Source organism: Scardinius erythrophthalmus (genome assembly GCF_964197995.2).
Source record: "Scardinius erythrophthalmus genome assembly, chromosome: 5".
NCBI classification, from domain to species: Eukaryota; Metazoa; Chordata; class Actinopteri; order Cypriniformes; family Leuciscidae; genus Scardinius; species Scardinius erythrophthalmus.
The window spans coordinates 49,144,813-49,202,940 of NC_138225.1; the positions used below are offsets into that span (position 1 = coordinate 49,144,813).

Consider the following 58,128-nt stretch of genomic DNA (forward strand, 5'->3'; position numbering starts at 1 on the left):
CCTGCAGCCTGAGCGGGGCCAGAGCTGCATCTATGCACTTCGTGAATGTGCGGGGTGATAGAGCTAGACTGAATGGAAGCACCCGATATTGGTATTCTTTGCCCCCGAAAGAAAACCTCAGGAACCTCATGTGTTGAGGGAGGATGGAGACATGGAAGTAAGCGTCTTTTAGATCTATCATGACAAACCAGCAGTCCTCAGATCTGATTTGAGATCTAAAATTACAAAGATCTAAAATGGGACACAACCCCCCATCCTTTATCAGAACAATAAAGTAGCGGCTGTAAAACCCTGATTCTCTGTCGGATGAGTACACCTGCTCTATAGCTCCCTTCGCTAATATACTCTACTTCTTGCTCCATTACCAGAGCCTGCTTGGGATGTACTTGCGTGACTAGCTCCCCGTTGTAACAAGGTGGAGGAGAATCAAACTGGATTCTGTAACCTTTCTCTATTAACTGCAGGACCCATGGAGATATATTCGGCAGATTCTTCCACTCTGTCAGAAAACCTACTAAGGGTACCAGTCTCTTGAGACTGGCCTCTGGTGTTAGTGTAACAGCCACTTTGGTGACCTGAAGCATCCTGGCAGGAAACAACCGAATTGACTGTTTTTGAACCCCCCTCAGAGGGCGCGAGTCTGACGCAACGTCGAGTTGGCGTTGAGCCAAGAGCTCTCTGGAGACCACTGTGCCCCTGGGCACCAAGTGTGGCGGGGTTGGCAGAATGGTTCCCTGAGGACCCCGAAGTGGAACGGCACCGTATGCTGAGGTGAACACCGCTCCACCCCGTTAGGGGCTGTCCTCAATGGTCTGACACACATGGCGTCAGGACTGCTTATGAGCCGAAGCCTTTTTAGCCATAAGAACAGTCCTCAAATCCGCTTTGGCTTAGAAGATTTGGCTGAGAGTGTCAGCTCGGCCCCCATGATTATTAGGAGGGGCACGAGACGCAACACTCTCTTTCTGTTGTGCGCGATATGAGGAGCTCGGCTGGGGATGCCCACGCCCAGCATCCCCAGGGGGCTGGACCCGGCGAGGGAGAAATTTCTTGAAAGCCTCTGATTGTTTTTTAGTTTCCTGAAATCTCTCAACAACTGAATTTACTGAGTCGCCAAAGAGACCAGTAAGAGAGATTGGAGCATCTAACAGAAACGCCCGATCTTTCTCTTTCATTTCTGCTAAATTCAACCAGAGGTGCCTCTCAGTAGCTACGAGGGCTGCCATAGGCCGTCCAATAGCAAGAGCGGTCTCCTTCGAACTTCGTCGAGACCCACTCCCTCACTTTTGTCCAGATCCCCCAACAGGTCTGCCTGATAGGCTTGAAGCACTGCCATAGTGTGAAAACAGGCTCCAGCTTGACCTGCAGTCGTATAAGCTTTGCCCACTAAATTAGATTTTAAAGGCTTACTGGGCAGCACGGGATCCTTCAGGGACGATGCTGAACTGGGAGACAGATAACTCGCGAGCGTCTGTTCAGCCTGAGGCATCGACCCATAACCATGTTCCTTCAGTCCCCTTATATCACTCTTTCCATTGGACTAGTTGACATACGTGCTTCAGACGTAATCACGCGGAGACGTTCCCAAGGCGTCATCGACACAGCACGAGTTCCCTCGAAAGGGAACTCAAGCAGTCTATGGCCCACATTTATTTGCTATAATGTAAATCAATGTGTACCATGGTTATTTCTTGGATTTTGTAAATTTTTGCCTTTTAACTACCTTTTTGCCTTCACTAAATCCATTTAAAAGTCCTGTGGTGTGAAAAATACTTTTTAAAAGGACAAATTTAAGTACTTTCACAAAAAAAAAAAGTTGAGTACAGAGTCCCCGTGTGACATTTTCTTTTACAAACCTTTAACAATTATGAAAAAGTGAATGAAGGAGACACACCACGCTACCCACTTATATATGTGGTATTTTATCTTATGTAATTATAGATTGCCAAAACTGCCGTCATTTTTGATGGCAGTTCATCCCTGGTTATGGAGCAAGCTGTAGAGTATTATAATGCTGGAAACACTCATGTCTTTAAATATATATATATATATATATATATATATATATATATATATATATATATATATATATATATAAATTTACAGACCAACCTAAAGGAAACATTTGCATGTTTTAAGTTATTTTTGACCGGCACTCTCAGAAAAAAAAAGGCACAAAAGCTATCACTGGGGATGTATTCAAAACATACACCTTTTTACCTAAAGAGTGCATATTAGTACCTCAAGGGTACATACTGGTTCCAAAAGTGTACAAATCAGTACCTAAATGGTACATATTAGAACCTTTTTAAAGGGTATATCATCCTTGCTTTTGTACCTTTATTTCTGAGTGTGTGGTCATATGTTGGATAAAATTGTATATTGTTATGTGTTTGTAAAATATTTTATGTAAACTTTTTGTGCTGCCATTTTGGCCAGGACTCCCTGGAAGAAGAGATTTTATATCTCAATGGGACTATCCACGTAAAATAAAGGATAAATGCTGTCCAAACAATACATTTTAGTGTTGTTGTTATTGTGAGAGCCAGAAAGAATTTCAAAGCGGTGGAAATGTGCCCATCACATTATATAAAACATTTAAAAATTCTCAGAAAGCAATTACATATAATACAGTAAATGGCAATAGAAAGTGCTTTTCAGCAGGTACAGTCAGAAACAGAGAAGGACATGAAGTAGCGCAAAAAGTTTGCAGCAAATACACAGTGGCATCATAAGACAAGCAAAGAATCTCATACATTAGTCCATCTGTGCCAGTACACTGTAAAAATAAAAGGTGCCTGGAGGAACCTTTTGGGGTTCTTCACTTCGCCACACCGGCGGAACCGTCTGTAGATCCTCTAGGCACCCTTTAAAAAGGGGCAGTTCTCTGAGGAACCACACAGGTTTCCTGAGGAACTCTTATATTAGGCACTGTGTGGAACCACTTTGGGTGCCTCCAGGAACCAAATTTCATTTTTTTTTTTATATTTAATTTCATGTTGTTACTATGGTTACATTTGACTTCTATTATAATAAACAAATTGAACCAAATACAAAATAAGAATTGTTTATTACATATTTGATATTCATTTTTATACATACACTTCCATGCACATGGGGAAAAAAGCTAACTACAGATTAATATCAATGACTACACAAAAAAATAGTATACATAAGCAACATGAATAATCAACCATGTATATACAATAGATAAACAAGAAAAGACATCTCAACAAAATGCATGGAAACACATATGTTCCACTAAATAAATCAATGTAAAAAAATTACATTTGAACTAATTAAAAAATGTCCATCATACTTAACTTTAAAACATTTGTGTTTCAGTCCGATGGTTAGTCTGACATCACTGTTTCCAAGTCCAAAAGCTCTATCAGATGCCAAAAACAAACAACAGTGCTAATATACACTAATTGTGCTGTAACCTTTATCTCTATACTGAAATCTCTGATGGTTAGTTATTCAGCTATTTTGAATCATAAAATGTTGAAGTCTGGGATGCCGTTAGACTGGAGACTGTAATGTACACTATGGCTTTTGAAAAGCTTAAATGTGTGACTTGAATCAACAGTGTTCATAAATGGTTGTTGAGTATTCTCATGAAACAAGATAGAGGAAGTAGAAGTAGAGGCTTCGACCCGAAACAGAGTTAAGGTGCAGTAAAATGATCTGTTGTTCTGTGAATGTTCACTGGTGAATTCAGTCATTTCAATATGAATTCACACGATCAGCAATTTTGTTTGTGGTCAGAAATGTCACTATGGGACCAAGTTGGTGTGAGGTACTTAACGAGTTAGAAAAGTGAAAAGGTACAGCATCGTTTTCCGTTTGTTTTTCCTCTTTTCTGGTGGATAGTCCAGGCACTTCAATGATTTTCAGGTCTACAGGAGGATTTTTATTCTTGATCAAACTTGTATTTCAGCTTACCGAGATCCCTGCAAAGTACAAAATTTACTGTTAGTAATGTTATTAAAGTGATAGTTGTGAAATTTAAATAATTTCCTCAGCCTTGTGACGTTCCAAACCTGTTTGACTTTCTGTCTGTGGAACCCAAAAGCAGATCTCAGGCATAATGCAACCCCAGTCACCGATCGTTGACACTGCATGAAACACAAGCAGAAAACAATTGTGTAAATCATTCATGAAACCATTCTTATGCACACTTGTCTAGTTCAATTCAATGCAACAATTTATGTAAAAATGGTTAAGCTCCAAAAATGTCCCAGAAAAGATCCTAAAAATAATCAATGAGTTCACAACTCATGTGTTATGGGTTGTGTTGCAAGTCTTCTGAAGCCTAATTGCTTTTTCCTATTTATTTATTTTTTTTGTCGAAAAAGACTAAACTTGAAGTTATAATTCAGAGTTAAAATGTCTATTGCATTTTTTGTGAATCAAACCTGTGATATTATTTTTCTGAGTAACATGAATGAGATTTGAGATCATGAGAAAAGATTTTCAGAGAGTAACTGATTAAAAAACACAAGTACACAGTCAAACAATACAATTTACACAGAGAAAGTTCATAGTAATAAAGTACTTGCATGTGATGCAGGTAACTTACTGTAATTCAATGTTGCCACTGAAATGTTCAGATTATTTTAGAAATGTAATGGTTGTTCTGGGGAAACAAAAGAACAAAGCTGATTATTCTCAACATAATATTTATTGACCAGTAAATGGCTTTAAAATGGTATTTGAGAGAATGAGGGCACCTGTAGTAAAGTTAGGCTAAACAAAAACAGACCAAACTATAACCTGTTTTTGTTATTCATAACAAACGCCAAAAATCAGAGAATTTTCTAAATTAGTTAGGCTATATCAGCAATTTGAAGACACAGTTGTACAAAATATGTTGAATTGAATGACTAAATCAATCTAAGACAATAAGTCAATCATTTCCATTTGTTCATTAGATCAACGTAGTTAGCATCGCGGCTAAAACCTTCATACCAGATACTGTGCAATAAACGAGTGGTAAACACTGTAAAAACGTAGTAATGTATAATAAATTTAGTTTATATATGTGTGTTTAAATATATAGTGAGTAGACTCTGTATTTATATTTATTTGGCGAGTTTACAAACCTTGTAATGGAGAGCCGAATAAACGGCGGAAGCTTTGATGAGAGGAGCCGTTACTTTCCTGATGACGTCGATCAGCTGAGCTTTGTTGCGCGCGAGCATCACTGAAGCGACGACAGCAGAGGAATAGCAGCAGTTTCGTGACAGAATAATACTTTTCTCCTCCTGCTTCTTCTTCTTCATATAATATTATTATTATTTAGTGTTGTTGTTTAAGGTTTAAATGACTTAATAAAATAGGCCTATACTAAATATATGTAAGCTACCCAAGTGAAAAAGACTATAGTTACTGTTAAATGTATTAAAAATGCATTAAAGTATATTTGTATTGTAGGTCTACTAAAAACACACTCAAGTACATTTTTAATACATTTAATAGTACATCTTTTTCACCTGGGTATGTATACTGAATCAAACTTGCCTAATAATAATAATAATAAAAATGCATTAAAGTAGGCTATATTTGTATTGTAGGTCTACTAAAAACACACTCAAGTACATTTTTAATACATTTAATAGTACGTCTTTTTCACCTGGGTATGTATACTGAATCAAACTTAAGTAGCCTATAATAATAATAATAATAGGATAATAATAATAATAGAATAATAATCTAATTCGGGCCTCACTGAACCATTGGGTTCCTCCAGATGCTGGCTTTAACATAAGAGATCTGAGAGGAACCACTTAAATGTTAAAAGATCTTCCAATAACCCTTTTATCGCATTTAAGTTCCTCTATTTTCCCCCAAAGCACTTCGAGGTCTCATGGTAATGAAAAGGTGACTCCAGAACCTCTGAAGTAAATACAAAGTGCTTAAAGGATCCCATAAATTCCAGCAAGAACCTCAAAGATTGTCAATGCTCCTCCAGTAACCCTACTATAGGAAAAAGAGCTTTGAGGCACCAAAATTACATTTTGAAGTTCCTTGAGTATCCAACAGGATACTTGAGGCTCCTTTAGTTTTTACAGTGTAGATAAGACAAAACATGATGTACGACAATGAAGAACGTAGTTACAGTACATGGTGAATTACTACAGTTTTAAAGACTGACAAAATTGAGAAATGTCTCCAATCATCCAGGCATTTCATATAACCTGAGGAAAAGACTATAGAGACACTGGAATAAATCTGAATGAACACTGTGTAATTGTTGTTCACACAAAAAATGAATATTCTCACCATTAGCTCTTTATTTACCCTCCAATCCTCTTTTTGTACACACAAAAAGATGTGTTGTAAAGAATGTTCACACTGCTATTTAAGTAAATGGGGATTGGGTTACATACCAAAAAGGGCAAAAAAGCACCAAAAGAACATCAATTAGCCACATAACTGAAGTCATTCAATAGCTTTGTGTGAGGAACAGGCTGAAATTGGCATTGTAATTAACTGAAAATCTGCACATTGTTTGACAACAGAAATGGCGAAAATAATTGGTTCCTGCATGTTTTGCAGAAGAAGAAAAGTCATACGGTGACGCATTGCTGCCATATACATATTATTTTTTTCCCCCAATTATGTCGTAATAACGACATCTTTTCTCGTAATAACGAGATCTTATGTCGTTTTAACGACATATTTTCTCGTAATAACGAGATCTTATGTCGTTTTAACGACATCTTTTCTCGTAATAACGAGATCTTATGTCGTTAAAACGACATCTTTTTCTCGTAATAACGAGATCTTATGTCGTTAAAACGACATCTTTTTCTCGTAATAACGAGATCTTATGTCGTTAAAACGACATCTTTTTTTGCCCTTATAAGGACATGTGTCATGTACAAAATATGCCTTTATCCACATACAATTGAAAGCCTATCGCGCCTTTATCACACATTCAAAAAGCTTAAGCAAATAGTAGCAGCCCATCATGCAAAATTAATCAATGAGGCCCTTTTTAAAAATATATTTTATATAGGCTAAGTTTTTTTTAATATGATATATTATATAGGCCTAATAAGATTTATTTTTGTTAATAGGCTATATCTTCATTACCTAGAGATATAATTAAACAAAAAGTATTCAAAACACATCTAACAGAACATAGCCTGAGTTGTTTATTTTTTACAACATTGTGTTCTTATTTTGTTTAATTAACGAAATGTTAATTTTCTTCGTCTTTATAAGAAGATACAATAAAATACAAAAATCTTCAAGATGTATAACGGATTGTCACCTTATAAACAGTCCTTTTTTAATGGAATAATACACCCTTATAATAAAGAAAACGCTTCAGTTATAAAGAATATGAACTCAATGCATTTAATTATACATTAAGCGTTTTCCTTCCCTTTATTATGCTATAAAGAAAATAGGTGGCTCTTAACGTGTCTTTCTATGGGAGGGTGGTATTGCGGTGCACAGCGAATATTCAATGCATTCAATGAAAATATTCAATGGTATTCAATGCAAAACAAAAATGAAAAATACAATTAGCCAATAAAATAAACAAATTATTGTGGCATTAATTAGCCCATAAACAATATTTATTTTAAAGTCTAAACGAATTTGTTTAAAGAAAAACACCAGCGTTGGGCGTTTATCTGCGCTGTGTTTCAGCCGCCCTTTTCAAACTGGCACAATAAAATGCAACATAATTTGATTAGTTAAACATGAAGAGGATTATCTGTCTGGCATGACCGCTCGCTCTAACGTTAACCTAGATAAATGTTTGCTATTATGAAGCGCATATCCAAGTGTTTGTGCGGAGTGTGGAGCGCGCACTATGACATGGATGAAGGCGCCGGTGCCATCACTGATCACTCGCATTTTCCTATCAACAGTGGAAACAACTTAAAATACTCCATCATTTCTGGTCATACAGAACATAATAATACATCAGTCGCAACTACTTTTATTTGTGTAAACTCACAACAACAAGAAAACGGTGTGCCTTTGTAAAACAAAATAAAACGAACAGGGCGCGCTTTCATGATCTCTGTGAATTGGAGCGCGCCTCAAAAATGAACTGGCAAACAGTGTATAGACAAGCCTCACAGACATGAGAAATATAACTATAAAGTTAATAAAAAAAAAGTCCACCAACGAAAAAAAAATCCAATCGAAAGCAAATACGGTAGCTACTATCTGATTAAGTAATCCTGTCCGTAATAAAGGCGCATCTAGGCTACATTACAGCGGAGATGTATGGAGATATGTATGCAGGCAGCCTACACTGATTTAGAAAAGACTAGTTAATTAATAAACAATTAAAATGCTTCGTTATTTTTTTCAGATACATTTATTATATCATTAGCCTACTTTTGCTGGTGCTTTGCGGCAAGTTTTATGCATGCGCTTGAGCGCGGAATATAGGCTATAGCCTATAGCCTACATGCACCCAGGATTGAATATAAACGTGCGATTAGTCCTATGCTTAAATTAATGACTAGAAAAATCCTTTAGTCTATGGCAACTCTAATCAATAGCCTACATTTAATATTTGACATTATTTCATTAGTAAGTAGTATCCAGCTCTTCACATTTAATTAGTTGAGTTAGCATAATTAATGAACTAATAAAATAATAAAATAAAATTTAAATTAAGATACTAACCATATATTTCTATATAGCATTGCTTATTTCACCACACAAAGGACTGTTTATAAGGTGACAATCCGTTATACATGTGAAGATTGTAGGCTGTATCTTGAAGATTTTTGTATTGTATTGTATCTTCTGTTTTATAAAGGCGAAGATTGACATTTCGTTAATTAAGCAAAATAAGAACACAATGTTGTAAAATTTTCTTTTATATGTGTTTTGACTACTTTTTGTTTAATTATATCTCTAGGTAATGAATGAAGATATAGCCTATTGACAAAAATAAATCTTATATATAATATATTAGATAAAAAAAAACCTTACAGGCCTATTTCAAATATATTTTCAAAAAGAGCCTCGTTGATTAATTTTGCATGATTGGGGGCTACTACTATTTGCTTAAGCTTTTTGAACGTGTGATAAAGGCGCGATAGGCTGTCAATTTTATGTGGATAAAGGCATATTTTGTACATGATAACACATGCCCTTATAAGGGCAAAAAAGGATGTCGTTTTAACGACATAACATCTCGTTATTACGAGAAAAAGATGTCGTTTTAACGACATAAGATCTCGTTATTACGAGAAAAAGATGTCTTTAAAACGACATAAGATCTCGTTATTACGAGAAAAAGATGTCGTTTTAACGACATAAGATCTCGTTATTACGAGAAAAAGATGTCGTTAAAACGACATAAGATCTCGTTATTACGAGAAAAGATGTCGTTAAAACGACATAAGATCTCGTTATTACGAGAAAAGATGTCGTTAAAACGACATAAGATCTCGTTATTACGACATAATTGAGGGGAAAAATAATATGTATGTGGCAGCAATGCGTCACCGTACATACAGGTTTAGAACAAATTAAAGGTGAGTAAATGATGACATCCTCACTATGTGAAAAGATGGGAAGTTAAATAATACACAGAATATTTCAATATATATTGCACACACACAAAGAGTTTAAAATCAAGAAAAATCATTAAATATAACTAAATGAAAAACTTGAAAAAATAAAGAGGAAGAGATTGAAGGAAACATACTCTATGCAAGTTCACAAAACACATTGAAAGTGTGCAGTAGCCTACATACTTTAGGACCGTTCAGACGGAACGCTTTTTTCCATTCCACTGCGCTACTTTTCCATTGTTTTCTATATAAACACGAGCTAGACTGACTAGAAGTTTGCTGTTGAGGAAAAGGTCTTCTCTCTTTGCCAAATAATCTCTGAAGTCAAGAAGTTTCAGATGCCAAAGATCAGAATTTATTGGTCCAGTCAACAAAGCCAAGATACCAGCTGATCATCTAACAATCTCAATGCCCTTAACAAGCATTTGTTCATTACTGTGGTGGTAGCAAACCTCATCAAATGGGTGTCCGTTCAAACGCCTGTGCCACATGTGTTATTATTCAGTTGACTAGCTGTCAACATGTAGCTGACAATGTGCTATTGTGTTTACTAAATCAGCAAGAGTAGAGAAGATATCAAAGACGGTGGTATCATATGTGTGGCGGCTGATTCTGCACATTTTACAGAACTGTTGTTCTGCCATGACAGTAGCTGACCTGAATGAAAAACTCACTGTAAATATTTACAGGCCAAAGCTATAGCAGATGGTAGTACATTGCTCTGATAAATGAACTGTTATGCTTGAATTTAGTTCTTAGATTTCCGAAAGCTTGCTCAGTGAGAAGCGTTTGAGCTCACAGGCATACAGTATGTTTCAGCTCTAAATCTTTTAAGGCTCTTTCACAGAAGTCACACTGGATATATTTCCTCAGTACAGCTTTTTTTTACAGAGCATAGATCAGACAACACCATATTTTGTATTTCAAAAGCTTTTTAAACACATCACAGATTAAGAGAAAATATTTATCTGCAAATGAATACAAAAAAAATCTACATCATCATTGATACATCAATGATAAAAGAACATTTAATATACAGTAAAGTATATTAGAATCTTCCTCTCTCTCTCTCTCTCTCTCTCTCTCTCTCCTTCCGTTTGTGTCTTTGATTTTGTGTCCTTGTAGCTTCAGCGGCATTTAAAACACTATAATGATCATTTAAACTGTAAAGCTTCCCCCACAACCATCCTCAAACTGAAGCTACAAGACCTTAGAGAGATAGAGAGCTCTGTCATCCTTGTTTGATCTCTTTTTCCTCATACTGTATATGCAACACCTACGCACATTCACAGTCTTTATCACTTTTTTTTTACAAAGCAAAACGGCAAAGACGTCTTGCATGCATACATGGATGTATCTCACTTAGTAAATAAGGTCAAAAAATGTTCAAGCTATATTTCACCCCAAGGGAAAAATATAGTGTATTTAGTATATGTAAATTATTTGCAGATTATGACATAATTGTAATTTTTGGGTGAACTATCCCTTTAAAGGAACACTCCACCGTTTTTTGAAATATGGCTTATTCACCTTCTTTCCTACATTTAGATAGGTGGGCAAATGCATTTTTGTCTCAGTGCATGCATTGTTTTAGTTTGACAGGGTCGGCGCTAGCTTAGCTTGGCATAATGAATGGAATCCTTTGTTGCCAGCTACTGTAGCATGTCCTGACTCCTGAGTAAAAGTGATATATATATATAAGAAAAAAACCTAATACTTCTTGTGGCCTGCGTATTCACAACGAGTACAAATAGCGATGCAGATTAACACTAGGCAATTTCCTATTACCTAGATATTATTAGAGGTCAAATTTGATTGCAATGGTCATTAATCGGCTGTCATGTCAAACTAGCAATCAAAGGTTTTATAAAATTGGTCTCAGATTGCTAAATTGTGGCCAAAATCGTACAGTGTGCATTCGGCTTTAGTCGGTTTTGTTCTTAGGTACACTGTAAAAAATTATCGTGATTTTAACTGTAAAAGACTGTAAAAATGCTACAGTGAAAAACTGTTAATAACAGAACTCATAACAGAACTGATACCTGTCTTGTCTCAATGGTTCATTATATACATTGTGTATTATGATGGACAATACTTCTTGTTTGGTATTAAGCCTCAGTAAATTAATTAATATTTGAGGTTGGACCAACATAAAAAAACTCTAGTTTGACTAATCTGTTGAAGTTAAGTTAAACATACTATAGTAAATTAATTTGACCTAAAACAACTAAATTGAATTGACCCAACTAAACTGATTAATTTTGAATGAACTAAATAAAATTTTGTTTAAAAATCTCTTAATACATTTGATATTGTGTTTTTTTTTTTTTTTTTATGATTAAAGGTACAATATGCAAGAATGTTTTGCCACTAGAGGGCGCTACATTCCAAACAACAACAACGGCATAGCTTGATGACGATGTGAAGGAGCGTGGAATGATGGGAACTGTCGTTTTAAATTCCACCATGGATGTAAATCAGTCAGACAGGAATCGAAAAATCATGTTCATGGATGGGGTAAAGTTCTATTTTTATACATGTTGCGTTTAATGACATGCTTTTTGTGGCGAGGGGGGCGTGGTTCAGCGCGGTCTGTAACGGGAGAGAGAGAGAAACGAGACGAGTAAGTAGGTACCAACTGCAAGCAGGTCAAGTGCAAATGATGAAAACCTTATTGCAGTATTATTGGCTTGGAGAGACCGCTTATAAGCCGCGCTGGAACGAGAGAGAGACGGGAGAGAAAATTGGACGCAGAGAAAGAAAACCGGTGGATCCGAGCTCTCATTTTTGAACTGTTTTGTGTGTCGCGGTTGCCACGGTGAATGCACGTTGTGCGCGACTTTTGTTTGTTTTGTTTTATTTTAATAAAGTACGAGTCCCAGTCACGCCGACCCCGTCTTCTTCCTTCCTGACTCTTGAACCTCATCACACTTTTATTTCATTAAAATTAATTAACAGCAATAAAAGTAAGGTTTAATACTACATTGGTTATCATAGATGTTTCTGTATGTCGAATTCATTGTTGTGATAACGCGGCGCAGTTTTACGTGTTCTAAACATTTGTTGTAAAAGTACATTCGAACATACCCACATCATTTGCCAAAATACTGATTAATCTTTATGTATAACACATGCTATATGTCAATAAACTAATGTTAAACACAAATCTAAAGCAATAATACTTTCCTTACATAAACATAACCGTAACCATACTACATGTGGAAAATATAAAATTAAGCATGCTTTGTCGACAGAACCAGCTGCAATCGGTAAAGAATAATTGTTCCATAACGACAGCACGAAACAAGCTAACGTTTGTTGCTTGATAGACGCTACAACTACAACTTCCGCATTTGTCCAGGATTCCACGCAGTACGAGCGGAAACCGAGGGTAACGCGGATATGACGCAATTGACTGGCGACTCCCAGCTCCCCCCTGCTCTAACGCCCCGTTTCCTTGGTTAAAATCGCAATTTTCTCACGATTTAAAAATAGTTGGAAACATTTGGAATATTGTAAGTAATCAACTTAACAAAATATATAACACTGGCCTTGAGATTTTGGGATATTTTAATGCAAAATTCTTACATATTGTACCTTTAAGTAATTTTGCCTTGCTGGATAAATCTGGTTATCTTCTGACAGTAATGCTTCACTATAACCTTGTTTTTTCAGGTTGGTTGAATTCAGTTATAATCAGTAATCTTAAATAATTTATTTCATTGGATCAAAACCAGTTATTTTAGATGCTACCACATAAAGTACATTTTCTAAGTTGAACTGACAAAAAATAAATAAATTCAGTGTACAACAGGGGAGCCAGTTCTCCTCTTCAAACAATGTCAACATAAACATTAACATTAACAACAAGAATCTTTTAGGCTTACTGATGTGGCGGACCTAGACTGTGTTTATTGTAAGGAAAAGAACAAAGAACAGATTGTGTCATGATAACAGTGAAATACATTTGCCAAGTACAAGAGCAATTGGCAGTGGCAGTGTTTGTTTGAACTGAATTTAATTCATGCTAATTTAACGAAAAATGCTTGTATCAGCACAGGGTGGCTTTAATTATTGTACAGTAAAAACATATTTTTCCATATGAGATGAGATTCATCCATATACACACTCATATTCACATACTCTACTCATAACTGGACAAACAGAACAGAATTACAACATTACATTTGAGATAATAAATTAATATACTCCAATAGCAGTTGTTTTGCAATCATATATTTTGTCAAACACACACAAAAAACAGACCTTCCACACACGTAACTGGCAAATGAGGGTTGGATGAGATCAGTCAGCAGAATATATGGATACTTCGCTCCCATCCTGAGAAAGGAAAAGAGAAAGAGGGATGCTAAACCAGGCACACTCTCAGTCAATTAGCTTTCATGCGCTGGAGAGAACCAAGGGCAGTTCCATTAGCTCAGAAGCACTTATATCCCCAACAAACACATGCCACCCACTCTCCTATAACAACACGCTGGTTTGAATATTCAATTCACACAGGCTCACCTTAATTAAGCATTTCATTAGCACATAAGACGCTGAGTGATTCAGTATGATACAGGGGTACACCTGTGTTCCTAATGCCTGTCAGATTTAGAATGCTGCGTAATAACAAGCCAGAGTATCATGTTTTGCACTGTTTGCTTCAAACCTTATTAGTGATTGGTTTAATACTTGTTGTTCATATAATGCCACCTGGGAAATATACAATTGTTTCCCTAAAGAGCTATTTTTCTGATCACTTTCACTGATGTAACCTTCATTGTAGTCAGGCTGACATGATTCATACTGATGAATATCATTTTAATTGAATAAAAAAGTTCATGCATCTATGATTTAAGAATGAGTGCTTAATCTGTACTAAAAAGATTTAGTAGAAAAGACACAAAGTATTCTGATGCGCTGAGAGTTTGTTAATATAAATAATTAAAAAAGCACAAAACCACAAATTGCGTTTGAACACAAGAGGTTCATTCAGACATTATTTCCAACACCAAAGAGTGCTTCCTTGCAAATATTCTGGATAATGTTGAGGTTCTCAAAATGATTTTGGACTCTCAGCCACATTGAACAGAGAAAATGCAACAGTCATCTCAGATCAGCATAAAATCATCTAATATTAGTGACTCAATATTGGACCAAAAAGCCCCAGGAGGTCAGACTCGGCTTTTGGCTTGCTTACTTGGGGACATTTAATATTCAACAGTATTATTGATCTGCCTGCATTTGACACCATTATATGAGAACTGAACTAAGCTAGATGATGACATCACTGTTTTCTCCAGAGCAGCTATATATATAAATGAACTAAATTAACAACTTTATTTATTTTTTTTTACAACAAAAATGAACAAACACTGAACTATGATGCTATTTTTGTTGCATTATTTTCCTGTTATCACTGTAAAGCAGCTTTGAAACCATCTGTATTGTAAAAAGCGCTATATAAATAAAGGTGACTTGACTTGACTCAGCCATGAGCTTTATTTGATCTGTTTCGAGGACATTTGAACTCATTTACCTGGTCTGTCCTGTCCTATAGCATACATCTCTGGATGGGCACTAGTTTGACCCTGTGGATTTGTTTTGACTCATCTCTCGTATGGAGCATGACCAATAGGCTCTATGCATGATCGCTTCCGCATTTTGTCTCAGCCCACCCAGTTGCATCCGGTGCTGCGTCGGACGGCCGTTTTTGCATTAGGTGGAGATAATGGCAAATTACACTCGCTGTTTACAAGAACTTCCAGCGGTTAACGTGAATTATGTTAACAATATTGTGAGGCAGTTAGCTGTCACACCTAAGAGTATGAAAGAGAAGGGCTTTAAATTGTACATTTCGAGCTACATCGACAACTTTGAGGGTGAGTATTCTCTCATATCATGCAAAATCCGACTAGCGAATCGGTTTCTAAAATCGTTGTCTCCGTTTCTCCGAAAATGAATTTTCGGAAAGTTTTGCCGCTAGTACACTTCACTATAGAACGTGTATGCGGAAGTAAAGACGCTGGCTGAGATTCTGCCGGAAATGCGTCAGCAACATTCGTGCATAGAGCGTATTTCTCTCAAATGCAATTTGCATACTTCTTAGTGAGTTGAGGATTTTTTTAGATATTATTTTTGAAACCATAAAATCTTTACATTTCATACTTGCAAATTATGTAAACCAAAAAAAGTGCAAATCCCGTCCTGCAGCCGATTCAAAAGATTGCATTGATCACAGTGCTGATACACAGCACTGAAACAAACACTAACCCCTGACCCTACCTTAGTATAGCATTGTAGCATATCCTAATAGATAGCATTACGGTTTGTGTATCGATCAGATGCATCCATGATTTTGATATATGAGCTATTTTGACAGGTGACTGTGTGACTGAGTTGACCGATAAATCCTCTCGCTGGATGTATAAGTCATCCGGGTACTTTTTGCCTACTGATACTGTGAATACTCTTTTTACATATTGTTTTACATAAAAAAACTGTAGACAGAAAGTCCCTGGATAGAGAAGGCTACATCTGGATTGCATTCACACACATTCATACTTTGTCATGCCTTTTAGATGTTGTTTTGTTATTTGTACTTTTAGGGTGTGTCCACACTAGTTAAGGTAACGGTTAGCTTGGTTTGTTTGGTTCAGAAAAAAAAAAAAACATTTAGTGGTGCGCTTAGCATTCACATTAGCGTTTTTAACACTGAACCTAAAGATACAGAACCTAAAGGCATAAGGATACGTTCACAACCTGATTGGTCGGCTTTTATGACATATATTTTGTGACGGAACTTACCGAAGATCCAAAACAATGATGTGTGCTGGGCTAAATGCACTCGTTGTGTGTGTGCGTAGCCTACATATGATGGTATTTTTATGATGGTATAAGAAATTATAAAATGTGTAAAGGAGTCAAAACAGCTGCAGGAATCCCTCCGTCACATTCAAACAAAGATCTGCTGCGAGGAAACGCGGTTCTGATGCCTGTACCGAACTGTGATGGGCAACATCGCAACTATGATGGTATGCTTAAGCATTCTGTGCTTTTTAGGGTCACATCTTGTGACATCATGTCCTGTTTTTGGTTAGTTTACTTGTATTTGGTCCGTGTTGTTCCCTGTTTCCTGTGCTTTTGGATTCTGTTCTTGGTTTTTCCCTAAAAAGCTGTGTTTAGATAGCCTATCATTAGTTGATGTTATAAAAAAAAGCAAAGCAAGTTCATAATTAAATGTAGGCCTAAAGTCCTACTCAGAGAGTATGCAAATTTGAGATCATATATCTGGTCAAACCTTTATAAAATCTTTTCTAGATTTCACCCAGAATTTTATTTGTAGTTTTGTCACCCTCTTTGTAAAGACATTGCGTTAACTGAACGATCCACAGCAGAAGTTAAAAAATTAACAACTCTTTTGAATGTGTCCCTCTCAGCCTGTCAATTGAAAAAAATAATAGGCAAATAATTACATAGCCTACTGAAATCATAGCATTAAAATAGGCATCGGTTTATGAAAACCTGAGTTTCTGCTTTTTAAATATCAATGTAAAAAAATGTTTACCATCAAACACTCAACATATAGCTACTGTACATCTCATTTCTTCCCACTAAATCAGTTAATGTAGGCTATAGCTTACATTGAAGTATGCTATCAAAACAATTTCACAGCAATGCATTAGTAGGAGGATATACAAATCGTTGTTAAAATTACATATTAACAAGTGAAAGAAATGTCAAAATTGGTTTCAGTTAAATTATCGGTTATTTAACACGATAGCGAGGCGTCTGGATCCACATCATCAGACAGCGCGTAACTCTACCTCAGGAAACATCTCCGTTTGCCCCGCGCTCTCCACGTCTGACGGTAACGGGGCGATTGTGTGTTTCATCCGGTAAAGCATCACAATCATTAAGGCCAGAAGAAACAGCAGCAAACACACAAAAAGTCCAAGATATGTGGAAAAACTCGGCAGTCTGGTGTCCGGACGTCCTATGTGCGCCACGGTGGTGGTCCAAATGGGTTCCTCGGTTGACCCATTTTGCAAAAGTCTAGGCAAATCGTCAGGTGTAGGCGTGAAAAAGTTCCTCCAAATGATTCGCTCGTCTATCATGTTGAAAGAAAAATATAGTCCGTTTAGGGTTGCTATAAACGTAGCCTACTGAAATCAATTCGGAACTATTTCCAGTTACAGCCTTCCCATGTTGGTGTGGAAAAAATGCAATTCAGCATAACTTGCAGATGTCGATAGCATCATCTTGGAGTATCCAGGAAGAAAAGACAGATGTGTGTGTGGTCGCGTCGTGAGTGAAAGAAGCGTCTGTTTGTCGCGAGAGAGTGGCAGCGCCTATCTTCACAGCAAACGCGATTTATAAGCACAAAAACATGATCGCTTCCACGCAATTTCAGTTTGCTTCACCTTAACCATGACAAGTAAATCAACTGCCGTTTTTAAACCGCGCCTTTCTCTGGTTATCTCACAAACGTATAACAGTTTCTGAAGACACGACACCGTTTGATGTAAATGCCAGTAATGACCTTGCGCCTGTTGGTGATACCGCAGGCATGTTAAAGGCTATGCATCTTAAATAAAGACACCCTATGTCTCTCATCTGTCAAATCCTCAAATCGATTGAATCACACCGAAATATCAACGTCTTCAAGCTGTCCTTGACCCTCGGCTGTTTAGCGATCTATTAATAAAAGTGTGCTCATACACTAATGTGAATCCCTCGAGACTGTTGCTTTCTAATAGCAATCGTCTCCCAAATCGCTTTCCATCCTATGACATGTTTCATGCACAGTACAAACTTTTAATTATACATCTTTTATCAATGAATTATTTAATCCAACACAACATTATCGAAGAGGATTAATAAACACAACAATACGTTTTCGTGGTGATTTTATGGATGGATGATAGATGCAATGTAGATGTCAGCTTACATTCTAAATTCCCTTCTGGGTTTCTTTTATGGCATTTCTTTCAAACTCATAACAAAGAGGATTTAATCAAATCCACTGTAGGCTAGCATGGTGAGTGTAGGTAGAAGAGAATATTTCTTTTAAGAAAATATGATTATTGCCTTCCCAGAAAAAAGCACCTGCTAACAATTATACCCCCAACTGCAATCGTTTTCCATCAACTGTGATAATGTCACATATCCATATATTAAAAAAATATAATAAAATAATGAAATGTCCTGTCCACCTTGTTCAGCTCAAGCAAAAATGTCATTTTGTATGATGGCATACAATTCCAATTGAAAAGCTATGCATGATTAGATTGTGTAGTGTAATATTCATTGTTGGTTTTGTTTCCCTAAAATAACCATCTTTATATGTTTTTTAGGTTTACATGATGGTGTATATTGTCACGGTACTGTGAATGGATGATGAAAGGGATAGGCTATTTGAAAGGGTGATCTTTTCCAGCGGTTTTATTCCACAAAACACAATATTCCAAAAGGCGACACAAACGTAGTGTAAACAGTTTGTGTTAAAACAAGACAATAACTAACCAAGAACTGAGACCTTTTATAGCCTACTACTTTTAAACTGTGTATGCATATGTGTGTGTGTGTGTGTGTGTGTGTGTGTGTGTGTGTGTTTTCTGGGTGGTTGCTAGGATACTGCAAATTGATTTGTATTGTGTTTTAGGTGATTAATAGGTGTTTGCTTCCACACCCTATATGGGTCTGGTCAATATGGCAGTACATGAACATTTTTACTCATTTATTTATATTCAATTCTGGTTAGCCAACTTGCTCTGGACCCTTTAGTACCTTTGGAATAATAAGGCCATCCCCCCAACCAACATGCACAAACAGTAAATATGCACCTCTTGGATCATTTCCACTTTTTACCCCTATAACTACAAACCTGACGTAACATTTATTGCCTTAGCAAGCACCATTAATTACAGTATATACAGACACATATGTGACAGACTTGTATGAGTGTAGATAGATGAACTGTGAAAGACTGTGGAATGGCAATTATGCTAACAAGTCAAACCTGGAGATAGGATGAGTAACAGGGATGCGGATAGGCAGATGACAGGGCAAGCAAGGAATGTCCAATTCAGACATGAATACAGCATCTATTTGCATATATATGTGTGTGTTTGTGTGCATGCATGCTGATATATATGTACAAGTGTTGTTGTTTAAACGTCTCTCTCTCTCTCTCTCTCTCTCTCTCTCTCTCTCTCTCTCTCTCTCTCTCTCTCTCTCTCTCTCTCATGTGTGTGTGTGTGTGTGTGTGTGTGTGTGTACTTCTTATGATGCTCTGTTCCGGTGCTCGGCATGGGATCTTAAAAAGGCTCATTCTGTCTCTCTTTATAAATCATCTATGCTATGATTTCCTCCTCCAAAAGCTTTTCCTATCTCTTTCTTTTTTCTTCTTACCAGACACTCCCATATCTCTTTCTAACATGCCATGGTATCAGCAAAAGGGCAGAGCTAATTAAGGCTGGATGAAGTTCACATGGTTTGTATCATTCATGACTGAAGATTTCTGAAGACGCTGACCTACTTAACATGCACTATTTTATGTGGATGATCAATCTTTGTTTTAAACCAAATATTCATGTTACAAACCTATTCAATTTTAGAAAAATGCAGGTCCACAGGAACGTTGGTAACATGCTTTAAGGTCAGAAGAGAATCTACAGTATGTGTAATTCTGCCGCAGTGCACTTACAAGTCTGACACCAGTGTTGTATTTTTAGCACCTACATAAGAGTCACTTGGAGACCTAGAGACACATAAAAATCTCTTTCTTGGGAGAAGGGTTAGGTTAATTCATAGCTCTCAAAATTGCGTTTTACCCATTTTTAAATATGGCACCTAACTAATGGTTACGAGACATGCAAGACCCAATGATGTTTGACTTCGAACCTTCATGCACAAAGTTTGCTGTTGAAGTGCTACTGAGATTTTTATTTCTAATGCTATTTTTGAATGTCCATTTTTATATAGACAATTCCTCACAAGGATAGTACACAGACAAATTTAAATATGGTCATCATTTATTCCCCCTCATGTTGTTCCAAAACTTTTTTCCCTCCGCAAAACATAGCAAACACTTTATAATACTGCTAAGGTCATGGCAATCATGTACTACCTGAATTAATACTTACTTCAGCATAAAATACAGGAAACTAATCATGAAGCAATCAAGGGCTAACCTTAACTACCACTTGTCACTATTCAATTATGTTTAGTCCTGTTTTGTCATTAGTTTTGGTTTTACCTGTCTGCTCACCTGTGTTACCTTGCTTGTTAGCCTCTTTGGTTACAGATTAAAGGAGAACTCCGGTCAATTTTAACATTGAGCTCATTTTTTTGTAAATTTGGAGTGCTGTCAGTACAGAGAACAACGACAAAAATCGGTGTTGCCTACACCGTGTTATCCTCTTTTTAAAATTTGCACCCTGTTGACTTCAATGGGGCAAGTTTTAAACCTGCTTTTAGCCTCTTAACATCCTTGATGTGTCAATACAAGTGCACAGCTAATGTGAGTGATTCCTTCAGAGTGATCACGGGTGAATCTGACTGCAGTAGATGTGAAAGATATTAATAAAAATGATGTTATTTCAGCCAGCGCACATACCTGTATTTTCTTCCTGTTTTCGGTCGAAGTCCATAGTAATCGATTGTCGAGTTCACACGCATAGGTTTAGTTACCTATGATCACGCGCGTGAACTCGACAATCAATTACTATTGATCCTGTACCTCCCCTCTGTGACATGGATCCACCTCTGGGCGTCCGGCATCCAGCTTCTCCTGGACGAATGCATCCCCTGTCTCGCCTCCAACCACTGATCTTGTCACTCCACCTCGTCCAGACTCCTCCGCCTTGGCCCCTCCGCCTTGGCTCCACCTGGGACCATTGGGCTTACGGCTCCACCAGGCACCCTCGACCCTCCGGCTCTACCTCGGTTGGACGTCGCCTAGCCTACACCATGACATTGTGACACCACTGGAGTCATATGGATTCAACTTTACATGTTAGTACATGTTTGATAGTTAAGGCATTAATATTTAGGGCTAAACTACATCAAACAGGCTCTATAAGAATGAGAAAATGTTTGACTTTGAATTAGATTGAAATAAATTAATAGGGTCACAATTTAAACTTTTGCCATCTGCAGCTTCCTCATAAATATCATTGATGACAGGATTAGCTTGCCATTATTTACCTGTCACAACACAGAAGGAGACAGACAGGTGTTATGGTGCAAACTGTGTTTATTAAAACAGAGTGGTGGTGAAACAGTGGGAACCAGACAATGTTGAGAGGATGGTGACTCGCTGAATGATGGTGGTGACTTAGCTGGCGATGACTGAAGTGGATTCTCTGTGCAGATGACGAGTGAACACAGAGACAGGAGATCTGGATCAGGATGACGGTTGGAAGATGGACACAAGACTGGAGACTTGACGAGACAATCACAGGTAAGTAGAATGGTAAGGAGTCTGACGGTAAGTAGAATGGTAAGGAGTCTGACGGTAAGCAGTGGTAACTGTGACGAGACCAGACAATGAGTGGATGGTGAACTGTGAATATATAGGCTGTGTTGATAAGGTGCAGCGAGTCAGTAATCTGGTGATTGTGAACGAGTGGTCAGGTCCTGAGACCTCAGGTCCTCTGTGACATTACCCTCGTTATTAACCATATAAATACTATATAATACACTAATAACTGCCACCAGCAATTTAATCTCTACATATGTTGTGTGATTATCTTTCTCTTCAAACTCACCCTACTGTGGCTTATACCTGTCATGGTTATGGAATTTTATTTTCTGTTTTATTTATCTGCATCACAGATTATATTCTCGTTTATTTATATGGTTACGTATAATTATCGCCTGTCAGTCATTATATTCGTATTGTATTTATACTCACTGTTATGTTCACCCTTGTCGGTTCTTGTTTCAGTTTATGTGGTTTGCATTGTCTCCTACTGTTCGATATCTCTTGAGTGTTTGGTATTCTAAATTAAGACTGAGTTTTTGATCTCTATCGCCGTGCGCACTGCAGACCACCGTTACAATACCCTGCTAAAATTTTTTTTTTTAAATTTAAATCTAAAAACAATGTTCGTAGAACAGTTCCAGAAGATACTGGTTCCCAAAGAAACAAATAAGCAAACGGAAACCATACACTTAAGGTCAGGGGAATGTATCATTACAGTTTACTCTCCATCCAAAGACAAAGGTTCTTTGATTTTTTTTTTTTTTTTATATAATTATGGACATACCTGTAAAGACACATAAAATATGACCCTTTCTCTAGATGTCAAATGAGAAATGCTTATTAGCTGTATTACAAAAATACAGTTAATTGCTGTAGGCTACTTAACATTGTACAAATTCCCATTAGTGTGAACATATAAACATGTCTTTAATTAATCATTTAGTAAAGCAAAAACAACTAACATTTAAAGTCCCGGAAAGAAAAGTAGCTATAGCTAAATATTATAAATGAACAATAAAAATCACAAAAGGTTTTAGATCAAATTATTGGTGGTAATTATTGGCCTTTTTTCTTTTTTCTTGTTTGATTAGACAGATCTTTAATGGCAAATTATAAAGCAAATAGTTCCGGTCATTAATTATGATTGGCTACTAGGGATGGGAATTGATAAGAATTTAACGATTCCGATTCCATTATCGATATTGCTTATCGATCCGATTCCTTATCGATTCTCTTATCGATTCTTATTGGGTGAGGGAATAAGTACAAATTTGTTTGTATTAACTCGCTTTAATATCTGATCAGAAGACACAGCACAGAGTATACACAAATTATGTGTAGCAACCTCAGAACAAACCTAAAAGTAGGTGAGCTACTTCTCAAAGTAAAGTCCAGGGACCTATAGCCTAGGGCAGTGTTTCTCAACCAGTATGCCATGGCACACTAGTGTGTGCCTTGAAAGATTATCAAGAAGAGTGCCTTAGGATTAGGAAATTGACAATTTTCACATTCATTGGTCCGGACAAAAAAATAAATAAAACTGCCATTTATGTGCCATAAAAACTAAAAACACAGACTGAAAACAGTTTAGGAAGAGCTTGTGTCTTTTGGAATATTAACAGTGCTCATTTGGATTAGGCTATTGAGTTACTAAAACAATCTTTGTCAAATAATACACGGGTTTTCTTCACATTTTGAACGTTTTTGTTTCCATTTGTTTAATTTCAAGATCTGATGTGACTTATCCATTGTTGTTTTTACAGCTACAAAGCTGGGAGCACTAAATGATATTCAGTCACTTTATACACGCTTTTAACATTAAATAAAGCACAAAAATAGTACCTGATATTATCATTGCCACACTTTGAGATTGTTGTTCCAGCGCGACGTCGCAGTAAAATAGGATCCGTTTCAAATAGAATCGTCGCGTGTCGCGGCTGGTTAAACTTTGATTAACATGGAAAATTATACTTTTTATCGCGTGTCGCGCCGTCGCGTCGCATGTAGTTAGGACGCGGTCAGAGCGCTTCTGCCTCGATGCCATGTTTACTCATAGTGTTTGCTACGTTCTGAACCAAAACAACGCAGCACGTGTGTGACGTCGTGTCACATTTGAACGAGCGGAACCGATAAGCGGAATCGTTAAGCAGGCATACTAACGGTTCCAAGGAATCGATTCACTGGGCACCGGTTCTGAAGAAGAACCGGTTCTCGGTTCCCATCCCTAGGTTTTAAACCGTTGTAATATACTCTATAAACACACACCTATGACCTTATTACATCTGTATTATAAAACGGGTTGTTCCGTTCCTTGATTCTGATTGGTTGAGCCTTGTTCAAAGCTGTTGTAAATTACTCTACAAACAACAACTGTTATAAATATTAAAATAAATATTTTCATGGCCTAATTGTTTTATAAAATCAATAAACCCCTTGAAGCCGGTTTACAGAGAATTTATAACAGCTACGGAGGTTTTAGGCACTCAACCCTCCACGTTTTGCTTAAAAATGCCCCTTTGCTCTTCTAAATTCACTGTAAACCACGGCTTTAAGGGGTTTATTGTTTTCTCTACCACTCTGGTTTATTCCTTTATTACTGCGCCTCTGGGTCTGTTATGTGTTGCTTGGCAACCATTCTGCTAAAAATTGCTGAAGAATTGTTGAGTGGTAGAACTTTTGCTTGGTAGAAATACTATTATTTATCAACAAATTATGTCGCTGTATGCTTGTTTATGTAGTAACCATTTTATAAAAGCAATAAGCCCAGTGAAGCCGTGGTTTTCAGTGATTTTAGAACAGAACAGCTAAGCTTAATTTTGATTGACAGAATGTCTGTGATTTCAAACTCTAAATATCAAGCATATAGGCCTTTACTGCTCCCTACCTAATGTCTGACTGTACAGCTTGTATAACCTTCAAACTCAAAGCTTTTTGAAGTTTTTTTGTACTTCCTGGTGAGGCTTTGTCAAGCAGCATTCAAGGTTGAAAAACTATTATATTCAGTGTCAACTAAATGGAAAGTTTTGTTCTAGTTGACATTGATTTGATATGTAATGTTTTTGACATTTCTATCAAAAAAGGCATCTTATATAATGTATCTTAATTATAGTCTTTTTAATGTTTTTTTTTTTTCAGGAATTATTGAAAGTCGGCTTGAAACTGAAATTGTGATGAGTTGGAGCTGTCTGCTCTCTAATCTCTAATCTCCGACACCGATCGGACGGAGCAGCAACGGGTCAAGTTGAATACATCTGGCTGTCTGAAATCACCCCCTATAGCCTAGGGCACTATTTGAGGGGACAGCCATTTGTAGTGGTGTCCGAAACCATAGTGGACGTTATTGAGTGCACTCATTGAATCCTGTAATACACCACAATAAAGAGTGTACAACTGATGTTGTCCATCCATTTTCCTATCTGCTGGTACAGCGTAATATCATACAGGAATAAATTCCTTTTAAATTGTTTGATTAAGGTTTATACAAGCTAGTTTCCATGACAGAGTTCAAGATAAATCTTTGATTTACTACTTGAGCTGCCAGTTTGCTAAGTTTCAAATGATTGTTAAACAGCAAGCACAAACTATACAAAAGCGGCAGCCCTTCCGGCACAGTGTCCAAATTCACTCTCATTTTATTCACTCCTTCAACTGGAGTAATGTAGGAAATAGTGAATTAGGGTATGGGGCGATTTCAAACAAAGCTCTCATGATTTTGATTTTGATTACCAGGACACATTAATTAAAATAATTATAATAAAAATGCAACCATATTAATGTATAATAAACAATGCAATGTTCCATAACAAAATACATAAATTGACGATTTGCATACTTTCAAAATTACATAAATTGTCCATTGTGACATTGTGAAACAGTAAAAATACAAAACAATTTATAAACTTACAAAAATATCAAACTGTTGTTTGCTAACTGAAATGGTAAATTACGAATTACATAAAATTATAACATTCAACTTGTGTAACGTGGTCAAACTCAGAAACGAGGGAGAGCAGGATCCAAAAGCTATTTAACAAAGATAAAGGTATAATCTAAACTGAAAATCACAGACCATTAGGAACAGAACTGAGATCAGCAATGCAGAAGACCTATGAACACAGGAAACACAGAGTAATATAACAAGACACACCTGGACACAATCAGGGAACTAATCAAGAAGAAAACAAAGGGACTATACTAAATGTGGCACAAGAAACATAACAGGGCAGAACGCAACATAAAAGTCAAAATAACAAAAACACAAGGTAGTCTACACAAAACAGTCAACATAAAATATTTCTGAAAATGGTCAAGCATCAACATGTACTGTGATTGAAAAAAAGAAGCTCAACTTAATCAAGTAAGGCTATGAAATCACAATTTTATTGTGGGTTTTAAATTATCAAATAGACAGTTATATTTCCTAAAATCACTGTCCCACTTCAAGTTCAAGTAAAAAGCAGTGTTTGACTAATTAAAAACCTAACAGAAATTGCATACAATATTGCTTCAAAACATTTTCAAAGGGTAAATCGGGGGAAGATGCCGGGGCAAGGAGAATTGTTTCTCCTGACAATAGATGACACAATGTCTCATCTCAGCACTTTTGATGCATGGCTATACTACTTTTAATTTAGCTACTTTTAATATGTATAGGCTATATATATATATATATATATATATATATATATATATATATATATATATATATATATATATATATATATTATTATTATTATTATTATTATTATTATTATTATTATTATTATATATTTTTTATTTTTATTAAAAGTTATAATTTTTATTTTGAAGTAAAGATAAAATGAAGATGACTTATCCCACCCACCCCCCAGAATTGGCCCAGAAGGCCCAGAGTGGCATGCTGTTACTAGTATTATTACTTTTTAAATGTAATAATTATTGTGGGGTTATTATTCAGTAGTTCCATGATTTAGATGTACATTTCAGACATCTTTGTTTTCATGAAAACCTATAGGTTGAGTGAAATCATTCAATTTGCACTAGTGTTGCTATTATGACATATCTTCTAAAATATGGGCAATTAAATATGTAAATATCCATATGCCTGTATAAGTGATAGAATAATTTTACCATTCAGATGAATCTCTTTTACTAGGATTCTTCTCTGTCTGTCATCAGTGCAATTATTTACATTTGTACACAGTTGTAGCAAATGTTTCAATTTAGAATAACACTGGCTGTAAATCTAAATATGTTACAATTTAAAAGTAAATGCACATTGTTCTTAAGGGGGCATCTTCCCCCAGTGTTACCCTATTTATTGTGTTCTCAATTTTTTTTAAATTATAGTTCCGCTACCTGGGTGGGGAAACAAACTTTTGTGTATTTGGACTTTTAACGTCGTAGTTACTGAGATATAGCCTTGCCTTTGCCCCATCTAGCCCTGGTCTCCATTATGACGCTGCATGACAAAAACTATAATGTTAGAAGATTGCTTGCATAATACATAGCCTAAACGGATGTATCTATATCAAGGTTTCCCTTGACTTCTTTTCCCTCTCCTCAGTATGGTTGGTGTTTTTTCTCGATTGGCCGTTGGGTGGCGCGTTGCTCTGTGTGCGCAGAGCGTTTCGGGTGTTCGGGAAAGTGTCATCGGCACGCACAGCTCAACTCTTTACAGACAGACAAACTTTCACTGCCGATACGAGCGCTTCTCCGCTGCTGCCTCTCGGTACTCCATATCCCGACGCGAGTGAGCGAGACCCGCCACAGTCTGCTATGAGAAAATGTCCGTGAATGATGTATACGTGTTCCGGCCGTTCAAACTCATCGCTCTTCTCTGCGTGTTTCTCGCACTTTGCCTGGACATTGTCGCGCTGCTGAGCCCCGCGTGGGTGACGGCGGATGGATACGCGCTGTCGCTATGGGAGTCATGCAGGGAGATCGACACCGACTGGAACTGCATCTCCACCCTCAAGTCTGGTCAGTGTCCTTACCAATGTTTTCAAGGAGAGAAATGCATGCTGTTATAAATCAATATGGGGTAGTGTATAGCCCCATTATAACTATTATTATAGTTATTCTAACTATACAATTGCTGTCGATGTGTTCAAGCTGTAAACATTGTAGACGATTTTACGCCCACGGAAGAGTCCGTTGTCAAACAAACAATAAATAAATAAATAAACAAACTTCGAATGTAACAATTATTGATTGATTGTTGCATCAGTGACAATTGACGTCATACATCGCATTTTATAGGCTAACCATGATTTGCTTTGTTTGTCTGCACGTGAACACTATAACCACATAGACTAGAATGGTTAAAATTAGCGGAGAAAACATCAAAGTCTGCAAATGTGTCCAAAGCAAGCCCATATGTGGTGACAGATGACAGATGTTCAGGCATCCCTTTACACCCTTCTGTTGCTCGAGTTTATCCTCATGTTGATAAGCAATTATAGGCTATTCCAACACATTCGCGTCGACTCTCGTGGGCTTTGTAATGGGGTGGGCGTGTTCCTCACCATTGTTGTCTAGCTGGCAGGAATGTCTTTGTTTTCATGCTTTTTGGGGGGACGTTTTTTTGTAAACCAAATACAGCATGACGTGCTAGCGTACAAAAATGCATTAGTCCACTTAAGTATAAAAAAGGAATGGAATTTTCTGATCATTCCCCCTAATGTGGTTTGGTCACCGTGATTTTTCCAAGTAAGACATGTTCCTGTATCAATGTATTTTGTTGATCCTGGAACAACATTCCTGTCTGAAACTTTAGTCCTAACCATATCCCTACAATCAGAGGGAAGTTATAGATGAATAACACTGATGTGGAAGCACTTAACCCTGGTTATAAGCCTAAACTTGACATAAACTTTAAACTTGTCCCTCAGATCAGGGGTGCGTTTCCCGAAAGTATCGTTGGCCAACTATGGTCGCAAGTTCATCGCAATGTCCATTGAACTCTATTGGTAACGACGGAACTTGCGACCATAGTTGGCCAACGATGCTTTCGGGAAACGCACCCCTGATTGGTTGATTGGAATGTTGTTCCCGGATCAACAAAGATGTGGATCTGGGAACATGTGGTACTTATAACACAAAAGGAGAAATTTTGAAGACTGCTGGGCTGCCTATCTCTTTTCCATGTATTATAATGACTGGAATACAAGAACACCACAAAAGTGTTTATTTTGAATTCTGTGGTATATGTTAAGTCTTTCGAAGACCAGGCCATTATTTACTGAAGACCTTTACATTCTCCTTAGCCAGTTAATGAGAAAAGTAGTGCATGATTCGTGAAGGAAGTGTCCTTTTGAGTTCATTCCATTGTATCATTTTGTCCAGTTCATAAACCCGGTCTGAATATTTCATTCAGAAATCAGACTAATCTGGATCCGGTTCCTCGACTAACACTGGAAGGGGATATAATCAGTTGGATAACGATGCAAGTTTCAGTCTGTTCCTGTCAGGTCTTTAGGAAACTTTGCAGGAACTGCAAGCTGTACTGCTGCTGCATCCTTAATTAAAAATTTTAATGTTCCCCAATCACTGTAATTGCAAAGAAATTGCACAGTCTTCAGAATTTTGAACTGCTCACACAGGTTTGGAATACAGAATTCTCTTATTTCAGACCTACTCACGTCACATCAAGTGACAATTTGCAGTGAACCAGATCTCAAATTGAATTCCATTCCAGATCACATCAGTGTTGAGAATACATTTGCAAGCCTTATAGAAAAAGACAGCAACTTTTAAGACACAGGGTTTCTTCTTGTTTTCTGTGCCGCTTTGCTGCAGTTTGGTCCCTGGCATGTCTTGAAACAGTTCTTTGGTGCATTCCCTCTCTTATGTTCTCTCTGTCTGGCTCTCTTGTTGTCCTTCTGGCATACACTGCTGAGAAAGATGGCAATCTCTGAAGAATCCCAGGGCAGTTTCTGATGTTAATGAGCCTACAGCAGGCTCCTCACAGGGAATGGAGTCTGGAAGAGAACCCTAGAGATGCTTTCTGTGGGATTATGGCTATATTGATGTATAGTCCGTATTTCTCTCTGTCTTCGTCATCTTTTATCATAGCCTATCTCTCTGTACAGATCTGTCCTAAGGGGAAGCTTGAGGAGACACTCTTAAAACTTAGACTGGAGGGGTTTTTGCGTGCTTTGTGGGACAGAGATAAGAGGATTTCTTGCGAGAAAGACACACACACATAGTTGATGCTTTTGTAAGGATTGTCTTTAATGTTAAACCCGTTTGCAACCCATTTTAGTTTTGCAATGTTGTATTTGTGATTGAAACTTTATATTTGAAGGCTGAATAAAATGAATGCAGACAAGATTTTAATTCATCAGAAATTGCTGGATTGTGAAATGTAACCATCACACACCAGAATAAGCCACATAAATGCCGATTTGCTTTAACAGTGTAATGACTAAATAGCTTATGTGGCCATTGATTAACTGAATTGTGCCTAATTCGAGGATACACACCTGTTTCTTACTTTGTCTCCGTTGGGATTCATTCATGTAGGTCAGTTCATGTTCTCTTTTAACTTAGTGTGGTGACCCCTACCACTCGAACCCATGGGCACATTCACGAAACAGAATGCTCTGGAAAAACTTGAATAGAAATAGAACAGATGGGCAGTGGGTCCAAAAGCCTGAGACCACTACAAATGCTTCTAGTCTCAATTGTGGACAATGACTTAAATACATCTCTTTTACGATAAGCATGGTTTAATGTCTTGACTGTCAGGATATAATTTTTTTTTTTTTTTTAATGAAAACTTGAAAAGTAGTTTAGCATAATCCTCATAAAAAATATTTTAACTGTTTCACTGCTTATTAATTTTTGAAAAACTTTGTCCACCTACTAGGTTTTGGAATCTAAAATCGAAATTGCTATAACTCAGACGATAAGCAACCCTACCACCAACGTTTGTAATGTCATACAAACAAAATCATGTGGTACAAATAAACATGCATAAAAAAACATAAAACAGGAAATTATATCATTGAGAGGACCCCTGGAGAGGACCTCACTACTGCCTGTCAAGGTCAAGATGACTAAATATCAAATCAGATAATTTGACCTTTTTATGACAAAGCAAGTTTTGCTTGTAAAATGTCATAAATAGTGCCTCATGATCATGAATGTTGTGCTGACGATTAGTTTCAATATAAATAATTGTTCCTAACGATTTAAATTTTTTTTTTTAGGGCTGTCAAAAATAATGTTTTTCTTTTTTTCTTTTTTCAGTTTAACATCTTAAATTTTTAACGCGAATAACGTAGCATCCACCATTTTTTCCGGTATCCTTTGGCTAATGTAACAGTATCACTATCTGGATGGTCCAGAAAGGGAATGGTCCAAATGTCGGCCTATCCTGTGATTCACCAATCATTAATTCAACTGATTTTAAACCATTCAAGCACGATAAGACACAAAAGAGATAAGACACAAAAGAGAACTCAATTCGGTCTTTGTGTACACACACCCGAAAAGTCACTTCTCAGAAAGCGTGCCAGTACACGTTATATCGCTGCAAAGTTTTCTCAAACTTCTTTTTACCTCTAAACGAAAAATAACTTATACCTATATTTGAAAAAATTTAAACTTCGCTATTATTGCATTATATGTCAAAAATTGGGATTAAATCAAATTACAGTGATCAGACAATAATTGCAACTGGCCTATCGGCTTTTCAAAAACCTAGATACTGTATATTAATGGATTAATAATTCATAATATTTATTAAAAATACTTTTTTTGTAATTTAAAAAAAATATATAGTTTTTGAAAATAATTATCAAGACTTGCACACTGACATTTAATGTGTAGGAAAAGGTACGAAATCAAGGTGAATGAAATAGTCTCAGATTTTTGGATCCCTCTGTATGTGATTTAATTCTGAAGTGTGTGATTTTACTAAATTAATATGAGCTCATGCAGGGGTAAGTGAAAGAGGCAATCCTGCATTATACTCGAACAATCTCTAGGATTTGATTGGGGTACGACTCACTCTGAGTCTTTGTGAACAGGATTAGGTTTAGTCACAGTGTGGTTTAGTTCTGGGTCAGACTTTGTGGACTGAACTTAATCTGTGGAAACTGTAACAAACTAACACAGTCTGATAATAATCAAATCAGACAGCTGGTATATCAGTCCTTAACAGATATATTTGATAGTCCAGTTTCTGAAAATTTCTTTACACCCCATTCTTTGTCATCATTTACTTGCCTTTGTCAATTTCAATTCCATAAAACTTTCTCTCTATCATGAAACAGATGACCAGGTATGAATATGCTATTTGAGAGCTACAGTGACCTATTGATTTTTTTTTCCACTAAGTAATAGATCAGTATCAATAACACAGAGTCATTAAAACAAACATGATCACATAATCTGAATTTGTTTTGTAGAAAAGTGCAGCATGAACGTTCTTCAACATATCTGTTTTCATGTTCCAGTTAAGAAAAACACATGGTTTGGAATCATATGGTGGTGTGTAAATAATTTTTTGGTGGAAACATTGCCTTAATTTATTGATACTCAACTGCTCGCTATTCTGCATCAAACTCACACTCATCTCATTTAAATAAAGAGACTCCAAAGCCAGACAGCTGATTTTTACTTAATAAATGATAAACTACTTTATATAAAGATCTAATATAAAGACCAAAGTAAAGTTTTGCTGTAAGGTTGATCTGTTACTTGTCCACCAGTAAGAAGAGCTGGGTGGAGCTCATGTAGAAGGCATTTCAAAACTTGCTTTCACACTGGTTCTTTCCATTTTACATGTTGTTTATAGAGAACAGGGCGCAATGCATAATCAATGACATAGATACCCTGGAAAAACCCTTGTGTCTTTTCTGTCTCACACACTCGTGCTGATGATTGGCTGTTGTGACTGATGGTGCTTGTGTAACGGGTTATATTGAGCTCACTGCTCTTTTTTGGCACAACTCATTAAAAAAACAACACCCAGGAGGACACAAATGAATAAAGTGCTTAGAGGTATCAGAGAGTGTGTGCGTTTGAGGTAAAGTGTATGTAGGTGCATGTGTTTGTGTGTGAGTGAGACACACACAATCCTTGAACCCCTGGGAGATTATTGTAAAAGGATCAAATTAAGGGCTAATTTACTCTGAGTGCCTTTTTGTCTTATTTGGGGCAAGAGAAGTGGGATTAGACTTGAGAGGAATTCTGAAAAAAACTATTGAATAGAATGTGTGTGAGAGAGAACGGTGGCATAAGCTTTATGCCTAGTGTGATAAAACATTTCACCAGTGTATTATGCCAAATCAGAAATCCAGCATTCTCACAGTAACTGTCCAGCACACTAAAACAACTTGTGCTTAACAGCAGAAAGCAGTCTGTTGCATGTATTAGTTTGTGCTCTCTGTTCAGTAAAAAAAAAAAAAAAAAGTTCTCTGAATTTCAACCCGCATTGTAGTGTTACAATGTCAGTACAGTATATCTAAATTAACATAGTTTACTTTTTCTTTATGTTACCTGGACCGGGAAATCCCAGTTTATTTGTCAGCAAAAGTCCACCGGATGATGCGAAATGTGACTGCTTTACGGATTTCGTGAAAACACATAGTTAGTTTAAAATGGAAACTACAAACACAGAGTTTTTTTTATTTTATTTTCTGTTGCTGTGTTCTCTTCATGTTTCCTATACTCTGCTGCCGTTAGCCCAACGCGGTGGATCCTTCACTAGAAAACAAGTCGACACCATTGTGACTAAAAGTTTGATAAGAAGTATTTCCTACTCCTTCAATGTATATGACTCTGGTCAAGCTTATCCAATAGGAGCAGACTGGGAGTGGCCATGGATGGCAACATACCCAGTGCATTATGGGTGTCGGAAGTTTTTCCGTTTTCTCTAGTCAGATTGTAACGATAAAAAAAAAAAAAAGCCTTTCTATCGCATAAACAGCCAAGTTTTATTGAAAATGCCATTTTTCCTAGCAAAGAATTGCCCGTTTAAGAAGTAATAATACAGATTGCTCATATTAATCCAATTTACTCACATTTTTGTATTTATATTTGCGGAGATTATGACAGACCAGTAAGGTAGGATCTGGAGCTACTTTACCAGTTCACATGTGCGTTTCATCTTGATCATTAACCTTTTAACTAATTAGTGTGACGTCTTGAGTGGAGCTTGTCAGCCATTGTTAACTTTCTTTGTATAAGTAAGTCAGTATGGAGATTTTTTCTTAAAATGTTAATGCCTTGTGTCTGTTGTATACCCTGAAGAAGGCCCTCAATCCAAAATGCACTGGTCATTTTTAGAATTGATTATGACAGACCAAAGCTTTAAGTAGATATTACAAAGAGTGACTCAGCCTATTGTTTTATTTCCATATCACATATCTACAGTACACAGCACTCCATTTTGCACACGGGATGCATTCTTCTATTCTGTCTGCAATGCATTTTAATTGCTTTCTTGCTAGTCTATATGCAGATATCTTTGGCATGTGAGTTTAAAAGGCATGTTAAAAACGTGACCTCTGCATTCTGTTCTAATTCCATTGCACTAGCGAACTCATGAGACTGTCATGGATAGATTATAGCCTTATGACTGTGGTTCCAAGGCACCAGCCCTCCTCTTATTGCCCCATACATGGATTTTGTGAGTAAAAAAGACGTCTTATACCTTATGATTGTAATCTCAAAACCTGAATAATAACTTCAGTGTTTCACAATTGCAAATAATTTCAACTTTGTTTTGCAAATGTAAATGTAAATGAAGTGGTTAATTAAAATCTATGCAGGTCTGCAGTGCCTTAAATGTGAAAATATTTCCAAACAATACTTACATTTGCACATAACTAATATGGTCACAATTACAAAAATGAATCTAATTGCATCACTAACAAAATGCGTTCAGAAGCCACATTCGTGCAGAGGAAGTGCCTTGGACAAATAGCATTTATCATTTTGTCAGTGCAGTCACTGGCACACATTCAATGCACCGTTTGTCTATCATTATCACTTTTACTTTCGCAGTACTTTTTCTTTGGCTGTCAGGTTACTACAGGGCTCACTTCTCCAAGCCCCTGGCAGTCATCGGCCCCGGGACATTGGCCCCATTAATCCAGCCAAAAGGCATTTTTGGGACTATGGCCAAATTAGCAACATAGCAGCTTGGCATTAATTATAAATGTGCGGTCACGGGTATTTGTTGCATTTATCTTGTTTTTACAGTGCTACAATCAATTGAACTCTCACTTTAAATGGACTTCAAATGGGGTCTGTAGGCTTTTGTGAAAAAGCTGCCTAAATGTGAAATTGCCTTTGTCCAGCAATGTCAACATATTTAATTAGTTGTAATGCTTGTCCTACACCTACAAAGGTGAAGAACATTTTCAATGCCTCTTCGTTCACATGGGTGTTAAATGAGTGTTTAGGGGGGAAGGATGGAGCGTTGCCATTTGGCAGATAGAAGCAGGTGTAAATATAATGTCATTTCCTCCCATCTGTTTGCTTAATGGCCTCTGTGGGGTTAGAAATGTTTAGATTGTTTGACTCTGTTTAGTGTCAAGCTCATTCACTCCAAGACAAAGTGTCGCAAACGACCGACACATTTTCACCTTAAAACTATTCACATCAAATCTGAAGGTAAATCATACTTCAGTCTTTCACATACAATATGATTCAGTGGTTAATCACCAAGCAAATGTTCACAGTCAATCCAAAAGAGTCCTTTGCTTCCATTTAATGGATTTTTGCATTGAAAATTTGCACTCAGTGTGAATATGCTCACGCTCGTCCAAAATGACAGTGAACAGCGACCTTTTTCATGTGTTTATGATGTTCATTAAAGAGTGCATAAGAGTAACAGTTGGCCATCACTCCGGTTGATTCAGGAAAAGCTGATGAGCGCACTATTTTGAGAAATCAAAATTAAGAAAAATGTGCTTAATACTAAATAAAATTTAAGGTTTGCCCTCAAAACACTTGGAATTTATTGCATCTTGAGACCGGGCGCAAGCGCAAACAGGACTTTTTTATTTTTTTGTGTTACATTTCTCCATTTGTAGTTCGAATAAATTTTTATGTTTGGATGATGAAATATCTCTTTAACTCTTATAATAGACAGTTATGACTTAGTCAGTTGTAAATGGTTTCTTAACCAATGATTTTCTGTGTCCCTCTCTTTCAGACTGGCAAATAGCGACGCTGATATTGTTGTTAGCTGGGGCATCTGTGACATTAGTGGCATTTCTTATCGCTCTGATCTCTTTGTGTAAAGGCACACACAGAAGGCACTATCGTATGGTTGCAGTGTTCCTCTTCTCAGCAGGTAAGACATCCACTTAACATCTTGCTGGAAAATAATGACTTTGGTTACAAGCCTTTAGCAGGAGAACTCTGGGAATGTGACCCTTGACCTCTAATCCCACGCTGACACCTGGCATAACATCCAATGAGCAAGTGGATAGTGCTAAGCACAAGCAGAACACAAAACATTTATAGTGTAAATGCCATTGGGTCCTGATGGTCACACCTGAGGATTTTAGATAACTTTAGTCAGAAATTTCCTCAGCTTGTTTGTCTCTCTCTTGCCCACACATCAGAGGTGAGCAGTTCACACATGTAAGTCACAAGTAAGTCTCAAGTCCCTGCCATCAAGTCTCGAGTCAAGTCTAAATCCGCAGTGCACACACACTAAGCATATCAAGTCAGTGGCTCAAACCAAGCAAGTCAAGTCGAGTCACAGTAACAAATAACACAATAAAAATGTATCATTTATATTTACCTATATTTGACCTACTTATTTTCCCTCAGAACGTTTTTAATCATACACTTAGATTTATTTAAATTGCACTTTCTGCCTCAGATGCGGCCATTCTTATGACAAAACGCATATGTTCGACTTCCGCTGGTCAGAAACCTCTTAACTCCATTTGAGCTTGATTTTGGTGGAATGTTAATAATATAATGACACATACAGGTGTCTGACCACATGTAAAGCCACAATATCAACTTTTACACCAGAGTGTTTAATTATAAATAAATAAAAAAGACCTGAATTTCCTGAAAAGTTGTGGTTTTGGACATACAAGGTTTTCCGCCTGACAGCAGCAATTTGTTTAACTGTACATATTTATTTTCTGTGATTTATCACATACATGAGAGACAGAAATGAACTTTCCCATTAAGGGCCGATATTTGCTCTCTTACTGTAAATTGAAATTTTTTTTCTAACCATATTGAATGTATGCATCATCTTGGTGACATGAATGCATTTACATTGCAATTACAACTGCAATTACATAAATAATGTTATGAGATTGTTTTAAATATAATTTTTTAATAAAGAAATATTAAATATGTAAAAAATGAAATGATACTTTTAAAAAAGCAGTTTACCTACTTGGAATTTGTCTTCCAAGCGAAAAACAAAACTGTTGCAATATACCGATTGCAGAAGACTAATCTAAATGCAATTGATGCCAAACTTATCAACTAAATCAATTTAACAAAAACATGGTGTATTTTTGTGCTTTTTCTCAAAGAAAACAGTTTTTGAAAATCCACAGGAAACAGGTTCTCATACAAACTATAAATGCAACATTTTATATACCACGGTATGTGGTTTGAGCACAGACCAAATCAAAATCCAATTTCACTGTCTGGAAAACGACAGCATGAACATTCTGCACAATATATCCTTGGAATATATCTGTACCATGGAAGAAAGTTCTGTCAGAGTAAATGATGACAGAATGTTAATTTGTTTGATGAATTATTCATTTAAGCATGTTTTTTAGCAATTAAAAGTGCAGTACATAATCTGAGGGTTAAAGAAAGGTAGGATGTGAGAGAAATTCCTTCCTCTCTCTCTGTTTTTCCCACCAACCATTACTTAACGCATGAAAAAATGTGTTCCCTCACCAAAAGCCACCCTCTCCCCTCCTCTCTTTTCCCAGACTCTGCCGTTCTCTCAGTTAGCTCTGGGTGGAATCTGGCAGTGTGAGGATTATCCTTATATGAGAGTGCAGGGAAAAGATAGAGAGAGAATAGAGAGAGGTTAAGGATTTTAAAAGCTGCTTCTGATGTGCCTTGAGCAACGTCTCCAGTGGCTTTGACTTCTAATGCCAGAAAATTACCTTCAGAAACAGCCGACTCTACATCAAATAAAATATGCTCTAAATGAGAGCGCCAGCTCCCATGAAACCCTCACTAGCTATTATATCAGTGTGTGTGTGTGTGTGTGTGGATCTGAATTTGCACTTCAGGAATGCATGTTCCATGTGAGGAATCACATGCTGTTCCAGAACCTCCGTTAGTTTAATCGTAACAATGGGGTAATGGCACAGGGGCAGAGGACATAGCAATCTGATCTGAGGTCAGCACCCTGTTATACTCGCTAGAGCACCAACAGAGTACAAAATAATTTTTGTAATTTTTGCCCCACAAAAACCACAACAACAAAAAAAAAAAAACTTCAAGGTCATTAATACTTCATACCATGCTATGAAATTAAGTATTTCATAAAAAATATTTTTACCCAAGGTTACACTGTATTTTGATGGTTGACTTAAGACATTCTACTAACTACAAGTAACTTTGCAACTACAAGTCAACTAACTCTCATTAGACTGTTAGGGTCTAAGAGACTGTAAGAGGCGGTCACACTACACTTTAGTTCCATTGACTTCCACAAATGCCACAAACGCAAGCTCATGCGAAAAGTTCCAAAGTTTAAGTTTGGTAAAGAGCGTGACGTCATATCACGATCGTTGCAGTGTCTGAAGACATTTTCCATGCTCAAAGTCTAGAGTGATCACGGCTTTAAGCATTAGGGTTCAGATTAGTAGAATAAGTTGACATGTAGTTGTAAAGTTACTTATAGTTAGTAGAATATCTAAAGTGGATCATCGAAAGAAAGTGTTACAGAAAAAAATTTAGTTAACAAAATAATGTAACTAATAGTTTCAATAGCGCTTTATTTCCATGGTCCAACCTGAACTAACCTGTCGTCTGTGAACTGAGATCCCAAATTTGGATTCTCTGCTTGCTAAATATTGCTCTAATGATTATTTGCATCATATGATAGTTGTACTTTTTAAATTTGTTCTCCCTTAAAATGGCTTTAGTGTAGTAGCATAGCTAAAAGCTTGACTGTAAGTTTTCAGTAGTAGCTTGAGAAAATAAAGATTTAAAGTAGCCTATATTACTCAACACTGGTTTAAAGCATGGCTGATAATGCAATTGCTGAAAATGTTATCCACCAACTGGCAAGTAACATTTTATGTACTCGCTGTTTTATTTACTCTCATTTGGAAGTTCTCATTTCGCTCTTGGCAAGTATTCATTTTGGACCAGGAGTACAGCTGTTCTCAGTGGCACCAAACTCAGTTTACACATGCATTAGTGTTTGAAACGGCTGAGGAAAAAAATCTGCTTTCTACTTGCCAACAGTCTTTTGACATTATGTAAGACACATTTCCTCTTATGTAAGACAGTTCTCCTCATTGGTGTACGTAACGCTGTCTAGGAAAACAGAGTTTATGAAGGCATAGAGAGAATAGATGGAAAGATGAATTTAGTTATTTCAGTCCGACGAGAATAGAGTATACTCTTAAAAATAAAAGTTCCAAAAGAGGGTTTTTGCACCGATGCCACAGAACCATTTTTGTTTCCCCAAAGAACCTTTCAGTGAACAGCTCTTAAAAGAACTGTTTTTCTTAATGTTAAGAAATTTTTAAAAATCTAAAAGAACCATTTTCCACCATAAAGAACATTTTGTGGAATGGAAAAGTTTCATGGATGTTTAAGGTTCTTCTTGGAACCATCAATGCCATTTAAAGAACTTTAATTTTAAGAGTGAAGAATGAATCTGCCTGTATGGTGATTTGATACATTGTTTACTCCTGCTGTCCTGTCAACTTTTCCATGTTCCTCTCTCATACTTCCCATCTCCTAACTTGTTGAAGCCGTAGACTAGTGCAGTGGTTTTCAATCCTGGTCCTGGGGACCCACCTCTCTGCACATTTTGTCAGCCTTAAAGGGTTAGTTCACCCAAAAATGAAAATTAGCCCATAATTTACTCACCCTCAAGTCATCCTAGGTGTACAGGACATTTTTCTTTCAGACAAATACAATCAGAGTTATATTAAAAAATATCCTGGCTCTTCCAAGCTTTATGGCTGGAGAAAATTTGAAGCCCAAAAAAGTGCATCCATCCATGATAACAGTTTTGTAAGAAATTTTATAACCTTTTATTCTAAAATAACTAGCTTCCAGCAGACAACCGTACGCATACTTGGCAAGTCGACTTGCGCCACAAGAGTAACCCGTGACTCATGTATGATGTAGGATGTAGGAGAACTGTAAGCTTAGACGCATCTCGCGGTTTAAACAAACTGTTCAACAAACTGAAGCTCCTCTTCTATTATATAGAAATCCTCCGACATTTCTCTTCAAAATTGCTAATTTGCGACTGGTGTTTTGTTTTGCTCTTTCCCCTGAGCTTCCACGTTCGTCATTGCGTTGTGCGTCGGGTTAGGGGTTAGTCTTCCACCGTAAATCGATGCGTATGGCCGTCTGTCAGAAGCTAGTGATTAAAGTTTATAGAGTTTTAAATGTGGATATTTTTCTTACACAAATGCATGGCTTCACTTCAAAAGGCCTTTATTAACCCCCTGGAGCCATATGGATTACTTTGATAATGGATGGATGCACTTTTTTTGGGCCTCAAATTTTCTCCAGCCATTCACTCTCATTATAAAGCTTGGAAGAGCCAGGAAATTTTTTGCAGCAGATTTTTGTTTGTGTGTGTGACGGAGGGATTCCTGCGACTGTTTTAACTCTTGCACATTTTAGAAGCTGCTCTTCAGTTCTCATCTGGTAAAAAAAAAACTCCATCATTTATACACGCATTGAGCATGTTTAACATATCACACAGCATTGTTTTGGATGATCGGTAAGCTTATCGCGTTGCTCAGGAGCTAATTACCCTCCTCCATCCCCAGCTCCTCTTGTCCAGTCAGGATTTGGCCTTCTGATTCCCCTTCGAATCAGACTAATTCGCGAATAATGCTCTACATTCAAATTATTGAGCATTAATGATATCTGCAATACATTCATGTTGGTTCTGTTCTGTTTACCCTAAGGGGGGTTATTGCTGCTCTTATCCATGACAGGCTGCATGGATGCGCAGGGAGTTCTTTCCTAGAACAGAACCATACCACCAATCCAAACTTTATGCTAATTGTCAATCATCTTTGACGATAGTGGTCCTGACAAAATTGTGGAACAGTTTTCTTTTTGTTTGAAGTAAAATGCTAAACTGTCCATAATGAACACAGACAGTTTTCATTCACTGTATTGCATTCGAAAGTCAATGCGGAAGAGGACACTAGCCTACAAGCCTCAGAAGGACTGGTATAGGAAGGACTTCTAACTGAGAAGCACCTTAAATGTGCAGAGCGATGGACCCTAGGACCAGGGTTGAAAACCACTGGTCTTGTAGCCAGTGCACATGCTCAGGCAGGATGAACAGTGATGCCTATATGGAAAACGTGTAATCCCCATCTCAATGGTTTTCTGTATAAAGGCCAACTCACACTGCACCGGCAGACAGCAACAGACACTTCGTCAGGTTTGGTTGGATCAGTGTGTTACCCGTCAGCATCTGTCGGCTCTATTTTTTGCAAATCAAACATGTTGAATCACCATTTGTTGGTCTTTGAATGTCTGAGAAGTGACGTACTGTAATCTGGTGACTGTCGGCATTGGGCTGCGTCTGTCAGTGCAGTGTAAATTGGCCTTTATATTGTAAATATAAAATACTTAAAGGCCAAAAAAAGATATGTATCTGCATTTATTAATTTTGTATAATTGTTTTTGAATATATTATGAATGTAATTTATCTGGCTTGTCTAAAATTCAAGTATAAATACACTACCATGAAAAAATGAGACATTCGGTTGGTATGTTGTGACTGTGAATGTTGTTATGGCTGCATTTTCTTCACCAGCTCTAATTGCTTTCCGGCCTTATGTGGATAAAAGTCTACTTATGGAGCCAAGCAGGGAGGGTCATTAAAGAGTGTGTGTGTGTGTGTGTGTGTTGTACCCATGGGCCTGAGATTGTTATATGTGCAAAAAAGAAAGGAAGCTTAATTTTTTAAAAGTCTTGGAAATGTTCACGCTCACAGACAAACAGATTAATTCGTTTGGTAGTAAGAAAACGGATGTATCTTTGGTGAAAAGAATTTCTTGCTTGGAAGAGTGCAGTGAATGCCAACTTGTTTCTAACTTGGAAACTTGGAAGACTTTGCAAAGATGCAGATGTATGATGTCACATGAACATGGAAAAGCCAGGAAGATGTACACAGTTGAAATAAAAATGTACTGTTTAAACACATAAAATGCACCAGAAAGTCAACATTTCCAGATGCGTTAAATATTTTACGCCTAGACAAAAAGTATTTTCATTTGTCTCATTTCTGCTGTTTTTCATTCATGACTGTTCAGCACATTGTGTCCTTTACTTTATTCACTCCACCCACACACTCAGTAACTTACTACATGCCTAATTTACTTTCTCTTACACACAAAAGTATATATGCTCTACAGTAGCTAAAACACACACACACACACACACGCACACACACACACACACACACGCACGCACACACACACACACACACACACACACACACACGGGACCATACTGTAAGGTGTTACCGGCAAGGTTTTAGTATGCCTTCATGTGCTGTTCTGAATCTGAATGGGATAGATTTAGTTGTATCTGACCCAGACAAACGTAACCATGATGCTTGTGTAAACCAATATTTATTGTTATACTTCCGTCCTGTTTATTTCTGTAAATTCTACTGGTGGGTCTACTGGTGATTTGAGCTGAATCATGGTCAGCTCCGCATTTATTTTAGTTGGTGGCGTGCAATGACTTGTACATAAATTTCCTCTTCATTCATTGTGTAATCTCCCTTAAGATGACATGTGAAGTCACAATGCACTGTTGTTGAATAGAACATATCCCAGAACATTTTAGTCAGAACATTTGACTCACAAACCTTTCCTTTTTGGAAAAACAGGATGCTAATGAAACTGCGTATATTTCTGGAGGAACAACATCACACATAGAGAAATGTGTCCCATAACAGATTCGGCATTCCATGCAATTATGGGGGAAGTGAAGTTGGGCTTTAATATCCTGTTCTGATATAAAATGTGAGGTAAATATCCTCAAAAGCATGATATTGATCTCTCGTTCCTTTTCCTGTGGGAGTGCGTCAGTGGGTGGGAATGATATCCATTTAGATAACTGACATCCATGAATGAATTGAAACATACTGTTCCCTACAGGTCTTTTTTAAAGTTCACCCTTGTTTTGAACAGGTTATGACCACATGATTTAAATAGTAATATATGTACCATAGATTATGATGGTTTTTATTTGATTTGGGTTAACGTTTTCTTCAGACACTAGAAATGAGTCTTACTAATTTTATTTGCAATTCAACTTCCCAACCTTGAAATTGTTTTACTTTCCCTTAACTGCTTTTCAAATGTTTTAACTGAATGTGACAACTGTTCCATGGCATGTATTTATTACAATCTCATTTATGTTCTATTAACTGTCTCCAACAAAACGTCAACCTTACAAATGTTGGAAAATCCATTAACTAGTTCTTCATTCTTATACTGCCTGGGGACTTATTAAAAACCTGCGCACCCTGATTGCTGGAAATGTCATAAAGCCAGACAGTCGGATTGGAACTTGAATTTTCATATGTAGTATGTATCAGACAATGAATAAATTAGTCTGAGACCAAGACCTTTGGAATAGGATAGTTCCAGTTTGTTTGACTTGGAATGTTGGAATGTCCACTCAACCCCTTCAAAGAATGTCAACGTAATTTCTTATTAGAAACACGAAGACCATGTGTTTTTTTTTGTTACATTACAGTCTCCTATCTCAGCTTAATATGCAGAGTCTTTAAGTGAGTCAATTGCAGATTGATTGTGAGTTTCTTGTGACATTGCTCTAGGATGCATCTCCTGTTCAACAACATAACTCACTGCTTAACCATCATAATATGATTCATTTGTGGAGAGGTGCTTGTCAATGTTTTCCAAAACCGTTGTTTGAACCACATTGGTTCAACAGTTTAAAACTGTCATTAATGATGTTGCGCTGGTGCTGAAGTAATAACTTCGGACACACTTTGGGCCCTATCTTGCACCTAGCGCAATTGACTCACCGACGCATGTATCATTCCTATTTTGCACCCGCGCACAGCGGACTTTTCCCTCCACAGACGCACGTCGGTAGATTAGGAAATGAATTTGCGCTCCCGGGGGGCAGTTCAGCACAAAAAGGTAGCGTGTTCCGGCGCAAACTTTCCCTGGTGCTATTTTGCAGGTTTAGAAAACAATTCTGCCACTAACCAGGAAAAAATAGTTTAAAGTCAGTGGCGTGTTGCGCATGTTATTCATATGCTATTTTAAGGGCGCATGCTTGGCCATAATCAATGTAGCGTGTGCACAACGCATATGCACTCTTCTTATCTCATCTACACAGAAGCAGCAGTTCTCATTTTTAGAAAACAATACATTATTACAAGGAACAATATTAACACACAAGGGAAATCATTGTTGTGTCCATGAAGATGTGAAAAAATAGGCATAAATCTAGCTTACACATTTACCCAAATTATTATATGCCTGTTTAACTGAAGCCAAATTGGGGTTGGTTTCGCCATCCCCATGATACAATGTCACTTCTCTGTGTTTTTTACGGCCCTTACGAGAACGTCAGTCTCCTCGGCTGTGAACCGCTCCTGGCGCGCGCCTGCCTGGCAAATCCGCCGTTATAATAGCCATCCTCTATAGAACAAGCGTGTCTGCTCTTAAAGGGAATGTGAGATGACGCTCTGATTGGTTTATTTCACGTTACGCCCAAACCACACCTATGAATAATGAAGCTACTTCAGACCAACTCAATTTAGATTTGCGTCGGGCGCAAGAGTCATTTATCCCGCCGGTATAATAGCAACAGCGCACAAGACCTGCCCACAAAGTTACTTGCGTTTCGTGCTTGATACTTGCGTTTCAGATCGTTAAAATAGGGCCCTTTATATTAAATGCCTTTTCCTACTATGCACTAACATTTAAAGTTTTCATTTCATACAATGACTAATTGTGTACATATGTGTAGTGAAATAAAAATGGTGTAGGATTTACTTTAAAACAATTTTCACTCAGAATTTTCTGGTAAATTTCACAAGTAATTACAAATGAAATAAATTTGAAATTTTGAAGTAGAAATATTGAAACAGAACTTTCTTGTGAAATCTACTCCTATAATCTTATAAATCTTATAATCAATATAGGCTAGTTTATTTTACAACTTTTAAAAAAAAAATTTCATAATGTATTTAAATTGCATTCTATATTTAAGAATTCCTGCATGTAATTGCAAGTTGTACACCTAATATAAAGTGGGAACTGCTAATTAATCAAGTATTAATTTCAGATTATTATAACTCATTTATAGCAGAAAGCTGTTCATTTGGAGAAATTTGCATAAGAAAAAAATATGAGAAATTCTCATTTACTTGCACATTGTATGGGCTGTATGTACTCAGAGATGGACATTTGACTGTTTACGGATGTTTGTTGGAACTATGCTTTTGGGGGAAAACTGAATCATTGACCTCTGTTGGCAATGCTGTAACTTGTGACCATAGTTGGCTAATGATGCTTTTTGGGAATGCAGCCCGAGACAACAACATTGGCTCAATCTATAAATTTGGTTGAAGGGCGTCCTGTTTGGTCATGCAGCGCAGATGTGTGCAGATGTATCAAGCTATCTTACTTGTTGCTTTTAAAAGCTGTGTGATTGGTTTTTGTTATAGTCTGTGGTTTTATTAGCATATTTATATGAAAGAAATTCATAGGAGCTCAACGGTATATTACTCAGCAGCACCAAGAAGCTGTTTCAGTCTCGCACAGAGAAGCAGAAGAATGTGAGGAGACCCTGAGGGATTGAGCCTCTCTCTCTGTGTGTGTGTGTGTGTGTGTGTGTGTCAAGCTGGCAGGTCTTCTACACACACTGTGCCAGACCCTGCAGCATGGTAGCATGCACAATTTCTCTCATTAATTTGTTGTTTACAGAGGGGGACTTGCTAACTCAAACAGGATTGCTTTGAGTTCTGTCCTCTGTTTATTTGATTGATAATCTTCTCCAGTTGTAACTTTTCTGGCTGATTGCTTATTAGTGCTTCTATCTCTGTCATTATTGCACATACTTAGGCATAGGCATTACACAAACCTCCAACCCAAAGAATCAGACGTTGACGTGGGTAATTTACTTATAGATTTATGCATTTGGGAGACATTTTTTAACCAAAGCACCTTGCATTGCAATAATTAAATGTATTAATTAATAAATTAATTAAAATATGCATTCATATATTTGAGAATACATTCATATCTGATTTGTGGTTCATATACAGGAATTTGAATACACCTGTTTTATGATTATCATGCTTTTAATTTCTGACCTGAAAAATTATTATTATTATTTGTTTTGTGGCGTAAGGGAAAAAATGGCCGGGTGATAAAATCAAAATGGAGAGAAAAATCTTTTTTTTATCATGTTGTCAAACTGCTTGAATGCCTAAATTCTTTTGAAAAACAGTAAATCGGTAATCTGGTGCAATAAACATGTAGTTTGTGCAGAAAATAGAGAAGAATATAGAGCCCCTGCACACCCTGAAGGTCAATAAGTCTCTTAAAGTATTGGATAATTAGACTTTTTTTTTTATGACAAGGCTAGATAATTTCAGGTTGTACAATATCATGTGGTGGGTATTTGTGGAAAATACTTTTTTCTTTTAAATTACATGCAGATGACTCACAACTCTATCTCTCACTTGCACCAGATGCCCAAAAATTAATTAGCACCTCATACTTGCATTTGTTACAGAACAGAATTTTGGCTGACTTAACAAAAAGCTCTATCAAACACTTACAAAGAATTTAGAATGCAACTGTAACAATGTTGCCGCATACTAGGCTGAGGAATCATATCACCACACTTAAATTACCCCACACACTACTTGTTTCTTACAGAATTGATTTTAAAATCCTGATACTGATTTTTAAATGTCTTCATGGTACTGCTTCTGCATACCTTAGCAATATGATTACTAAATATAATCCTGCTAGATCACTCGGGTCATCGAACGGCAACTTGCTTGTACCGAAAGCATGGCTAAAAAGTGGGAACTCAGCACTGCTGTTAGGCATTTTGGCTAAGTAACTGCATTACTTGGCAAAATAATTGTTCATTGTGATTTTATCATTAATGAATTAAAATATTAAGGAGGATCTATTATGCTTTGTTTACATTTTCAACTTTCTTTAGTGTGTAATGTTTTGCTGTTTAATGATGAAAACGGTCTGCAAAGTCACAAAGCACTCCAAAGAAAGTTATTCTCTATATAATTGTGCACTGTAACTCCCTGAAACACCTCCATTGTAGTCTTGAGTTTTCTTTCTGGAGTGTACGTGTCACAATATCCGTCCTTTAAATAATTCCAGCCCGAGACATACGTGAAAAAAAAGGGCAAGGCCTCCTTGAGTTGTGTTAGTAGTTTGTTGAAACTTGCAGTTATGGTAAGGTGCGTGACAAAGCGGATGGCCAATCACAACCCACTGGTGCAGTCGACCAATCAGAGCACACTGCGCTTTTCAGAAGGAGGTTCTTCATAGATACAGGAGCTAAACCGTTACTGACGGACTGGGATGAGAGGTGCTGCAAAAATCAACTATGTTAAAAAATGTTTTTGGAAACTTTAAGCATGAAAACATATTCTAGTAGACCCCAAAAATCAAGGCATGGAGTTTGAAAATGGGCATAACATGGCCTCTTAAATTGAACATTTGTGTATTTCATGTTACAGCTATTTTATAAAAGCAATAAGCCACACTAGGGTGTTTTACTGTAATTTTACCATGATTAAGAGGTTTAGGCTCTGCTTCACATTAATCCTATCAATACCCTGTAACTGGCTTAAAATCACTTTACACTTAACTTCTTGTTACTTATCGCTGCGTTAAGTCGCGGTCACACTAGACTAATAACAAATAATAAATCCATAATGTAAAAATATACAATCTACTCCACTTACTGCAAAATCTTTTACTTCAGCCGAGAGGTCGTGCCGTCACTTATTGATATTCTATTAGTCACACAACTTCCCGTAATCTGAATTTTCAGGTCAGGGTTCACCAAACTTAAACTTTGGATTGCGCTGTAATGCAAAACTTCTTTCTTCTCTTCTGTCTGCAAAATTTACATGCGTATGAATGGAAGTCGATGGAATGAAAAAAGTAGTGTGACCACCCCTTTATGTATTTATTCTGATATGTTGTCTTTTTCTCTTGCAGTGGTCCTCCAGGCGTGTGCTCTGGTTCTCTACCCGATCAAATTCATTGATGGCAAAGTCTTGCAAACGTATCACGAGTTCAACTGGGGCTACGGGCTGGGCTGGGGCGCCACCATCTTCATGCTGGGAGGAGGAATCTTATTATGCCTTAGAACAGACATATATGAAGATGCCATGTACTAAGGGCTCCAATACATGATCATGCTCACTCAGTAGACTCAAACACTATATCTGTCAAAGCAAGCAAGTAACCAATCTCTATTACATACAGAACAGGAGACCTACATGCAGCACACTCACAACACATACAAACGTTACAACTCAATGTCATGAGAATTCATAAACATCAAAACATCACCATGAATCTCCACTCCCTACACCTAACCTTGAGAAGGGAAGAGACCATGCAAATTCATATGAATTTGCTACCAAATACTTGTCATGTGACTGTGTTGGCTGCTTCCCAATGCACATGCATATGCTATGCGTTGTTTGCGTTTGTGTGCTCTTAAAAATAAAGTTTCTTTATTGGCATCTATAGTTCCATGAAGCGCATTCAACATCCATGGAACCTTTCCATTCCACTAAAGGTTCTTTATAGTTGAAAAGGGAGATTATTATTCTTTAGATTATTGAAGTATTTTTCACGCTAAGAAAAAACAAAGATGGGTACTGAAAGATTCTTTTGGGGATCCCAAAATGGTTCTGCTATGGCATCACTTTTGGAACATTTATTTTTAAGAGTGCTAAATTCTTCTTTCCACTTAACCTGTAGAATCATACATTTAAAAATGGCTATTGCTATTGAAACCTTGACAAATTTCTACAACTGAAACTCTGAAATGAGTCATCACAAACGCCTCTGTTTCCATTGTGCAGTTGGCGCTAATGCAAACTTGGACAATCCTTCACTCTTCAAAAGAAAGATTCTTTATTGGCATCTTTATTGGCATCACATTCATGGAACCTTTCCATTCCACAAAAGGTTCTTTATGATTCTTTTAAAATGATTCTTTTAAAAACTGTTCACTGAAAGGTTCTTTGGGAACCAAAAATGATTCTTCTATGGAATGCTACAAAATCCCTTTTGAAACCTATATATTTAAGATTGTTGGTGCTAATTTTATACTGTTTTTAATGTACTGTGTTTTGGGACATAGTAATCTAGGACAGATAGTATGTGAATTGGGATGCAGCCATTTACAAGTACACACAATCTAGCATATTACATATACAAGTATGCACACTCAAACGTATTACTCAGTTGCTCATGTACAGTGTGAAGGCCTAAAATGAGCATGATGGGCTGTTGTTACAAGCTTCAGAATGGATGAAGTATGAAGAAAAATGGTGAACTGGACTGCAAGATTTCAGAGTGTTAACATTACATGTCTTGATGGACATTTAAAGAAATGGGTTTGTGCCCTTTTGACCATTTCAGCAGCATATATCCCATGGACCTCCTTCCATAAGGAAGGAAAAGTAATGGAGCAAGTTCTCGAGGAATTGTTTTCTTTATGAAAAAGTATACAGTATATAGTTGCTTTTACCATTTTGTATATTTCTTGTGTTGCGCTATCTGTTAGAGAACATTTCATCTTGTTAATGTATTTATAGTATTCAGATGTTTGGATTTAAAGGATATATATTTTATGTCATGTTGTTTGATATATTTTTTTTGAAATATTAAATAGATTTGGGGGGGAATACCTTTTACCTGGGCTACAGCTCAAACATATCAGTTTCCTTTCTCCGTTTTAAAATAGAACAATAAAACATGCTGTTGAAAAAAAAAAAAGCAGACTCAACTCTCAATTGACAACAATTTTTTCATGTTAACGTTGCTAAGCTAAGAACGTAATACACAAATATTGATTTATTAGATTAAACTTTTTAATAATAATTTTCTGTATTGAATGAAATGTAAACAGATTTAGTATCAACCTTCACTGTCACACAATTAACATGATTACAGCTATCCAAAATAAATCAATGACAAGTTACTTTTTTGTAATAGTTAGAAAAGTTTAACAGCAGAATAACAGGTCACACATATTGACAAAATGTTCTTGATTCCAGTTTCGGATTCAGATTAGACCAATCTACAGTTTTATGTAATCATATGAATTGAGTGGTTTAGTTCACATTTTCTGAAGAGACTCGATTGCATTTATATAGGACATCTGACATAAAAACCAGCAGTGCTTCAAAGCTCATTTGCCTGCTAAATCAACTGTGATAAACAATTCCATGGCAAAGGAAAGAAAAATGTATGCTAAATGTAGCATTATTAGTCACATGCAGTGCACCGTCAGGCCTGTGATGTTGATGTGTGACTGAGGTGGTGCTAGAGTTTTCTTAGATGGATTAAATGGCTCACTATGTTCAATGACAATGACGAGTTACTTTTTGTTACAGTTAAAATAGTTTAACAGTCTGGTCACAAATATAGACAAAATGTTCTTGATTCCAGTTTCAGATTCAGATTTTATGTAACTGACTAGTTATAAAAAAAAAGAATATAACTAGTCTTATAGAAAAAAAATAGAATACCATTTTCATAGCCTGACTTCGTCATACTCATATTCTAGGCAGAATGTGAGTCTGATACTGCTCCATAGGGTTTGATTATGAGGCGTGTCTTAACCGAACCAGGAAAAAAAAAACCTCTGCACTCAATTGGATAGACCTACAACCAATCAGAGCAACGCAGTAAGTGACGTATGTTGAGCGACGCATAGTTGTCAACAGAGCTCAACTGCACACACGCTGGAAGAAGTAGTAAAGTAATGAGTAAAGTAATAATAAAGCACTCCATGAGTGCGACCAAAGGAGAAACGACAATGACCACAGGGTTTTCATTGCGTCCCATCTTCTTAGCGACCATCGGAGTCAGCTGATAAATTAAACTTTTGCCGAATCCCGTGGGAAGGACGGCAAACACATCTTTCCGTTCGACAAATGCCTTGATTGCGGTTCTCTGTTCGTCTTTTAAAATTAATGCGCTGTCGATTTCTTTTATAACAGACGCGATAGCGGAATCTAAACATCTCAATTCTCCAGCGGCAGTCATCTTTGTTGAAAACCAATTCAACCCAAGCGCTCTTTGGTGACGTAGGTGATTACGTAACCGCAGATCATCTGTCCATCATCGATTAAAGCCCACCCTGGCAATTTGATTGGCTCAGCCTTCTGGAAGCCGAGCATAATTACTCCTCAATGGATCGAGTCCAGACCGAACTTCCCGACCAAAAAATGTTGTGGGCGGGGTTCGGGCTGGCATCCAGGCTACCATTTTCAACTAAAAGCAGGAAACTTTGAACTTTTAAAGTTTTTACACGACAGCGGCATTTTGGGGGGCTTAAAACGCAAACTTTAAAAAATGTTCCAAAAGTTTTTTCTGTCATCTCCATGTAAACTATAAAAACGCGAATTTGTGAAAACAATGACATCATGCACATGCAAATTACATGTTCTATAGGCATATTGTTAGGCGTAGTGTTTCTTTAAAGTGTTTCTTCATGGCCTGGCAGCAGTATATAGCGTTTTAAGTCGTTTTCGTGGATCATTTTGACAATGGTGTCGTCTGTACATGAAAAATGCAAAGGAAAAACGTTTCAGTTTTTAGTACATTGTTGTCATGTAAACATACGCTAGTGGCCTTGTCAGTATATATATGGAATCCCTCTTTCCACCTCTCTTGAGTACCTGGTTAAGTAATTAGTTATGCAGGTAGGTATCTTAATACATTTCAGTGTTTGATTTTAAGGACATTTTTTTATTGTTGTACAATTGTAATTGTATGGTACAGTTTTGGGTCGCCTCTTATGGCCTTTTCAACCGGTTTTAAGTGGCTACCAATGTATTTTAGTGTTTACCACACATATAAATACAAGCTTTGGCATATACAAACCTGTCCTGGAGTTCCCCCACCACTGCACATTTTGAATGTTTTGCTCATCGGACACAGTCACACCCAATTCAAGTCTTGCAATCTCTACTAATGAGCTGATAACTTGACTCAAGCGTGTAAGATGAAGGAGACACACTAAATGCGCAGTGCTGTGGGTCTCTGGGACAGGTTTGAGAAGCACTGCTCTTGAAGGTCAGGCTGTCACTTTTGCCACTTCCCCCACCACTGGTTCCCACATCCCGGAATAGCTGCTGTTAAGGAATGTAACACTCCAAATATGAAAGGGCCATTTAGAAAGCAGGTGTTGGGGTGAGGATGTGATTAGCCTGTAGTAACAAACTTAACACTGTTTTCCGCTTAATTTTTCTTCCCTTCATTTGTGAGAAAAGATTAAACATTATCTTACCTGAACAACTTAATAAAGTACAGAAAGTAAAAAAACTGACATCCAATTACAAGCGAGATCCAAAAATGGGTACATAAAGGCTGGAGCTTCAGGCTGGTGCCGTAATGAGCTGCCAGGATATTGAAAGTGCTTCCTCGGGCCTTCTAATAGCACTTCTATTGTTGTGGACAAAAGCAGCACACAACGTGGAATGAAACAACAGCATATTAATCATTTGCTCGCTGCATAATTATGAGAACTTCCCCTCATATGAACCCAGCAGCCTTACTACCCAACTAAACCGCATAACACAAACAGCTGAACTTATATGACCACAAATGAAGATCTTTTTGATGAAATCTGAGAGCTTTCTGTCCCTCCGTTGACAGCTACGCAACTACTGACGCTTCAAAAAGTTTACCAGGAGATCATAAAACAAATCCATATGAATTCAGCGGTTTAGTCCAAATTTTCTGAAGACTCGATCGCTTTATATGATAAACAGATTGAATTTAGGCTTTTATTCACATTTAAACTTTAATCAGTGAACATAAACAGAAGCTCAACAGAACCTGCTTGACACGCAAGAACAAACCTCATTGGTCCTTGCAGAAGCTCAAACGTGATGCGTAACACGAGAATGAAGCTCATTGGTTCTCGCACGTCAAATGAACATGCTTGAGCTTCTGTTTACCACTGATGTGTGAGTTGATGAATGTCTCAAATGCCTAAATTCAATCTGCTGATCATATAAAGCGATTAAGTCTCTTCAGAAAATTTGAACTAAACCGCTCAAATCATATGAATTAGTTTTATGATCCCTTTATGAACTTTTTGAAGCATCAAAGAAAGCTCTCAGATTTCATCAAAAATATCTTTATTTGTATTCCGAAGATGAACGAAAGTCTTGCCTGTTTGGAATGACATGAGGATGAGGAATTAATGACAGAATATTCATTTTTGGGTGAACTATCCCTTTAATTGTCTTTTTTATACTATATTCACAATATATCACAACATATTGTATCTCATCGCTTAGATACATCCCAAATTTCACTTCATTGTAACTGTTCACACCAACAGTGAATTTGTTGTGAATATTCGCTGTGAAGAGGAAATGAATGTATTGATGTGGAATGAGTCAAAATTTGTTTGACTATAGGCTACAAAACGATTTTCTTTCAGAGAGTAGGACATCTGACATGTCCTAAAAAAAATACAGCAGTGCTTCAAAACTCATTTTCCTACTAAATCACCTGTCATAAACAATTCCATGGCAAAGGAAAGAAAATCTATGGTAAATGTAGCATTGTTAGTCACATGCAGTGCACCGTCAGGCCTGTGATGTTGATGTGTGACTGAGGTGGTGCTAGAGTTTTCCGAGCTGAATTAAATGGCTCACTAGGGAAGTTTTCCTGTGGTTTCACAGACTCATTTACCATCTCCAACTGGTCTCACTCGCACACTGAGATGGGCTGGTTTGAAACGGTGAATATACATATTTACATGGTTGAGGAAAAACAATAATGGCATTTGTACAGCTTGGCTGGGAGTTGGGAATGAAAAAGAGAAAATTACAGTCAGAGAGAATAAATAAAACATGTGAGTAAAAGACAGAATGAGAGCAATGAAAACCTAAAGGAGGTAGATGGAGTGGGAATAAAACTGAAGTTGGATAAGGCAATATTTTAACATTGATCCTCCATTTTAGCCTGTGTCCAGATGAACACTGTTTACTGCTTTTATCTTATGAGAATGGAGTTATCCTTGGGCGAAGGCATCTAAAACATTTATTGTCTGGAGTTGGGGTTCAATGCCATTGCAGTTCTTGGCTCTATTCATAAGGAAATGTTTGAATTAGTCACACAGATAGTTCAACCAAAAAAAAAAAAAAAAAAAAAAAAACTGACATTGCTCATGTCACTTCTGATACACATGTTGTTACAACTCCACACATTTTTCAGTTAAAGCTGCTATTTTTCATACAACAAAAGCATATAGTCACAAGCGACTGACAATTTCTTACATTTCACTTGCATTCCAGGGTTTAAAGAATTGAGAACTATGGCCAAGGTGAAGATCTTCTGCAAGTATACTTACATTTTAAACTTATCCTCTCAAGACTTGACTCAACAGAAAGAATAAAATAAATAAACCACCCTAAACTGTTTTTTTTTCTTCTTTTTTTGGTCTTAGTCTGTTGGCGGTTTTAAAGAGATTTTGTGCAGTTTCAAGCTATTTAGGTTGGGAGAAGAGTTAGCTGCACTGTTGAACACCAGCTTCACCCGTCTGGGTGAAGACTAACTTTTAGGCTGGTCAATTCTGACTTTATTTCTCGCAATTCCAAGTTCATAACTCAGAATTCTAAGGGGGAAAATAGAAATGTGAGATATAAGCTTGGAATTGCATGAAAAAGGTCAGAGTTGTGAGATACAAACTCACAATTAAAAAAGATAATTGCAACTTTTTATTTCACAATTCAGACTTTTTTTATCAGAATTGTTGAGATATAGAATTAGGAGATAACAAAATCACAATTCATTTTTTTTTTTTTTTTTTTTTAATGTATCGAGTTCAATTCTGTGACAGCTAAAAAATAATCAATTCTGTCTGAAAGTACAACATATTCCTGGTATCAACATCTTTGTTGATCCTGAAAAAACATTCCAATCAACCAATCAGATTTGAGAGACAAGTTTACAGTTTATGTCAAGTTTAAGCTTACAACCAGGGTTAGGTGCTTCTACATCAGTGTTATTCACCTATCATTTCCCTCTGATTTTAGGGATAATTTATGGGTAGGGTTAGGTTTAGTGATTTGGTTAGGACTACATTTTCAGACAGGAATGTTGTTCCAGGATCAATAAAATATGTTGACCCAGGATATGTTGAATATGTTGATTTTACAGTCTAACTCTGCAAAATCAGGACTTGATTGGGCAATAGTTTCTATTCATGCTTCTATAATCTCAGAGAACTGATGTACATATCATGCATGTAAATATTTAATATATTTAAGGAGTCCTATTATGCTTATGTGTGTAATGTTGCTGTTTGAGCAAAAAAAAAAAAAGATCTGCAAGATTACAAAGCAAAGTCCACTCCAAAGGAAGATATTTTATTTTACAGAATTCACTTTCCAAGAACTACAACAAACGTCTCGTTTGGACTACAAGGCATTTTTTCCAGGCTTTATGTAGTCACAATGTTACTCATTTAAATAATCCCTGCCCACGGAATACACAAAAAAGGGGACAGAGGCCTGGCTGAGCTGCATTAGGGAAGATAGTGTTGTTGCTATATGTCAAAGAGATGTTTTTTTCCACCCCTTTTCCAAAACTCGTCTATTTGACTTTCCTAAGGCTGACAAACTTAGAGTGGTTAAAACACTGTTCCTGAACATTACAACCCCAATGTGTATCTGTGCGCTGCACATTTACAGAGAATACCTTTCATAACCTAAGAGAGTACAATGCAGGCTACGCACAAAAGCTTCTCCTGGAATGGTCCCACTTTGTCGGGACAATCTGTTGTTTTAGAATCACAACTTGTAAGAATGTCTTTTTATTTGTAGTTGCGTTTTCTATTAACAGTCCCAATTTTTTGTCGTTTTATGTTGTTGCTACGATGTAAACAAAGGGCTTTGCCTCCGCTCCCCTGCTAGCCAACATTAGTGTTGATATTACTGTAGCTATTGTAAGGTCTCGCTTTTGTAAGACTGTTCACTGCCCCTTAGGAAAATTAACCATGGTTTTGGAATCGATTACTGTATCACCTTAGTTTTCCGACAAGTATCATGATTAGATGGCGGATAACATTGTATCTAAAATGTTATTGTATTTAAAAGAAAAAAAAAAAAGAAAAAAAAAACATACCACTCTGAAACGACCTGTGAAATCTTCGTGTTTGTTAACACTCTTAAGTCTTGAATCAGGTTTGAATTGGTTTTAAATTTACGCCATTCTTAATATATATACCTGAGCAGATGAAACTCGCAGTTATGGAGGGGTGTGACATTTCCCAAACACGCTATGTGGTGCCAATTACAGTGCTATAATAATATTTAGGTGATATAATAATGTAAAATATGTGAAACATGTGAATCATCCTTGTCCTTTTTTGAACAATCAAGCTTGGAAGCATATTACACCCTAAAAACAAAACCATGACTTTGTAAAAGGGCATAATAGGACCTCTTTAACATCATTTTATATAATCTATGATATATTCACTGTGCTAGCTGCACTTAATTTACTCTGACTTAAAACATGTGCGATTGTGGCATATGAAAGTCTCACAAAAACTGTGAGCTATATAGCCTGGTTTCCATTACAGAATTGTGCAAATCTTTAGTGATATTTTCTAAATGTTGATAAATAAAAAACGATTGCGAAAGGACGGCGTTTCCATTAACCTATGTTATGTAACTAAAACGTAATTTCTTTCCTCTCGTGCGATAAGTCATTCCAAAAATCATGGCTACCGATGTTGGTAGGTTCACATATATCACAGCCACCGCACTAGCCATTATTTTTAATTGAAGGAGACGTGGGCATGCTATCCAAGCATTAATGGCAATCACCTTATACTTGGGAGTGGCCACGTATGAGGTGTTTCTGGGAGGATACAGCACGCGATTTTACAGAGGAACTGTGGATTCAGAATTTACAGATGAACAGATCAACCTTTTTTGAGTTGTGCAATATGGGCCTATTGTAGTGCCTGTTGTCTCGTCTTCTGTCCAAACATACCACGCTCTCTTTAAAGAATGATCATGTGAATTTTACGTACACCAGGTGACCTTTAAATGCAAAAAACTGTTTTCTCAGGTTGTCAGTTGTCCTGGGCCTTTCATTTTTTAATGGAACTGTGTGTCTAGTGCCATGCCAGATGCCATTCTTTGTCCTGCATTACTCTCTGCATCACTGCGGGCCAACCTACCCGAGCCGATGGGACACCAGCTGTGACCCACACCACAGATCTGGGGCAGAGAGGAACCAGTTTAGAAGCATAAAAATCTGGTTTTAGCTTTTTAAGTTACAAATCAACAATAATAATAATAATAAACAATGGAATATTCTGAATAATACTTAAAATATAATTACCATTGGCCCAAGACACTGTAATAAGGATAAAATAAAAAATGTAATAAACAAAAAAGTTTCATTGTACTGTTTTTTTTTTATGTTTCTCAGTTTGATGAAAGGCATGATCAGCCTCTTTATCTTTTCCCCCACCTCGTCCCAACAGGAATCACTTCAAACAACAGATGGGTTTTTGGGCTTTTCCACAAATACACTCTCTGTGTCCGTGTCCATCTGGATACACTTGAGTGCTCACAGTCAATAA

At 36.9% G+C, this 58,128-nt stretch overlaps 1 protein-coding gene and 1 long non-coding RNA gene across 2 annotated transcripts; one reads left to right on the top strand and one right to left on the bottom strand.

Annotated features, from left to right (window-relative positions):
* Positions 1 to 3,850: 3,850 nt before the first annotated feature.
* On the bottom strand, positions 3,851 to 4,637 carry LOC308690968. The gene is made up of 3 exons (XR_014030224.1): positions 4,583 to 4,637; positions 4,044 to 4,118; positions 3,851 to 3,953 (listed from the first exon to the last, which is right to left on the bottom strand). It is a non-coding gene; the product is annotated as an uncharacterized lncRNA (long non-coding RNA).
* A 22,968-nt stretch (positions 4,638 to 27,605) lies between these two features.
* On the top strand, positions 27,606 to 50,868 carry LOC308691768 (transmembrane protein 47-like). Its single transcript, XM_081367320.1, has 3 exons — positions 27,606 to 28,014; positions 36,209 to 36,349; positions 48,483 to 50,868. The coding sequence occupies exons 1-3, from the start codon at positions 27,819 to 27,821 to the stop codon at positions 48,662 to 48,664; spliced, it is 519 nt and encodes a 172-aa protein (XP_081223446.1). The 5' UTR covers positions 27,606 to 27,818; the 3' UTR covers positions 48,665 to 50,868.
* Positions 50,869 to 58,128: the final 7,260 nt, after the last annotated feature.

Coding starts and splice junctions, on each gene's coding strand:
- LOC308691768 (XM_081367320.1), top strand. CDS start 27,819: ATGTCCGTGAATGATGTATACGTGTTCCGGCCGTTCAAACTCATCGCT. Junction 28,015..36,208: donor CATCTCCACCCTCAAGTCTG/GTCAGTGTCCTT, acceptor CCTCTCTTTCAG/ACTGGCAAATAGCGACGCTG. Junction 36,350..48,482: donor AGTGTTCCTCTTCTCAGCAG/GTAAGACATCCA, acceptor TTTCTCTTGCAG/TGGTCCTCCAGGCGTGTGCT.